Here is a 65,017-nt window from a genome sequence, read left to right as displayed (position 1 = left end):
AAGACTCTTCGTTGGAAAAGACAGCCTCTTCTCAACGTCAGTCTTGGTAAGTATCTTTGAGAATATAATTGCCATATATATTGATTTTCTTGAGCTTGATTTGCCTCTTAATTTAAGCTGACCAACACTTGCGCTCATAGTGTATATATATATACATACGATCTTATATGCCCTCGTTGTCAACAAATTAAGAAAAGTGGTGGTGGTGTTGATCCTTTCTTTTTGACAAACACAAGTGGTGGCGTTGATCTTGGCCGTTTGTTGGGGCTCTAATGTTTGATGGGGCGAAAGTGGTGGTTTTGATCTTGGCCGTTTATTGGCGCTCTCATGTTTGATGGGGCGAAAGTGGTGGTTTTGATCTTGGCCGTTTATTGGGGCTCTGATGTTGATGGGGCGAAAGTGGTGGTTTTGATCTTGGCCGTTTATTGGGGCTCTGATGTTGATGGGGCGAAAGTGGTAGTGTTGATCTTGGCTGTTTATTGAGGCTGTAATGTTGATGGGGCGAAAGTGGTAGTGTTGATTTTGGCTGTTTATTGGGGCTGTGATGTTGATGGGGCGGGGGCGGGGGGTTTTAATTGTTGAGGGTGTTGATGTTGATGTTGATGTTGGGTGTTGTAAATTTATTTAGATGGAAACTTGGAATCACCAGCTCAATTAAAAAACTTGGGCGTTTATTTTGGACTTTAGTGGTTTTTTCGAGGCAGCTTCTTTATCTTTCGTTCACCATATCCTATCAATCAATCTCTACATAGTTTGAATTATGAGAAGATACATTAGTTATTGTTAGAAAGTTGATGCATCCTCTCTTGTTCGTCTATGGCGTCACACCTCTGGTTCTAATGTTGCTTAGTCTGATTCGTGATTGACCTAGCTCTTTCTGCTCTACTTCTTGAAGACTGGCAGGCTTGGGCTTTAATCAGAATTGGACTTCTCATCAAAACTTTTTGGGAAAAATGTGGGCCGGTACACTAGATTGTATTTATTTGTAAAAAGATGCAACCACTAAAACATCCTTTTAAAAAAGTCCAATAAGGACCTATTTTTACCAAAATAACCTCATATTTCATTTTCTCTCCCACAAAACCTTCCTCCTCACACCATGATTTTCTCTCTCCACGAGCTGTAAAAAACTACCGATTTTCGGACCTTAAAACCTTCATTTTCTGAGATTTCACATCCATAATGATGCTTCTTTCTAAATCTCGAGTGATACTATACTGATTTTCTGGAAAATGGTTAGCATATCACATACTCAAAGCTTTTTTCAATTAATGGATACTTTGGTGATATTATCTAAAATTTGTGAACCGAAAACCTTTGTTCGTTTTCAAATCATGTTTATATGTCTTGATTTTTGGAAATTTTGGTCAATTTCTAGTACATTTGCTAGTTAGGGTTAGTTGGAATCTGTAAGGGCTTTTGATACAATACAGATACTTTTATGCATTTGAGGCTTTCATGTGGTTAATTTTCATCTATTTTCCTTCAATATTTTCGAATTTTGGTTTGAATAATATTGTTTTTGGTGCAGAAACTACTTTTTTTTTTTGAAATTTTGGTAAATTGATACTATAGTGAAACTTTTGTAATTGCAACAAATGATTGATATTATAGTGATACTAAATGTGTATTTCATTAAATTGATATCAACAATCAATTTGTAGGAATGTAAGTGGTTGAGGGATTTTTGACTTGCTTACTAGTGAATTTTAGTGCAGATATGACATTTTTCTTTGGTATTTTGTTGAACTGATACAATAGTGATACTTTTAAACAAAAGATCCAATTTAGTGTTCAATTTATATATTTTCCTTATAAAATGATGATACAAATGTTGGAATGTAAATTCGATTGCATTACATATCTTTATGGTTCAATGGTATTATTTTAGTAGATGTTTTTGTGTTGGTGATAATATAGTGATACTATAGTGATACATCTCTACACCTATAAATGTTTTTCCAAAACGAGCAAGAGAGGTAACCAAGAAAAGAAAATCTAGAAAGGAAAAGTAATTAAGAAGAAAAAGTATGCATATTGGTTCAATTGTATCATTATAGTGGATTTTTGGTATTGGTGATACTATAGTGATACATCTCTGCAACTGTAAATGTTTTTCCATAACGAAGGTACAAACCAGATAGAGCAAGGAAGGAGAAAAGAGAGAACGAAGCACAGCCCAGATTGAGCAACGAAGCATAGTCCAGATATGCCAAAAACGGAGACAAGAGCAACTCGATGCAATCCAGATCTAGCAACGAAGAAGAACGCGATGAAGAGAGGAGAAGCTCGGCCAAAAACGGAGAAAAAGGCAACGAAGAACAATTCAGATTGAGAACCAAAAGAAGGAGGAGGAGGAGGAGGAGAGAAAGAAGGATATAGCTTTTAGTAGAGAAAAAGGAGAGAAAGAGGGGACACACTGAAGTTGGATAGTTGGAGGGAGGAGAAAAAGAAGAATGGTATTATAGGTATAAACCAAAAAATATTTTAAGTTAGATGACCAAATTACCCTTTAATTGCACTTTTTTACAATTTTAAAAAGACCCATGACCTTTTTACAATTAAATTGTCCGAAGTGCTCTTAATACCAATTGTCTGAAACTTTTTATTTATCAAGACTTTGGGGTTATTTTGTTTAGTATTTCGTATTGGGCTCTTATTGTTTTCAAGCCCGCCCAAGGCTTTCTTATCTCATATTCAAATACTTGTTTTATCATTTATTTGTACTGTCTTATCACAAGAGACAACAACTCTTTCTTGTACATGATATATTGGCAGATTGTCTATTTTGAATCTAACGAACATATTTGAGTTCTCTCTCTTATGTTTGCCTCTTCTCTCTCCTCCATCTACTTCTTCTTCTTCTCCTCATCTTCATCTCTTATCTTGAATATTCTACAAGACAAATTGCAGATTCATTAGCATTCATGGTATCAGAGCTTGAACACATTACTGGTGTTGATACACCACCATCCACTTTGGTTTCCGTTGCGATCTTAATTAGAGGCTACAAATTTCATGAGGGGTCATTCTACATTACTTCCATTAATGGCTAACCTTCCTGCTGGAAGTTTGCCACACAATGGGGATATTCATGCATATTTTTTAGTATCACAAAACAATGCTTTCTCTCAACCTATCTTACCCACTCCTTCTATATACACTACTTTTCCCACCATCCCAACCCATTCTGCATCTACTATGATGCATGGTTCTCTGAATATCTCCACACAAAACCCTTTCTCTAATCCATACAACTTTTTGCCCAATGATTTTGCTATTAGCAAGTTATTTTCTTTGGAGTTGATTGGGTCTAACTATCATGTATGAAGTTCCAATTTTATGAATGCATTGCAGTCAAGAAACAAACAAGGGTTTGTAGATGGGACTATACCTGTCACAGATTCTCAAGATCCATCCTATCAACTTTGGATTCAAGCAAACAGCTTGATCAAGACATGGGTTACCAACTATGTCTCACCTCAAATTCTAAGGGGTATTGCTTCTTGGAAAACTACAAAAGAGGTATGGTTGGGTCTCAAGGATATATATTCAGTGGGAAATGATACAAGAATCTTTGAAATTTATAAGAAATTTGCAAATATCAAGCAAGAGAATATGATAGTTACAGAGTACTACACCAAAATCAAGATGTTGTGGGAAAAGTTACAAGATTATGAAGAGATCCCAACCTGCTGTTCCTGCAACAGTCATAAACTTATGTTGGTCAAGAGAACCAAGGAAAGTCTTATGTAGTTTTTGATGGGCTTGTCAGATGCCTATAGCCACATAAGCAGCCAAATTTTAATGATGAATCCAATGTCAGATGCAAACAAAGCCTACAATATAGTGCATTAGAAAGAAAGAAAATAAAAGGTCACCAGTACCGAGAAATCTCTTTCTGAAGAAGCCATAGCTATGGCCGTCAAGAAATTTGTCAACACTATTGCAAATTAGAATCCCAGACTTAACTTCAAAAACAATCAATCAAGGAATTCATACAACAAACGGAAGGACTCTGAAAAATCTTCCAAGTCCTTTTCAAACAACAAGGAATCTCTTTTTTACAACTATTGCAAGAAGGAGAATCATACTATTGACAAGTGCTTCAAATTGAATGGTTTTGCTCCAAATTCATCAAAGAGGTTTAAGCCAAATCAATCAAACAACAAGAATCACTCAGTCAATCAAGTCAATTCAAATGGAAGTGATAAACCAATTGGCATGGAGCTTACCAGTGATCAATATCAACAAATTATGGAATTTCTCTAAACAAAGTCCAATCAAGGAGATGGCTTAGCTGATTATCAAAACAATGTGGCTACTGTGGCAGCAGTAGTAGGAAAAGATTCTTCTAATTTTAAGAAGCATACAACTAAATGGATCATAGATAGTGCTGCATCTAGTCATATTACTAAAAGGTTTTTTATTTTATTTTTATACACTTGATAATTGTGACTTTGCGAGTCCAAAATAATTAAAAAGTTAACTATTAACTTATTATCTTAGTTGTCTTCTAATTAAAGAAATCTCCTGCACTCTTAATCTCCTTCACAACAAGTTGTACAAAATTAATTGCGGTCAACTATGTCAAAAGAAAGGGTAAATGGATTGGATTTGTTATCGATTGAAAGAGAAATGTTAAAAAATCTTGAATATATACTTTAATTAGTGATTTTGTATCTCAAAAAAGTAAGAAAAATAAATTTCAAATAAAAAATTAAAAATTATATTAAGTTTAAAGGGGTATCAGTTATAATATTTGCCTAAGGCATCTAATTATGTTGAGTCGCCCCTGTGGATGTTGAAGGAGTTTGTGGGAGCTAGGTGGAGAAGACTTTGATGATAAAATCCATATTTCTTGTTGTTTTTTATGGATATTTGGACGGATTGTAAGGTGGCTTTGTTTGGTAAATAATGAGAAGTTGAAGTTGTGATTTCTTAACCCAAAAAAAATATATATATAGCTATGGCTGATATATTGTTTCGTGCAAACAAGAAATTAGTGAAGCACAATTTATCTTCGAGTATTTAAAGACACTGCTTTTCGAGATGGATCGAATTACCAATTGCTTTAATAGAGTATATGATATAGGAGATGAACTGATGAAGTCATATTTTTTAGTTTTTTTTTGGGTTGCCAATCACATTCTGCTAGAGATTTTGAGGGTTTTTCCGGAAATTACGTTTACTTAGTTGAAGAATATTAAAGCTATGATAATGCACGTATCTCTATACAAGTAACACTTTGTTCGCTTTGGGTCAATTCATTATGTTCCGCACGACTTTGTCTTCTTAGGGTTAGCACCAACATGTACTAGTTTCAACCCAAGAAAAACGTTTGTTACTAGTTAGGAAGTTGGACTTATTATATAATGTATTTCACATATTCCAATGTGGGACAAGAGACTTAAGTCTTCCGCCATTCGGTAGCTCGCCGAGCATCACCAAGTTTACACTACGGAGACTTGTGGCCCAGCCCACTCAGGTCGGGTTCCAAGCATTGACAATAAGATTGACCTGAAGCTACACCAACATGATAATTAGCTGCTATACAAAACTTCACACCTGCGATCTACATAAATCGCGGGTATAGGTAAGACAAATACCTGCGGTTTCGAAAACCGTAGGTGTAACCTATTTATAGCTGCGGCCAATTAAAAGCGTAGATATAGTTTCGCAGATAAAAGTCAATTTTCTTGTAGTGCTAGGTTCAAACCGAACTTATAGTTTGGATAATATAGGTACTTTTCCATGATAAATTCCGCCAGAGAAGTTCATGAATCATGAGCTTAATTAGCTAGCAGGACTTTTGCTGCCCATTTCCCCATGGCCTTTGCCTCACTCCTCTATATTTTATAAATCATAGTTTCCTGGTGTAATTAATAACACAATCAAGGCATAGAGCACTCAAACATAATAATAATTCACTTAATTATATTGCTTGAAGTCATGAATCCCCCACACACGTACAATAGTAGAGATAGATATATAAACATGCACATAGGGAGCAACTATGTCACTCCTCGATGTAGAAGACAAGAAGTTAGATGAATTTGTAAAAGTTGGGAGCTCCCTTGAGGCCACTTAGCTTACTTTGGGAGTTGGGACCATAGCCGACGACAACACCAAAAAGCTTCACTGCTTTCTTCACTTCAATTTTGTATTTTGATACTCCTGCAGGGTTTGTGATCTGTTGATAAAACTTGAGTTTGTCACCAATTTGAAGTTTATTGTGTGCAACAAAGGCCATCCAACCCTTGGAAAGAACCGGTTTCGGGTGCCCTTTCTTGCGAATGGAGCAACCAAACCGCCATAGACGGCCATTTCCATCCATGGCTTGGAACTCCACACAGTGTCGACCTACTTCAAAAGATGGCAAAGATTTAATACTCTTGGTTGGAAAGCACAGCCTCTCGTCAACGTCAGTCTTGGTAAGTATCTTTGAGAATAATATGATGGCCATATATATTGGTTTTCTTGAGCTTGATTTGCCTCTTAGTTTTAGCTAACCAACACTTGCTTATAGTGTATACTATATATGCATTGCATACTATCTTATATGCCCTCCCCTTGTCGACAAAGAAGAGTGGTGGTGGTGGCCTTGAAAACACCAGCTGAATTAGAACAAAGCCAATTGGTATTTTTGGACTATAGTGGTCTTGTCGAGGCAGCTTGTTTGGCATTGTTCAGGATACAAACAGTTCACAGTTCCTGTAACGGTGAACTAGAGCCAAATTAAAACCGTTGGATGTTGTATGTATGTGTGTGGCAGCATGTTCAAAACCGTTGGATACTTGGATTCATGAGAGACTTCAAGTTTTCTCTTTTTGGATTTTGCTTTCCGTCACGTTTCTTGGATTTCGGATAAATCCAGGTCTTCCAATTTTTTCAAATGTCGTTTCCTTTTTGGCCTTTTTGTGATACAATTGTTGGATAATCCGACATATATTTTTTTTCTTCTTAAAATGATATTACAATTGTGAAACAATCAATAAAACCTTAAAATAAAGTAAAATACAAAACAAATAGTCATACAATGTCAATAACATCAAATAATCCAAATTTCCAAGCGAGCTTTGCCCTCTACGATCACCATATCCTATCAATCAATCTCTATATGGTTTGAATCATGAGAAGATACATCAGTCATATGTCTGAAATTTAGGTTAGGGTTAAAGTTCTTCGTCACTCGGTAGCTCATTGAGCACCACCATACTTGTACTGTACAGGCTTGTGGCCTGGCCCACTTGAGCTAGGTGTTACAAGAATGTTTTTTCCAAGTATCGACATTAAGAATATGTTGGGATTGAGTGATTTGGGAGGAAGGGAAAGGCAAGGGAAGGGAAGAGAATGGAAGGGATAATATATTTCTCTCTCTCATGTTTGGATAGATAAAAAAAGAAATTAATGAAAAATTGTTTAATTTATTAATTTATTATTACTTTTCATGTTTAAATATTATAAAAAAAGGGTAAAATAGGTTTTTCACTTATAAACAACTTAATTAGTTAACACTTCCCTCCAAATGACTCTATTTTGAGGAGGAAAAATTTTGATAAAAATTTAATGAAATCTTCTTTCTAAATCCCCTCAAATCTCTTCCCTTAATTTTTAATAAACTATCCAAACAATGGAATGAGAAGTAAACTTTATTTTCCTTCTCTTCCCTTCCTTCCAAATCCCTTAATCCGAACACATTCTAAGATTCACCCTAAGCTACACCGGCATTATAATATAGCTTGCTAGGTTCAAGCCAAATTTATAATAATGATAATATATGTACTTTTCCATGATAAATTCTGATAGAGAAGTTCATGAATCATAAGCTTAATTTTGTTTTTGGTAAGTAGTTATTCTATCGTTCAAGGGCAGGGCGAAAACGGAACTGCATCCCTACTCACCTGCTGCCCGTTTGGCAGGGCGGCTCCGCCATTCCAAACGGGCGAAAAGCGCCAGCGGATCCGCTGGCGCAAAAGAAGCTCCCACTTAATTGTACAAATGGGAGCTTCTTTTGCACAGCCGCCCACGCCAAAAAGCTGCAGCCTTTTTTTAAAAAATTTTTAATGTGTGGGTCCCACACTTTTTAGATAAAAGTATTACTATTTTATTAATGGGACCCACTTAATTGTGTTTAAAGGTTTAAATATAACTATTTTTAATAAATTAATTATATCTATGCATTTATAATTATTATAACAATAAATTTAATATTAAAATAGAATTAATTTAATTTAAAAAATACAAATAAAATATTTATATTTAAGACTTTTAATTTTATAGGTGTTTAATTTTAATACATAATGATAAATTAAAAAATACAATAAATGTAAGAAAATTAATTGATTACTTAAACATAAATTAAAAAATACAATAAATGTAAGAAAATTAAGTTGATTAATTAAAAATTACTTCAAATTAATTTTGAATATAAATTATATTTGATTAATTAAATTAATACTTAAAATTAATTTTAATAAGAATTATATTTATTAGATTACTTTTAATATAAATATAAAAAACTAATATTATAATACTTTATTTCAACAGTTTTTCCGCTAGCGTCAGTTTTTATTTCACCAAACACCTCACAGCATATTTCACAGCTTTAAGTTCAACATATTTTTCACTGCATTTCCGCTAGCATTGAAAATCAATTTTTCCGCTGTGCCAAACAGAGCCCTGGTCCATGCACATTGAGCTTTTTTGATTGCTTTTCCGTGATAAGGGGAAGGGGGAGTGGTGTGGCGGGCCCCTTACACCAGACTACTTTAACTATATATAAGTCGACATCCCCTATTTTGTGACCCCCTAAAGATCCCCAATTATCTCATGTCAAAAAATTATGTTAGATATTAAGCGGGCTGTAGATATATATTTATAATCAACATTTATCTCATATGTCACATAGAAAACAAAAAATAAAAAATAATTTTAGGTACTACAAACCAAGCATGTTTTCTATTTCGTAGAAAATAGAAAATGAAAAACATAAAATGAAAATAAAAAATAGAAAACAAACAAACCAAACCAACTCTAAGATTCACCCTAAGCTACACCAACATGATAATATAGCTAGCTAGATTCAAGCCAAACTTATAGTTTTGATAATATATGTACTTTTCCATGATAAATTCTGGCAGAGAAGTTCATGAATCAGGAGCTTAATTAGCTTGCAGCACTTGTGCGCTGCCCACTTTCCCCATGGCCTTTGCCTCACTCCTCTATGTTTTATAAATCATAGTTTCTTGGTGTAGTTGATAACAAAATCAAGCCATAAAGCACTCAAACTTAATTACATATGTACAAAACAGCAAAGACGCACAAACCTTAATAATAATTCACTTAATTGCTTGAAGTCATCATGAACCCCCCACACACGACACACGTACAGTAGTAGAAACAGAAATATAAACATGCACAAAAAGGAGCAACTACGAGTCTATGTCCCTCCTCTATGTAGAAAACAGAACAAGTTACATGAATTTGTAAAACTTGGGGAATCCCTTGAGGCCACTTACATTGGGACCATAGCAGACGACAACACCAAAAAGCTTCACTGCTTTCTTCACTTCAACTTTGTATTGTGATGCTCCAGGGTTTGCTATTTCCTGATAAAACTTGACTTGGTCACCAATTTGAAGCTTATTGTGTGCAACAAAGGCAATCCAACCCTTCGAAAGAACCGGTTTCGGGTGCCCTTTTTTGCGAATGATGCAACCAAACCTCCATAGACGACCATTTCCATCCATTGCTTGGAACTCCACATTGCAACGTCGACCTACTTCAAAAGATGGCAAAGATTTAAGACTCTTCGTCGGAAGAGACAGCCTTTTCTCAACGTCAGTCTTGGTAAGTATCTTTGAGAATATAATTGCCATATATATTGATTTTCTTGGGTTTAATTAGCCTTTGCGTTTTAGCTAAGTGAGCAACACTTGCTCATAGCATATACTATATATACATACTATCTTATACACCCCGGTCAACAACACAATAGTGGTGGTGGTGTTGATTTTTTTTTTCTTTCTTTGACAAACAATAGTGGTGATGTTTATGTTTGGAATTTATTTGGTTGGAAACTTGGAATCACCAGCTGAATTAAAAAACTTGGGCGTTTATTTTGGACTAAAGTGGTTCTTTCGCGGCAGCCTCTTTGGCTTCATCATATCCTATCAATCAATCTCTATATGGTTTGAATCATGAGAAGATATATTAGTTATGCGTATAAAATTTGGGTCCGGGTTTAAATTGAATAAGATTTTTATATTTGAACCCGAATTTCAAATACATAATTGATGTCTAAACTTAATTTAATCAGAGTCGAATAAATTTAGTTTTATCCAAACCAGACATAATTTTGCCAACCCCGGGAGAGAGGGAGGCTTTGCATTGCCTTATAACGAAGTTAGAGAAGGTTCGTTCCTTAACGGTGCGTTTTCAATTGTGTTTTTGTCTCTTTCAGCAAGTGATGCGTTTGACAACTTCACGGGACATGCCTGTCTTGTTTATGGGCCTTCTATAATACAGCGCAAATTGATAATTCATACGTGGGCTCGGCCGGAGTCAATGCATCGACGCTGTCAACAAAAATATAAGACCCAATCTTCGCTATTTAGGGTTTCCATTGCTCAGGGCCGCTGCAGCCTCACCTCCTCGGAGCCTCAAACAGCGAAAATGGTGAACTTCCACTTCTTCGCTCTCTCATCTCTCATACTTTCCGTGTGTGCAGGTTTGTTTTTCTTGGATGTGTGTTGTACAGTTCTGACAATGATTTACTTGATTTGTAGCCGTACGTCGCACAAGACCTTCAGGATCAAGAAGAAGCTCGCGAAGAAGATGAGGCAGAACAGGCCCATCCCTCACTGGATCCGTATGAGAACTGACAACACCATCAGGTACTTCAATCGCGTAACGTTTAAGTTTCTGTTCAGTGAATGATAGTTAGTGACTCCTATGCTGATACTGGAATTTTTTTGTATTATATATGCAGGTACAATGCCAAGCGCAGGCACTGGCGCAGCACCAAGCTAGGGTTCTGAGGTGGAGATGAGCCAATTTTGAATTCCAATTAGCTTGTTATGCAAGGATTTCGTTTGAACAAGAATGAGAAGACTTTTGATGATGAAATCCATATTTCTTGTTATTTTGACGGATTGTAAGGTGACATTGATTCAGTGAGACCTAGCTTAAACTATGCCAGACAAGTTCATGAATCATGAGCTTAGCGTTTTGCTTGCTTCCAAAGCGTGGAGCTGCGCAAGAGCTGCGGATTGATAATTGATAACAAAATCAAGCCATAAAAACACTCAAGCTTAATTACATATGTACAAAACAGCAAAAATGCACAAACCTTGCTAATAATTTTCTTTCCCTTACATGCAATTGCATGAAGTCAAGAACCCCCACACGTACATAGTAGAAATAGAAATATATATATATATATAAACATGCACAAAAGGAGCAACTATATATGTCACTCCTCTATGTTGAAAAAAGTACAAGTTAGATGATGGCGGTTAAATACACCGTTATTTTTTGTTAAATACAACACCATGTGTTAAATACACCACTTCATCAATTTAAAATGCATGTGTTTTTAAAAATACACTCCTCAAATTTATTATCATACCCTTAATGTATTTTGATTAAAACACACATACATCATTTTTGTTAAATACAACTACACCACCAAAATAAGCCATGCATGAATTTTCCTGATCAATCTTTCAGATGACATTGATATTTGCTTTTCTGGTCTTAGTACTAAATCATTAAAGTGGACAGAAGATGCATTATTAAGCATCGTAAAATATTTTTGCACCTTACATGTCTCTGTTACTCTGTATCAGCAGGTCTTTGCAACTACTGGAGATAAAAGCCAGGGTGGAACTCATATATTTTGGACTAAAGTGGTTCTTTCGCGGCAGCTTCTTTGGCTTCATCCCGATTTTTGTTGTATTCGAACTAGATCTATTCATACTCACCACGGGGATTGTAAATCTTGTTGTTTTCCTTCTATCTGTCATCACATCATTATTTTCGACAATTTTTGTGGTGATTTACGTGATTTTTTTGGTTATGATCTGGTATTTGTAAACTGCAGGTGATTTGTTATCTGTTTCGATTAGTTTGATATCTGTCATAATGTTATCTATCTTACTAAATATTATATGTCTTGTTAAAATGTTATTCGTCTTTAATCAAATGTTATATGTTTGAAGTTTTGAAATAGATAACATTTCATAATAGATCCGAAACAGATATAATATCTACAGATTCATATATGATTTCAGAAGAAAAAAAAAGGAGTTTGAAAAAGCAATAAAACCTCAAAAGTTATGCGCCTTGGTCCGTAGAGTTGATTGGGGGTGTTGATGGTTGTCGGTGTTGGCCGGACCTAACTCTTTTTCAAACGGTGGCCATGATTTCACTAAACTTTCTGACGACAAAAGTGATAATCGATGGTTGGTGATGATTAGGTTTTGATCGAGCTGACCTAGAGCTTCATTTTAATAGTTTGTTCATCGAAAATGATGGTCGGACGGTCAACTTCCTGTGGTCGGCGTGAAGGAAGAAGAAGAGAGAAGAGAGAGAAATATGAGGAAGAAGTAGAAAGAAGAAGACATTAACACGTGTTATTTTATAATACAATGGTATTTTTGTAAATTTATAACATTTGTCCTTATTTCTAAACTTCTTTTTGACTTGTCCTTATTGGAATACAACTTACACATTTTGTCCTTATGTATAACAAAAATGTTAGGGATCCAAGTAAAAAACATCTTAGTCATCCCAATAGTGGATCTTGTCTCTTGATTGATGTAAGTGTAGGGGCTCTCAAAACCTGGTGACTGAACCAGAGAATGACACATCCACTATTGAGATGACTGTGATGCTTTTTACTGGAATCCCTATCACTTCTATATGTATAAAAAGCCATTATTTCAAAATATTTAAGTTTACTAATTTATCCTTATGTGAAATTATCTGAAAACATGTTTACTCTTTGCACCCATAATTTTTTTTCTCAATACAATTACATTAAATTGAACTTTGTAACCCTAATATAATCATTATCTACTCGATGTGCCCCATCTGCTTAGTCCCCCATCTTCTTAGTCTCCCAACTTCAATATCATGGATGACAAGAGTAAGATTAAGACACGGAGATGAATGATTTCATCGAGTTCTATTGAAGAAGGAGGAAAACATGGAGAACATTCTGGAAAAAAAAACTACAAAAAATCGTATAGAAAATATTGAAGAGACGGGATTTGAAAAGCCAAATTAGCATTTAAAGCAACAAATGGAGACGACTGTTGCGAATTGTGCGGTAACCATTATGCAAATCTGCACATATGGCTGACTATGATTTCACATTTTCCTTTCTTTTGTTCCTTTCGGTTTCCAAGCAATCAAGCGTCTTTTGGTGTTTTGTTTTGTATTTGGAGTTCAAGAGATGCGACACAAATTTAAGGAGTTTGTGGGAGGTAGGTGGAGACGACTTGGCTGATAAAATCCATACTTCTTGATGTTTTTGATGGATATTTGGACGGATTGTTTCGTGCTTACAAGAAATTATTGAAGCAAAATTTATCTGTTAGGAACCTCATATTGAAAAAATGTGAAAGTTACATTCAACGTATAAGTGATGTCTAACCCTCAAACACTTAAGGGCCCTTTTAGGACAAAACCCACATGAGCCTTTGGTCCAATGTGAAACAATATCTCAAGTGTTGATTGGGTCAAACATTTCTCTTCTACTCATTCTTCAAATTATAACATTGGGCTAGTTTGGTAGAGCATTTATAAAGTAGCAGATATGCCAGCAGAAATGGTGGTAGCAGAAATACTGGACAATTTTAGTAGCAGATATGCTGTTTGAATGCTGGTTAGGTGTTTGGTTGAATTTTTACTGTTAACGTTTGTACTGTGTAGCATATTGGATAAATTACATGCAGGGGTAGCATACATTTTAGTTGTATACCCTGTATCCAAACATACAAATTAATTCATAAAATTAATATAATGAATCTATATTAATTAAAGATAATAATAAATTATAAATTAATTAATTAGTTAAAGTTTTAATAACAGTTAATTTATTTATCAATTTATTTAATAACAATTAATTAATTTATTAATTGATTTTTCAGTGACATAACAGTGTAGAGTAATGAGGTATAATCCGAATAAAGTAAAGGCAAGGGGACAATATCAACTTTTTGTTGGACCAAGACTTAGTGTCTAGTCAACATTGTGTTTTTGATGATTGTGTATGATTGTATACTAAAATGTGTGTGAGCATGTTTGACTTGAACATATCCTAAAATGCTAGAAAACATGCTTAAATGGTTATTTGGTTAATTGTTTAATATCTTAATTGTGCATATACACTTAAATGAAGGCTTATGCATATCTCTATGTGAATTTGATATCTATATATTTTTGAGATAGTGCTGGAAATTCAGTTTTGAAAACAAACATACATGGACTAAGTTAGGGCATTAATCTTCTAATAATCATAATTTATCTTAACCAACTTAGGTCCAAATGACTTGAAACTTGAACCACATGCACATAAAGGTCTAATATATGTTCTAGGACTATAATCATGATAAATTAAGTGCATCACATATATATTTGGTCATATGCTTAAATTCCGCCAAAACTAGGTTTTACCTAATTTTGTGCATATGTGTTCTTTGTGAACGTGGTGAACCAAATGAACTCCGATTTAAATGAAATTTCGTGTGCATCTTAGTTTCATCACTATGAACATATTTGACTTAGTAAAGTTCAAGAGAAAAGGTCATTTACACTGAGTTTGCAAAATAACATTGAATTTACACTTAGAATTTATCGGTTTCACTATTAGTGACTTATTTGCTTGGTTGAGTGACCAAACGATTTCCGATTGTTATGAAATTTTATATGGACATTCTAATATATATAAAATGATTTATCATGCAGTAATATGAATTTTCTGGGTTGTTTTTCTAATGTAATTAACCTATGCGCTCTATATGAAGCTCTTTGAGCTTACATGCAATTGGGGAGTTCTACCTCCTATTTCTTTGTAGGTTAATCATCATGAGGATGTTATATCACTCAGAATTCAGTTTGCTCAAGTGAATTGAAGTCCAGTTTTCAAGTATGAGCTTGGATCTCTAGAAAACCAAGAAAAACCTATGTTCATCAACCTTCCACTAAGGCATTTTGATTGATGTTTGGAATTAGCCTTGGAGCTGTATAATATAGATATATTGGTGCTGTCAAATTCAGAGTTTGAAGTCAAGATTCAGACATGGACATTAAATGTTACACAAGGTGTCCGATTTAAGCAATATATGCCATATGAAGACATTGTGCATGAAGGCTATACGGACCAAGTATATGAAGTCTAGAGCAGTTGAAATTAATTGATTTAATGTTCTAGAAGATGTCTCAAGCTTTGGAAAATGTCTCTACACATTTGAAATCAAGAGACCAAGCTTGCTTAAAGATTGCAGGAAATGTTAAAGAGCTCATTTGAATTCAAGAGAGATACATGTTTAAATTTGCTTGGCTATGAAGTTGCCAACAAAGACTTTTCAAGAATGTTATTGCAAGCACGTGTGAAGGGTCAGCCTTGCTATTGGGACATGTTTGGTCACGTGAAGGATCTCTTATCTTCATCAAACAAGATCTTGCACATGCTTCCTTTATTGAGGTCAATGATCAGATTTTTGTGAGAAGAAAATTGATGAAGCTAAAGGACAAATGCAATGGTTGAAATTTGTAAGAGATGAGAAAGTATATTTTGCAAGTAGACAAGACTTAGATTATGAAGATATTCTTGAAGACTACAAGCTCCAACGGTACACTAATCTATGGCCGAGATTGAATTATTTTGAATTATGAATGGATCAGATTACAACAAGACTTGAAGGGTTAAGATGACCATTTAAAAGGTGAATCCAATGGTTGTGCATAAGACCATATTCTTGAAACCCTTGGTTGTAAAGTTTGAAGATTGTCTTGAAATCTTCAGTTTTAAGGGTGACCTAAAAACCCTTGTGAGTTTTGTGGAGCTCTTGAGAAAACCACATCCTTAGTGGAGGTTGGAAAATCCTAGGTTGGTGAACCTAGGTAGTAGATGTAGGAGAAGAGTCTCCGAACTACTATAAATTGCTGTGTGGACTTTCTTGATTGCATTGCTTGCTTGTTGATTGATTAAGTGTTTTGATTGCAGAATTTTCTGAACCACTAGTCTGTCCATGCACTGTTCACATAGCTAAACTTTGAATTTTAATCTGAAGTTTTGATATAGTATTCATTAGGGTGTTGTGATACTACATACCAAATTTCATTGAATTCTGACTTGATTTGCGAGATGAAATTTGAGTTGTAAAATCTGTGCGCAGTGTGTTGTTTGAAAAAATCTGTTTTTGCAATTCCTTGATTATTTGATAATTGATCATTCATCATATTGTATCACATCTTGCATTGAAATGAATATTGATTAGGATAATCATTAGAGTTCAAATTTGTGTGCTAATTGTTAATTGACATTGATTTCCTTTTAAATTATAAAAAGAGATTCCTATCGGAATTTGGGGACACAATTCACCCCCCTCTTGTGTTAAGTTCGATCCATCACTTTTGTTACTGAAATGCTAGTGAAATTGTTCCAAAAAGTAGCATGTCAAAACTAGTAAAAAATGTTGCATAAAATGGTCTCGGATTATGTGCCGAGAAAAGCTTGTTTGGTTGGAAGTAGCATTTATGCTACAAAGTAATATAAATGCTACTAAAAAACCTCTACCAAACGGATTATCTTCGAGTATTTAAAGGCACTCCTTTTCAAGATAGACCAAATTATCAAATGCTTTAGGAGAGTATATGATATAGGAGATGAACTGATGAAGTCATATTTTTTAGTTTTTTTTTGGTTGGCAATCGCATTTTGCTAGAGATTTTGAGGGTTTTCCCGGAAATTGCGTTTATTTAGTTGAAGAATATTGAAGCTCTGATAATGTTCACCTCTCCGTACTAGTAGCACTTTGTTCGCTTTGGGCCAATTCATTATGTTTCACACGACTTTGTCTTCTTAGGGTCAGCACCATCCTGTACTAGTTTCAGCACAGGAAAAACGTTTGTTACTAATTAGGAAGTTTGACTTATTATATAATGTATTTCACATCTTTGTGGGACAAGAGACTTAAGTCCTTTGTCACTCGGTAGCTCGCCGAGCACCACTAAATTTGCACTACAGAGACTTGTGACCCAGCCCATTCGAGTCGGGTTCTAATCATCGAAAATAAGATTCACCCTAAGCTACACCAACATGATAATATAGCTAGCTAGGTTAAAGTCAACAGTATGTGGTACTCATTTATTATTACTGGGATCTTTTTATTTTTTCATTTGAGAGCGTACGGTCATCTAACTATCCTTCCGTTTTTTTCCCATAAACGAAAGGTTCTATCATAGTCGAAGTTCAAAAGTTTGTCCTCTCTCTCCTCTAGCATATTAACATGCATGGTACGCTGGAAATCTCTCAAAGCTTGTGGCGGTGGTGGTCGTTGTCAGGGGCGGACCCTTGAATTTTGAAAATATATTTATCTAATAAAAGGTATGTTGGTTTGATGGTAAGTTGCTTTCGAGTCTATTTCACCATCTCAAGTTCGTCTCTAACCAGCTACGTTTATATCATTTTTATGTTCTTTTTAGTTCTACTTCTATCATTTTTTTGTTCTTTTTTATCTGTCTTTTTTTCTCGTTTATATCATTTTTATGTTCTTTTTAGTTCTACTTCTATCATTTTTATGTTCTTTTTTATTTTTCTCTTTTTCTTTATCATTTTTATGTTCTTTCTAGTTCAACTTTATCATTTTTTTTTGTCTTTCTTTTAGTTTTAAGGGTGAAAAAATAATTAATAAAATAAGTTTATTCATAAGAAGCATTAAACATTAATCACTAAAATTAATAATGATTTTATTTGTTATATGTCATTTCTTAATAATATAAACTAATATAATAATTCAATTAAAATGACTATAGCTTTATACATCAAGTTATATTTAATGTACTAAATTTTAACAAATGACAATAAATAGCCTAAAATCCTAGCTCTGCCCCTACTCGTTGTTGTTGAGTTGGTCCGGATGGATAAAGGTGGAGAAGACTTTGATGATAAAATCAATATTTCATTTCTTGTTATTTTTTTATGGATATTTGGACGGATTGTAAGGTGACTTTGCTTGGTAAATAACGCGAAGCTGAAGTTGTGATTTCTTAAGGCAAAAAAAATAGGTATGGCTGATACAAATTTTGTTTCGTGGTTATAAGAAATTATTGAAGCACAATTTATCTTCGAGTATTTAAAGCCAGTGCTTCTCAAGATGGATCCAATTACCAATTATGCTTTTATGAGAGTATATGATATGGGAGATGAAATCATATTTTCTTGTTTTTATGGTTGCCAATGACGTTCTGCTAGAGATTGTGTGGGTTTTCCAGAAAATTGCGTTTACTTAGTTGAAGAATATTGAAGCTATTGGTCTTGAAGAATGCATTCTAATAATGCAGTCTCGTGAATATGAGGTTTATTATCTAGGTGATGACAAGATAGAACTGTAACAACTTGGCCCTTTGCACTGGGTATACGGCTTTGTCTTCCCAGGCCCAACGCCAACTCATATTAGTTTTGGCCTAGGAAAAACGTTTTTTATTGGTTAAGAAGTTTGACCTGTTATACATTGTACTTCACATCTTTCCCTGAACAATGTGATATATTATCTACTTCATGTACATCCTATCTTTTCATGGGTAATGTGGGATAAGAGACTTAACTCTTTCGACACTCGACAGCTCGCCAAGCACCATTAAACTTGCAATAGTGTAGAGGCTTGTAGCCCCGTCCACTCGAGTTGGGTGTTAAAAGAACGTTCTTTGCCAAGTGTCGACATTAAGATTTGCCCTAAGCTACACCGACATGATAATATAGGTAGGCTAAAGCCAAATTTATAGTTTTGATAATATAGATACTTTTCCATGATAAACTCCGCCAGAGAAGTTCATGAATCATGATTCATGAGCTGAGCTAGGCTTGCAGCGCTTGCGCTGCCCGGCCATTTCCCCCATGGCCTTTTACCTCACTCCGTATTTTACAAATCATAGTTTCTTGGTATAATTGATAACACAAATACACAATCAAGGCATAGAACACTCAAACTTAATAATAATTCACTTAATTATATTGCTTGAAGTCATGAACCCCCCATACACGTACAGTAGTAGAAATAGATATATAAAAATGCACAAAGGGAGCAACTATATATGTCACTCCTCGATGTAGAAGACAAGAAGTCAGATGAATTTGTAAAAGTTGGGGAATCCCTTGAGGCCACTTAGCTTACATTGGGACCATAGCCGACGACAACACCAAAAAGCTTCATTGCTTTCTTCACTTCAATTTTGTATTGTGATACTCCTGCAGGGTTTGAGATTTCCTGATAAAACTTGAGTTTGTCACCAATTTGAAGTTTATTGTGTGCAACAAAGGACATCCAACCCTTTGAAAGAACCGGTTTTGGGTGCCCTTTCTCGCGAATGGAGCAACCAAACCTCCATAGACGGCCATTTCCATCCATGGCTTGGAACTCCACACAGCGTCGACCTACTTCAAAAGATGGCAAAGATTTAAGACTCTTGGTAGGAAAACACAGCCTCTCCTCAACGTCCGTCTTGGTAAGTATCTTTGAGAGTAATATGATTGCCATTGGTTTTCTGGAGCTTGATTTGTCTCTTCGTTTTAGCTAAGCGTATATATACATACTATCTTATATGCCCTTCTCAACAAAGAAAGGTTGTTTGTAGGTCAGTAGGTGGCTTATTGTCGGGCGATTCTTTGGACTATAGTGGTCTTTTTGAGGCAGCTTCTTTGGCATCGTTCAGGTCCTTCAGGATAATCGAGCCATGTTGGATGGAAGTCTGATTAATTCAAACAATCCGTAGAACCTAAAATAAAGTGGAATACAAAGCAAATGGTCATATAATTCCAAACAGAGAACATATTAATAAAGACACAACATTCATGTTGAGAAGAAAATAAAAAATGAAAATAAGTCAGTAACATCAAATAATCCCAAGTTCCATGCGAGTTTGTCCTGTATAATCACAATATCCTATCAATCAATCTTTATATGATTTGAATAATGAGCAGATACATTAGTTATATATCTGAAATAGGGTTTGGGTTTAAATTGAAGAAGATTTTGTATTTGAACTCGAATTCGAACATATAATTGATGTACAAACTTGATTGAATCCAAGTTAAATAAATTCGATCATCAAACCAGATAGAGTTTTACCACCCAAGAGAGAGGGAGGCTTTCAGGCTTTGCAATGCCTTATAACGGAGTTGGAGAATTCGTTCCTTGTGCGTTTTCGGTTGTGTTTTGTCTCTTTCAGCAAATGCGCGCGCTTGACAACTTCAAGGGAGTGACGGGCAGGCCTTTCTTCTTGTATACTAGAAGATCGGATTTAATCAAATTAAAAATTCGAAATATTGGGTCCTGGCCCAAACTAGCTTGTCTTGTTCTATGGGCCCCCTATAATGAAGCCCAAAATGATAATTCAAACTTGGGCTGGGCCGGAGTCGATGCATTGACGCTGTCAACAAAAATATAAGACCCAATCCTCGCTATTTAGGGTTGCCATTGTTCGGGTCTCACGTCGGCAGCTGCAGTCTCGCCTCCTCGGAGCCTCAAACAGCGAAAATGGTGAACTTCCACTTCTCCGCTCTCATCTCTCTTACTCTGTGTGTTTGCGCGTTTGTTTTTTGATTGTGTGTTTGCACGGTTCTGATTGCGATTTACTTGATCTATAGCCGTCGCACAAGACCTTCAGGATCAAGAAGAAGCTCGCGAAGAAGATGAGGCAGAACAGGCCCATCCCTCACTGGATCCGAATGAGGACTGACAACACCATCAGGTACGTCAATCGCGTAACGTTTAAGTTTCTGTTCAGTATATGATAGTTTAGTGACTCTTATGCTGATATTGTTTTTTTTTTTTTTTTTTTGTATTATATATGCAGGTACAATGCCAAGCGCAGGCACTGGCGCCGCACCAAGCTAGGGTTCTGAGGTGGAGATGAGCCCATTTGAATTCTAATTTTAGTTTGTTATGCAAGAATTGAGATGTTCATTTGAATTTTTGGGAGCTCCAGAGGAATTTATTTGGAAGGGCATCTTTTTGTTCAACAAATGGCTTCGACTTGTCTTAGCTTAATTTGATTTTACTTTCATGTTAAAGTATTTTATGCTTTATTTATGTTTCGTGTTGTTTTTTCGCTGGTTGCTGTTTGATTTCTTCATGTTAACAATCTCTACTGTTACGGGTTAGACCGACTTGCTGGCTGATTTCATTCGCTCCCGCTTCCCCCATTCTGTGTATCCAACCGGCCCTAGTGAACTTAGATGATGCATCCTAGCTTTTCAGTTGCATGTTTCTTTCTGATTTTGATATGGGCATCCTATGGATGATTTAGAAGTTATTTTTGAGCTCTGAAAAACACTCGAATCAGTTTTGTTGCTAGAAACGTGCAATAGGTGGAACTTATCACATCTGGAAATGTGATTGTTGTATGTTTGTTTAGACACTGGGACAAGTCTTTGGTGCCAAGGAGATGAATGCCTGATTAGGTGTTGGGAACAAAATATTTGTTGGACATACTTTAAAGGTAGAGAGCACAGCAGATAATACTAGGTATCTCTCTGCTCAGGTGGCAGTTGGCTTGTAGAGGGTAGGCTGATATTCTGACTATTTTTGGTTATGAGAGTAGTAGTTAATATATGTTATACTTGCTACGGTGCTAATATATGTACATAGAGGGATGGGGTGATGTGATCAAAATAAGTAAGTATTAAGTTTAAAGGAAGCTGTATTGTTAGTGGCCAAGCTCATTGGAGTAATGTCGAGCCAGGTTATAAATTTATATTTAGAAAGGGGTGCACTGCAAGAATCAGTTTCATCTCTTGCTAGTTGCTACTGATGAGCAAAATTTCCAATATTGACTGTTGCAGTAGTTGTTCTACAGAACTTGAGCAGAGTTATCTTTGAATTTGGCAGTGTTGTGGTAGGGGACTGTAGGAGTGTAGTTGGTTATCCGTACTTGTAGAGTAAATGTGAGAAGCCGAGAATGGAAGTTACAGGGATTCTTGATATGTATGTTCACAGGTTGATGGTCTGGCTAATGTGTTGCTTATTTCCCAGTCACAATGCATGCTCATATTTCGTGATAATAGTCATTTGAGTGATTTTCAACCAGTTCGGGTAGCACCTCGAGCTAGTTGGTGTTCACTTGCTGATTGACTTTTGTAGTTGAGAATTGAATCCAACAATGTTGCATAGGGGATTATGCTAAACGTGATCTTGGCCTTGAACTTGCTTCCGACGTTGGTATTTGTCACTAAAGATTTTGATGACGAGCAGATACATTTATCAAGTTTGCATTGGTGATTAGGTTTTTATACTTGCAGATGTTTATTTCCATTTTGTTTGAGTTTTGCTTGCCAATTAGCCCTTCGAGTCCGCATTGATTAGTTCCTTTGATGTAGTTTCTTTATCCTATACTTTTAGGTCTTTCTAAACAAACCTCATTATTATTAAATTTGTGAATATACTCTAATTTTATCTGGATATATGCGAATGACCAGGATCAATTTATATTTCAACTATGAGACAAAAACTCGAACATTGTAAATGTTTATCAAGTAGAATTTGATTTCCAATTTATATATTTCTCCCTTGTTTTAATGTAGTTTCTGTGCCATTCAATTTGAACGTAAGATCTTCGTAAACTTGAAAAGGTGGATGAATTTTCTCTAACGAGAGGTGGTTTGGTTGATAATTGATTGGGTTAGACATATGTGTGTCCAATGTTTGATGTTAAATGCAAGCATATTACATTCTATAAAGTTCTTCAATGCAACACTTTTTTATATATATAGAAAATAGAATATTAATATATTACATTCTGTATTTATAAGAGGCCAAGAAATTGCGACGATACTCTGTCAATTTTAACAAGACAGTGAAGAATGAAACATTGCAACAAAACAGAAACCACTTGTAAACCGGGGAGGGTGGGAAGCCGCAAAGCTTCAACAAACCAACCCGAATTGCTCGACCCACCCTTCACTCTTTCCCCCCTCTCCGTTTTTTTGTTATCAAACTTACAATCTTTTCCATATACAGTTGCTGTCTTCATAAAGGAACAACAAATCTCATTCTACCTCTCCTCCTCGTTGGGTTGTCCTATGGACGAACAGGAAGCCTGAAGGAATAGGCTTCCTAGTTGCTAACGAAGAAGAAGAAGGGAGATAGAGCTATTTTTCTTTCTTTCTTCTTTGGGGTGATTTTTGCCTTTTGTTTTATTCTCAGCCATGGCTGAAATCTTGGAGCAGATAAAAAATGAGACTGTTGATCTTGTAAGCTTACCAAATACCCAAATGCCTAAATTGACTGAAACGGTGAATTTTGTTGTTTAATTGTTGTAAGACTGACATTTTTTTCATATTGGGGGGCTTTTGTTTGCAGGAGAAAATCCCTGTTGGGGAGGTCTTTGAGCAGTTGAAATGTACAAGGGAGGGATTGACAGAAGATGAAGGTAGCAAGAGGCTTCAAATCTTTGGACCCAACAAGCTTGAAGAGAAGAAGGAGAGTAAATTTCTCAAGTTTTTGGGTTTTATGTGGAATCCTCTGTCATGGGTCATGGAGTGTGCTGCTATCATGGCCATTGTTTTGGCCAATGGAGGAGGGAAGCCCCCCGACTGGCAGGACTTTGTTGGTATTGTCACATTGCTCGTCATTAACTCCACCATCAGCTTCATTGAAGAAAACAATGCAGGAAATGCTGCGGCTGCTTTGATGGCTGGTCTTGCCCCCAAAACCAAGGTGATAATTTGGTCCCATATCTGTATTCGTTATCCTTTACTTCCACTCAAACCACAATGTGTCTCATTTTGTTTGTGAATGGTGAATGGTGCTTCAGGTGCTGAGGGATGGAAAATGGAGCGAGCAAGAAGCAGCAATTTTGGTCCCAGGAGATGTGATAAGCATCAAGTTGGGAGATATCGTCCCTGCTGATGCTCGTTTATTGGAAGGAGATCCTCTCAAGATTGATCAATCTGCGCTGACTGGTGAGTCCCTCCCCGTCACAAAGAACCCAGGAGACGAGATTTTCTCTGGCTCCACCTGCAAGCAAGGTGAGATTGAGGCTGTTGTTATTGCTACTGGTGTTCACACCTTCTTCGGCAAGGCAGCTCACCTTGTTGACAGCACTAACAATGTTGGCCACTTCCAAAAGGTATTACATGACCTTTTGTTTGGCACAATATTTTAAATTAATGAACAAATGAACATGCTCACCTGGAGCTGTTTACCTTGTTTTATATTTGAAATTAGTGAATGTTTTATTATTAATAACTCATGGCTTTATGCCTTATATTTTGGTCAGGTGTTGACAGCCATTGGAAACTTCTGCATTTGCTCGATTGGGGTGGGAATGCTTATCGAGATTATTGTTATGTACCCAATTCAGCACAGGAGATACAGAGATGGCATTGACAACCTTTTGGTGCTTCTCATTGGTGGTATTCCAATTGCCATGCCCACAGTTTTGTCTGTGACAATGGCTATTGGGTCTCACCGCCTGTCAGAACAAGGTGCGATCACCAAGAGGATGACAGCCATTGAAGAAATGGCAGGTATGGATGTCCTCTGCAGTGACAAGACCGGAACTCTCACCCTCAACAAGCTCACTGTCGACAAGACCCTCATTGAGGTTGGAGACTTGAGTGATAATACTTGCACCCAAAAAAAAAACAAAAGAAACAACAAAGACAGGGATAGGCTATGTGATATGACTTAATATCCTTTAATACCTGCAGGTTTTCCCCAAGGACATGGACAAGGATACTGTTCTATTGCTTGCAGCTAGGGCATCCAGGGTTGAAAACCAAGATGCCATTGATGCTTCAATTGTCGGGATGTTGGGAGACCCCAAGGAGGTATGCATTTGAATAGCCTCTTTCAAATGAGACGAATCAAGTAGTCCTCTCTGATTCTAAATATCAGGTATTGATATATGTCGGTGTTTAAACTTCGCTTTATTTTGAGTGTTGTAGGCCAGAGCAGGAATCACAGAGGTTCATTTCTTTCCCTTCAACCCTGTTGACAAGCGCACTGCAATCACTTATTATGACAGCAATGGAAACTGGCACAGAGTCAGCAAGGGTGCTCCTGAGCAGGTAATGCTTTCCCCTATTAATACCGGTGTGTGGTTTCTTTGATTTATATATTAAAGCCGGACAATCTCGTCATTCTATATCAAAACCAAAGAGGTGTCATACTCTCCTCAATCCCTCACATTGTAATATATAGTATGGATGTAATATTGGATACTGACTACGTCAATCATATGCTAGATTATTGATCTTTGTGACCTCAAGGGAGAGGCAAAGAAGGAGGCTCATGAAATCATTGATAACTTTGCCAACCGTGGCCTTCGATCTTTGGGAGTTTCTCGGCAGGTAAGTACTCGTTGATTCTGCTTTCAGTGTATTTATCAGTTATGGTTAATGTCCTACCGAATAGATTTGGACATATCTTCTCTCTTCATTTACAGACAATCCCTGATAAAAACAAGGACAGTGCTGGAGGACCATGGGAGTTTGTGGGTCTCTTGCCTCTCTTTGACCCTCCAAGGCATGACAGTGCAGAAACTATCCGCCGAGCCCTTGGCCTAGGGGTCAATGTTAAGATGATCACTGGGGATCAGCTCGCCATTGGTAAAGAGACTGGTCGTAGGCTTGGCATGGGCACAAACATGTATCCATCTTCTTCACTTCTCGGTCAGAGCAAGGATGAGTCTGTTGCCTCCATCCCAATTGATGAGCTCATTGAGAAGGCTGATGGATTTGCCGGAGTCTTCCCAGGTAATTGGTTATCAACTTTATTATTGCATTGGAATTGCATTTGTGAGAATTTTTCATAGTATGCTAACTCAAATTTGGCATTATGTAGAGCACAAATATGAGATCGTTAAGAGGCTCCAAGAGAGGAAGCACATTTGTGGTATGACAGGAGATGGTGTGAATGATGCACCAGCACTGAAGAAGGCAGACATCGGTATTGCAGTGGCAGATGCGACTGATGCAGCTAGGGGTGCTTCAGACATTGTCTTGACAGAGCCAGGATTGAGTGTGATTGTGAGTGCTGTTTTGACAAGCAGAGCCATCTTCCAGAGGATGAAGAACTACACAATCTATGCTGTTTCCATCACAATCCGTATTGTGTTGGGATTCATGCTCGTTGCTCTTCTCTGGAAGTTTGATTTCTCACCATTCATGGTCCTCATCATTGCCATCCTCAATGATGGTACCATCATGACCATCTCAAAGGACAGAGTGAAGCCTTCTCCAATTCCTGATTCATGGAAGCTCAAGGAAATCTTTGCCACTGGCATTGTCCTTGGAACCTACATGGCTCTCATCACCGTGCTTTTCTTCTATCTTGTTCATGACACTGACTTCTTCACTGTAAGCATTTCGTTCTAAATGCCCATAAAATTGAAGATCTCAAACTACGGACATGCTAAAGGCTATATTTACAGGATAAATTCGGTGTCAGACCAATCAAGGATAACACAGATGAGCTTACAGCTGCTCTCTATCTTCAAGTGAGCATCATCAGTCAAGCACTCATCTTTGTTACCAGGTCAAGGAGCTGGTCTTTTGTCGAACGCCCAGGTCTCTTGCTCCTCGGTGCCTTCATTGCAGCTCAATTGGTTAGTTCTGCTTTCTTTTATAAAAAATGCTCGATTACTGGTCTCATTTTCTTCCCTTTTAGTTGACATTCTAACTTAAGAGTACTTGTCAAACAAAAAAAGGTGGCTACTGTTATTGCTGTGTATGCAAGCTGGGGATTCGCTAGGATCCAAGGCATCGGCTGGGGATGGGCAGCAATCATCTGGGTTTTCAGCATCATCACATACGTGCCCCTTGATGTTCTCAAGTTCATCATTCGCTACGCATTGACTGGCAAGGCATGGGATAACCTGCTCGAGAGCAAGGTCTCTAAACAAATTAATTTTTTTTAGCTTTCTTTGCTCAGCATAGCATCTGCTCACTGCAATTGACTTTCTGCTCTTGTCGATCCGAATGTATAGACTGCCTTCACTACCAAGAAAGACTACGGAAAGGGAGAAAGGGAGGCTCAATGGGCCTTGGTTCAGCGCACAATTCATGGCCTCCACCCACCAGAAACCTTGTTTAACGACAAAACCAGCCATAGTGAGTTGTCTGAGCTTGCTGACCAGGCCAAAAGACGCGCCGAAGTAGCCAGGTAGAATACTACAACTAATCCTTGAGCAAGCCAGAACTTCAATATTGCTATTCAGTATCAATGAAACTGAAAGCAACTAATGCTTGAGTTTTTGTAGGCTAAGGGAGCTTCACACATTGAAGGGTCATGTTGAGTCAGTGGTGAAGCTAAAGGGATTGGACATTGACACCATACAACAACATTACACAGTCTAAACTCTAAAGACATTCCAAGCGATGAGACAAAGAGTTGATGAAGCAAAAATCACCATAGGCAGCCAAGATGGAGATGGAGTTTACAAAATATATACAAAAGTAGAAAAAATAGAAAAAGAACAAAAGATGGATGGTTTAATTTATTACAGTTCAGGGATTCTTTTGTTCTTTTAACAAATTTTCACTTTTGCATATATCTATACTAGTTGAGGAATAATCAAATGGATGAGATTTGTTGTTCATTTTGAGATTCAAAGAACAATCATTGGATTTGAATGAATGACAGAAGAAGATAAATATGTATATCATGTTAATTTTGAAGTATCTTTTTTGAATCAACAGTGTCCATTCCAAACTATAATTATCAAAATCTATACACTTGCTTGATTACTGTACAAAAAATTTAGGTGATTATGTGACAGTCTCTATAGCACAAATAACAAGTTTTTAAAGATTTGTGAATTTAAGTATCCATAAAGACAGACAGGCTTTAAATCCTGTTCCAACCCCAAAAACCCTAAATTTGGATGACTAAATTGAACATATCATCAAATTTCAAAGACGACAACTGCCTTCTGTTCTGTTTTTTCAGAAAAACGTAACAGAGCCCATGCAAAAACATAAGAAAATATCAAAAACTATTACAGCATTCATTTTTGTCAAGCAAACAATTTATCAACCATTTGTTACAGATTGATTGATCCAAAATATTCAGTAGACAAAGTTTCATACAGATTGATTGATCCAAAATCAGAGTTGGAACACCAAAAGGCTAATAGGGAGGCTTGACCACCACCATCAACAGGAAAAAGCTACACACTCCAGAAATTGTCCTCCATGAAATAATAGCAAGCGGTGATGCACTCTTCAATTCGATAAAACCATGCTCGTCGCCAATACGGATTTATGTATAGAACTGCCGCTATTCCCAATAGTACCATAATATAAGACACCACAAAACTCACATAGAAAACATTGTTATCCATGAAACCATCATCTACATCCTCTCCAAGAAAGGCATTTGGAGATGGTAATGCAGAAACAATCTCTTTGCAACTTTTAGTCAATGGAAGTCCACAGAGAAAAGGGTTTCCCTCATAACAACTTTCGTCAAAGGTTATAAACTGGCCTTTCCTGTCTGGAAGTGGACCTGACAAGTTGTTGTGTGCCACGCTGAAAACTTCTATAGAGTTCAACTCTGTAAGCTGAGGAGGGACTAGACCAATCAAGTAGTTGTATGAAAGATCCAAACTCTCAATCTGCTTCAAGTTTGCGAATGTTATGGGGATTTGACCCGTCAGATTGTTGTGTGATAGATTCAGAGATTTGATATTGCTTAAGTTTCCAAACTCAAGTGGGATTTCACCGGAGAAATTGTTGCAAGATAGATCAATTCCGAACATGTAATTGAGGATCATTCCCGAGTAATTAAGCGAGCTACTCTTTACCATAAACTCCACAACTTCGTCCCACTGGGATGGAAAATGATGTACCAAGGTGTTGTTTTCTCTAGCTTCAAAATTCAAATGACTCAAACAGGGAGGTAGATGACCTGATAAATTATTCGAGGAAAGATCCAAGAAGCTTAATTGGGTTAGATTGCATAAGGTAATTGGAATCTCACCATGGAACTCGTTCGCTCGCAAAAGAAGAACACCCAAACTTGAGAGATTGCCGATCCAACTTGGAATGATGCCGCTGAAGCTGTTATCTCTAAGGTCTACCACCACAATAGAGGAGTTGATAAGAAAATTGTGTGCTAATCGACCTCGCAATCTGTTATTATTTAAATAGACATAACTGAGATGTTGTAACTGGCTGAAGGAAGTTGGTATAGAGCCAGACAGATGATTGTTTGATAAGTCCAAATATGTTAATGACTCCATCTCACCCAAGCTAGCAGGGATCTCTCCGTGGAAAAAATTTCCAGACATATCTAAGTACCCCACATTTGGAAAAATTAAACCTACATTTGTAGGAATTTGACCTTGTACCTGGTTGTCAGATATATCTATCCAAGAGAGATTTAGATTGGAATGTGATGGCAATAACAATGGGCCCGTAAAGTAGTTACCACTCAAATAAATTCCTTCTAATAATGTGTTATTCTCAAGCAATCAATTTGGGAACACACCTCCAAACTCACAACCGGATAGATAAATCCCCTCCAAATCATTTTGATAATAGAGGAAATTGGGAAGATGTGGTTTTGATTTATTGAATAGAGAGCTACCAAAGATCAATGTCTTTAGTTGAAATCTTGGAGTCCAGAATTGGCTATCAAGATCTAGAACAATGTTATCAGCAGAGAAATCCGTAAGATTTGAGAGATTTGCCAATGGCTTTAATGACATCGGGACTTCAATGTGATTACGTCTAAGATTGAGGAATTCAAGAGAAATGAGATTGGGTATGGGAGTGGAGGCAAGATTTCCATTGAATTGATTGGAAGAGATATCCATATATCGAAGAGATGACAAGTTTCCTAAACATGGTGGGAGTGTCCCTTCAAGTTCATTTGAATAGAGATCAAGGCCTTGCAAGTTCTTCAATTCGCACCAGCCTGCAGATTAAAGAATTCATTCGCTTCTTATATTAAAAATTTGAACATTGTAAATGTTACTTGTGGGAGAAGAAATAAGATGAATTAATTGAGGGAGAAAAATGTGAAATTGATATATAAAAGAAACAAACCTTCATTCGGCAGGATTCCCTTGAGTCCACAACTTTCCAAACTTAAAACGTTGAGAGAAGTCAATGATCCAATGCTTTGGAGAAAGTCTGTGCGTAGAGTAGAACCATCCAGCCACAATTCTTCCAGCGCGCTCAAATTGCCCAACTCTATGCATACACATGTAGGTAGAGCACCAATTTATTAAACATATCAATCTTTAATTAATTACAGAATATATAGGTAACCAAAGATTTGCTTACATACCTTGAGTAGTTGTTGTTCCATTGAAGTAGTTATATGAAAGATCTAGTGTCCTGAGGTTTGGGATTGACCCTAATGATTGCATCTGAATGCTTGTATTGATCTGTTGGCTTCCTAGATCCAGAACTTTTAACTTGTTCAAAGTTGGTTTGCCCGCATAGAAAGAGAAAATTTAAAACTATCAAATTAACATTTAACATATTAATTAGAATGTTAGGTAATTTATTAACATATTAATTAGAGATTGACTCAAATTAGGATGTCCAGATTATTCAGCACCCACGCATGGAAAGTATATACAGAAATTCATAGATGAAGAAATCATGCGTCTGATTGGCTTTCTTTAGGAAAAGTGCAATATTCAGTCACCATTTTCAATTTATACCTTGAAGAGATCTAAAGCCTTCAATCTTATTCCCGCTCATATATAACTCCTCCAAGTTGTTCAAACCGTCGAATTCTGTCAAGAAAGTGAATCACTTTTCAATCTAGAAATGGTTAAACCAAAACCAGAAGCCTCCAGAGTCTTATGCTTTTTGATTAATATTGAATACCGACCAAGGCTATCAATTGTTCCCTTCAATTCATTGTAACTCAGATCAAGAACTTTCAACTTGTTCAAACTTCTTTTGCCTGCAAAGAAAGAGAAAATGTAAAACTATCAAATTAACCTTTAGTAACATTAATTAGAATGTTAGGCAATTTATTTACATATTAATTAGGATGCGCATATTATTCTGTAAGACTGCTTCTCCAGCACCCATGGATGGAAGGTATATTTCAAAAAAATCATAGACGAAGAAATCATTTGACTAATTCGTTTTCTCAACGAAAAGCATAATGTATATTCAGTAGCCGTTCTCAATTTATACCTTGAAGAGATCTAAAGCCTTCAATCTTATTCCCCCACATATGTAACTCCTCCAAGTTGTTCAGACCGTCGAATTCTGTCAAGAAAGTGAAGCATTTTGCAATCTAGAAATAGTTAAACCAAAACCAGAAGCCTCCACAATTGTATGCCTTTCGATTAATGGAAACCTATTGAATACGGACCATGGCTATGAATTGTTCCCTTCAATTGATTGTAATCCAGATTAAGAACTTTCAACTTGTCCAAAATTGGTTTGCCTGCAAAGAAAGAGAAAATGTAAAACTATCAAATTAACCCTTTAACATTAATTAGAACGTTAGGCAGTTAATTTACATATTAATAAGGATGCGCAGATTATTCAGCAAAACTGCTTCTCCAGCACCCATGGATGGAAAGTAAATTACAAAAAAATCATAGACGAAGAAATCATTTGACTAATTCGTTTTCCAACGAAAAGCATAATATATATTCAGTAGTCGTTCTCAATTTATACCTTGAAGAGATCTAAAGCCTTCAATCTTATTCCCGCTCATATCTAACTCCTCCAAGTTGTTCAGACCGTCCAATTCTGTCAAGAAAGTGAAGCACTTTTCAATCTAGAAATTGTTAAACCAAAACCAGAAGCCTCCACAATTGTATGCTTTTCGATTAATGGAAACCTATTGAATACGGACCATGGCTATGAATTGTTCCCTTCAATTGATTGTTTTCCAGATATAAAAATCTTAAGGAAGAAAGACCATGAAGAGATGATAGTATGCTATTATTGAACTCGTTATTGCTCAAGCCAAGCAACTCCAGATTTCTCAACCTTGATGACAATATTTGAAATCCTGCAAGCAAGTAGTTAGCCACAAAAGTGCTTTTAAAAGACAAAAACTGCATAGCCAATTCCAAAATAATTAAAACAAATAATAGATTAAAATTAAATCAAATTAATTTCAAAAAATACGCATTTCAGGACCTTCATTCTCAATGCAACCAACTATGTTATTGGACCATAAGTATAGTTTTTCCAATTCTTCAAACGGGAGAAACAGAGAGGCATTGATATACAACACCGGTAAGTCCAATCCTAATCCTCTACCTCCATAAAGGGAGAGTGTAATCACTCGCCCTGTGGCAGGACTACACTCAACCCTTTCCCACTTACAACAGTCTGAAGTCTCCTCACCCTCCAACCAGTTTAGTTGATTGAATATAGGTTTGAGTTGTAAGAGCGCAAGCCTCTCCTGCTCCCAACACCCATGGCACCACCCATCATCTATTGATACCCACATGATTACCATAATACATATCCACTTTGGTCCCATTTCTTTGTGTGTTGATCAACTACACAAGCTGATCCATTCATTTATACTGATAAAATGTGCTGCATTCTAATTATTATTCATTATTTTAATTTAAGAAGACCATGACTTTGACTTGTGTCCAAAAAAAAATTAATTGCTTTTAAAATTTATTTTATTTTATTTTGGCTGATTTTTAATTTTTCTTAATATTTTAGTTAGAATTACTATTATCCGTCTTTATGATTAAACTTTTTATTTAATAAATAATTATTGCAATAATCAATGTTATTATTCATTTAGGGGTTCTTATTTTGGTTGATTTTTGTATTAAAGTTTTGTCGTAGGATAAATGTTGAAATTAGTAAAACTTTTCATCTAATAAACCCTATTTTTTGGAATTTAACCAAATTAAGTAAAAAATAATTTAGATATTTTATACTTAAAATAAAGAAGTTAAGAAGGAACTGAATAGAAAAATAGAAAAGTAAGGGATTTAATTGATTAAAATTAAATTAAAAATTTTAATTTGATCTAATTATCATTTTCAAATATATTTAACCCAAATTTCTTGAACACATATGTAGTTCTTGACTTATAAGGTCATGAACATGCTAGATTTTGACTGTTTCCATCACAATATAATGGAACTTAATTGCTCCATCAATTATGTGGGTAAATATAGATGCGGAAAGGCTCATGTATCTTCTTACAAGCCATCCATTTTCTTATTGGTCTTCATTTGTTTAGCAGCTAATGACTTCGTTTTGCACACCATAGACTTTGTCAATGTGCCGTGTTGGTTACAATGACTTGATTGCAATAAATAAGAATACACATTAGTTGGTCTAGTCTGGATATGGGAGTGAGACTCTCCTTTGTGTTCAAAGTCCCCGTCTTTTTCCAATCTTTGTCAATGTGTCATGCTGTGGTGCTCCGTTTTGTCATATTATTTGTTGGACATTCTAATGACCATGAATCATATTTGCATGATCCATATTTGATGTATGTATTCCATATATAAATTTAAGTTGGTCACAATTATTATTGGTATAAATAATTGTGGGGAATGTAAATATATGTGGCATGTGAAATTGTCATTGATTACAAACAAACATGTAGGGCTCACTTAACATCTACCACGTAATTGGGGGTCAAATGGGGGTTACATATTCAAATTTATATTAATCAACATATTTGGTATCCAAAGCAAAATATCTTAAATTGTGACTCTTTTAAAATTAATCTGCGACACTGGGTTACAAAATTTTAATAAATACATGTCCCCTCTCATATGACTTTACTCAATTTTCCACACTAGGTTTGAGTGTGACACTTCATATTCATAACGACCTTAAAATTCTCAAACGTACAGTTTGGGATTTGCAAATATTTTCTCTTTATTTATTTTAATTTGAAGTTATTATTCTTCGAAAATATTTTTCTTTTGTTTCTTGGTTTTTATATATACGTTTCTTTGAAAATTACATACATATAATAGATGTCAATATGCAAGTCGACTTGTGTGGAATGAGAATGTTGCTAAGATGCATTTACATACCAAATTAAGCTTACAATTAAAGTGATTATTGGTCAGTTTTTAGAGTTTTGATTTATGACAAAAATTTCTTGACCTTACAAATGTATTTCTTGACTTACAAAGTCATAAATGAAAGAGATAGGTATTGAAAATTAATTGCCCAAAGAAGAAGCCATGCATTTTTTTTCTTGGTCTCCCTTTATTTAGCATCTAATGGCTTTTTACAAAGTCATTAATGAAAGAGATAGGTATTGAAAATTAATTGCTCAAAGAAGAAGCCATGCATTTGTTTCTTGGTCTCCCTTTGTTTAGCATCTAATGGCTTACAATTAAAGTGATTATTGGCAGTTTTTAGAGTTTTGATTTATGACAAAAATTTCTTCACCTCACAAATGCATTTCTTGACTTACAAAGTCATGAATCAAAGAGATAGATATTGAAAATTAATTGCTCCATCAATGCTATGGATAAATATAGATGATGAAAGGCGCAAATGTCTTATTTGCAAGCCATGCATTTTCGTCTTGGTATTCCTTTGTTTAGCATCTAATGGCTTTGTCAACATGCCGTATCGATTAAAATGACTTTTCTTTGGATTCAAAGTACTAATCTTTTCTCAATCTTTGTCAATGTGTCGTGTTATTTGGTTTGTCATATTATTTATTGGACATTCTAATGGTTGTCACTCATATTTGTATTCTCTAGATTTGTTGTAAGTATTCCACAAATTTGACTTAGTCACAATTGTTGATACAAATAATTGCGGAGAATGTAATTATGAAGAAAAAAAATCATTGGCTACAAAATAATCATCATGGCAAAATAAACTTCCATCACTTAATATGTATTTAGTTTAAAATTGGGTTGAGTTATAATTTAACATATACAATGTTCATAGCAAAATATCTTTTAGTGTCAACGGTGCGTTAAAGCATAAGTAGCTCCTAGTTGCTTTCACACTTATAGCAATTTGTCCATTTTTTATTTGATGCGGACGTATGATTTTATGTTAACGTGAACAAAGGCAAGTAGGGGTCTCGTATTTTTTTTAGTTATTTATTAATTATACCTTTGAAAGTACGAAAAAATGACAATAAAAATCAAAAGTTTAAAAATTAGTGAGTAATAATTGAAATTTTGTTACAAACGTTCCAAAAGCTCTATAAAAATAACTCATATACAGGTTATCAATGTCTGGATAACGTGGTTGATAACACAACTGAGTCTTATAAAAACTGGGCCCCATATAAAAGAAAACCAATTATCACGGTAGAAGAAAATTTGGAGTGCCTTCTTAGAAACGTAACACCAACTTCTGCTTCATCCAAATCATTCATGGAAAATTACAGTTCTTGACTTATGAAGTCATATAAGAAATAGTCTCAGATATTAATGTTGTGAATTAATATAGATGTTGAAAAATTACAAGCCAAGCATTTTTTTCTTGGTCTTCTTTTGATTGCAGTAAATAAGACTACACGTCAACTGGTCTTTTACCTACCTTTGTCAATGTGTCGTGTTACTTCGTTTTATCATATTTGTTAGTACATTCTAATGGCTATCAATTGTCAATCATATTTGTATTTAGAGGTGTCAAAGGCGTCAGAGGCCTATTAGCCCAGAATAGCCCAGCCTAGTATTCCATCACGGGTTGGGTTGGGATTTTCGGCTCAAATGTCTTCTTTGCAAGTCATGCATTTTTGTCTTGGTCTTCCTGCTTTTAGCATCTAATGGCTTTGTCAACATGCCGTATCAATTAAAATGACTTTTCTTTGGGTTCAAAGTGCTAGTCTTTTCTCAATCTTTATCTAGTTGCTTTCACACTTATCGTAGTTTGCCCATTTCTTATTTGGTGCAGACGTATGATTTTATGTTAAGGTGGGCAAAGGCAAGTAGGGGTCTCGTATTTTTTTAGTTATTTATTAATTATAACTTTGAAAGTACGAAAAAATGACACTAAAAATCAAAAGTTTAAAAATTAGTGAGTAATAATTGAAATTTTGTTACAAACGTTCCAAAGCTCTATAAAAATAACTCATATAGGTTGTCAATGTCTAGATAACGTAGTTGATAACACATCTGGGTCTTATAAAAACTGGGTCCAATATAAAAGAAAACCAATTATCACGGTAGAAAAAAAATTGGAGTGCCTTCTTAGAAACGTAACACCAACTTTTGCTTCAGCCAAATCATTCATGGAAAATTGCAGTTATTGACTTATGAAGTCATGTAAGAAATAGTCTCAGATATTAATATTGTGGATTAATATAGATGTTGAAAAATGACAAGCCAAGCATTTTTTTTCTTGGTCTTCTTCTGTTTAGCAGCTAATGGATTGCTTGTTCACACTATTGACTTTGTCAACCTACCATGTTGGTTAAATGACTTAATTACAGTAAATAAGACTGCACGTCAACTGGCCTTTTACCTATCTTTGTCAATGTGTCTTGTTACTTCGTTTTATCATATTTGTTAGTATATTCTAATGGCTATCAAGTGTCGATCATATTTGCATTTAGAGATGTCAAAAGCGTCAGAGGCCTTTTAGCCCAGAACGGCCAATCTAGTATTCCGTCACGGGTTGGGTTGGGATTTTAGGCTTATTAGGCCTGACTTGTCAGACAGTCCCAATACGGGCCAGCCTGGCTCGCTCGGCAGAATAATGCTACTTGCTTTTTTGTTTTGAAATGTCCATAATATTCCCAGCAATTATATAATCTTGGAGAATTTTGTCAACTCATCTATATAATATTAAAATATCAAAATTTTCCATTTCTATTTGAATTACATTAGCCATGTAATATTTTATTCCATTGCAAATGAAATTAATTTTGCGATGAAAATTTATTTTCGTCATTAATGTAGCGACGGAAATCAACTTCCGTCACTAGATTTGCTGGCAGAATTTTTAATTCCATCCCTAATTTATTGACGAAAACAAATTATGTCGTTAAACCATCGCTAATTCTGGTTGGAATTCAAGCTACAATCTGTGACTGAAATTTTTTATGAGAAAAACAAATGTTTTGTGTTGTTTGGGATCTCTTCCCTCTTTGGATTTCCTATCAAATAGTGGCGAAGCTTGCAACTACCTAATAATTTCCTGTTGGAATATAACATGCAATAAACCAATTAATATTTATATTGCATGAACAGTGAACAAGCTACAGAAATAAAACAGTAACATTAATCAGAAACAGTAACATCAGCATATATGAACTCAATAATTGATGCTTAAATTAAAATACCAAAAATCGTAAACAGTTGATAGGAATAGTGAGAGCGAGGTACGCCTTTCGCGAATCTCCTTAAAGAGAAATGTCCAGCCACTGGTGCCAAGCTCTCCGGACAGACTCTTCCCAAGATACAACGCTCCGCAAACCACTAGTAAGCAGCACTTCAATACTAATGGACTTAGACGAACCAATTTAGAATTGCACTCTCAAACAGATTGAAGACAAGGAAAACGAGACTGAAGAGCAGCAGAATGACAGAAGAAGAAGACGAAGATTTTCTCTTTTTTGAAGCTGCTGCCAAGGCTCTCCTTATATAGGAGGCTTAGCAACAACAACCCAGAAAAATCAGTGAGAAATCACTGATTTTCGGGTTGGCAATTTGACCAAGCAAGGTTGCAACCACCAGCCCATATCTTGGGCTGTTGCAACTGCTCTGGTTGACCAGGTAAGATGCCAGTCTTGGGCTGTTGCAACTGCTCTGGTTGACTAGGTAAGATGCCAGTCATGGGCTGGGCTTGAACAGTCCATATTCAATGCATTTGGGCCTCTCTTATGGGCTTATAACAAAGTGCAAAAATGTAAGAAATTATTGGGCTAAGTCTGCGAAGGGCTTGGCCCACACGCTCGTCTCGTCTCGTCTCGTCACGCCCGACCGACCGGGCTAAGTCTGCGAAGGGCTCAGCTCGGCGGGCGCGTGTTTTAGTCCAAGTTCATAATGTGGAGCCTCTCTTATGGGCTTATAACAAAGTGCAAAAATGTAAGAAATTATTGGGCTAAGTCTGCGAAGGGCTTGGCCCACACGCTCGTCTCGTCTCGTCTCGTCACGCCCGACCGACCGGGCTAAGTCTGCGAAGGGCTCGGCTCGGCGGGCGCGTGTTTTAGTCCAAGTTCATAATGTGGAGCCTCTCACTCCTACAAAAGCTTGGGTGCCCTTGGGCCCAAAGTTTTACTACAACACTTGGACTTATAAACAACACATCCACATGGTATTTTTCCAATGTGGGATTCCCATACACACACTTATTGCACTATGTCCATCATGCTCATCATGGTCACTTTGGAGTCTTTTTACATTCAACCAATAAATGATTTGGTCACACTAATTACTCCAGTTTATTGTCCTTATAACAAGGATCAATTGCCCATAAATTTCATTCAATAATTATTATTGAGCTTTCATTTAATAATGGTCAAAATATAGTTGACCATCATTTTCCAACATTTCCTACTGGTGTCTTGTAGCTGCCCAAAGCCTTTTGTCTTAAATAATTAGAAACAAGGCTTCTAGAGGCTAAGAACTATGTTGTTGACTAATCGGATCATCACTGTGTTTGGTGGGGCGGCTCCGCTTCTTGTAGCTTGGTGGAGCGGTTCCAGAAAACCCCAAAGGTACTACAGCAAAACTCAGATAACATTTATTGAGGTCTCCCTATGGTTTAATATTCTTTGATTCCTTTCATTCTATTATTCCTTTCATTAATCACTCCTTAATTTTTGAAGTAGATTCTGGGGAATATGTTTGAGATAGCAGGAGATGATGTTTGTTTATAGAGAATGAGGAGAGCCGTTAATTTCCTGATTTTTTTGTAAAAACTTAAAAATCATGGTTGAAAATCTGTTTGTTGGGTATTATTTATGTGTTTAAATTACATGCATTTACCAAAATCCCCATGCCCAAAAGTCTATTTATAATTTGTATTTGTTTGTTATCTATTAATACCATCTGACGATTTGAATTTAACAATTTGATATTCTGTGTTTTGCGAATGTTTATAATCAGAAGGTTTAATTCATTTACATTATAATGATATCTCAGTTACTTTTGAAGGTTTTTCATTATATTATTTGGACTTGTGTGTAATATCTCATAGAAGTTTTGAGTTCCGGTATCTCCATCCCCTTCCCATGTGCTTAAAAAAAATGCTAAAAGAAAGAACCCATATTTTCTTTTACTTTTGATCAATTCATTACATATTGGAAAAGGGTTTCTCTAGCCATCAAAGATCCAACATTGCCATTTGCCACTCAATTTTAAAAGTGAGCAAAGAACACAACATTACTCAACATTTCCAAGAAGTTGCACAATTCTTGGTTCTCAACATCGGGCTCTACATATATTAATCAAAAACAGATTATGATCCCAACAGAGGATCCAGCAGGAATCACCTTCAACACATTGAATCTAACTGTCTTCGATAATGGCCTATCAATTGTGTTTCAAAAGAACAAGAGGAAATTACAGAGTTATGAACAGCCAGCGCCAAAACTAGAAATGATGAAATTACGTACATTTAAGCAGAAAAGAGAATACAAATTCTTACCTGCACTGGCCAATGATAACATGATCACCTTCCTTCACACGGAAGCATGGCGGTATTCTTTGAACTGCATCAATGTTTCCAATAAACAAGGTAAACACGGAGCAACGAATCAAAACGCGGTAGGAACTAAATAATTGTACAGTAGAACAATTCAATTTTCGTTCTTCGATTACCTCAAGGAAACTTTAGGCTGCTTCAGAAATGCCTTCTCCGTCTACAGCAAAGAAAACAGAACACTTCAGTTGCTTTTTTTCCATAAAATAAAAGCATCGAAGAAGAAGAAGAGAATAGCCATGATTGAGACCTGTCAGTGCAGTAGCGAGTGTTCGCTGGTTAATGGAGGCGAAGTTTGATAAGAGCTACGCTCACTGCCTCTCTGGGAGAAACTCTAACCATAATTTTCGGGAGATGAAGCGATGCAAGAGGGCCTTTTTCAATTTTCATAGCATGTGCCAGACTGCCAGCGCGGGAGTACGACATTTTGGGCTGGATCAGTCTTGGGCCCTCTAGTCCGATATAGTAAACTTTTCTGGATCCATTTCTTTCTTTGCGGCCCATTTGTGTTTTTGCTTTGGCCTTTATCATACAAAGTACAATAACCACGATGCAGGTTCTTTAGAGTATCCAGAGTGGTAACAATGTAATCCAGCACTCCAAAATCATTTTCTCTCTTCTCCTTTCTCCTATGTCGCACAATTTAATTGGGTGAGTGGGTCTCATAATAAATATTATTCATCAACAATTCATACATTCCAACACTTTATGCTCATTTTCTCTATTTTCTCTCTCATTCTTTTCATCATCTCACTCTTCTTTTCCATCTTCTCTATCTTTCTTTCCATCACCTCTCTCTTCCTTTTCATCATCTCTCTCTTTCTTTCTTTTTTTTATCTCTCTTTTCACTATTCATCAACTATATTTTTACTCCAACTCGCAAGTATCATTTTTCCACAACTAACATTTCAAGTATTTGATATGCACTCTATTATACCCATTGTGATGATATAGCACTATACTTATCCAAAAAGTGTTATTAACAATGTTATATATAGCACCAATGTGGATGCTCTTATTTCAGGGAACATGTATGTGATTTGATGCTGACCTCATTTTTTACCTCTATTTGTTCTCTAAAATAGGGAATGAACTTTACACATGCACTTGAAATATTCATTTTGGGCTTGGCCCAAAAATTTGGCTAGTCATCGTCACTAAATTTCCTCATGAATTCCTCGAATTTAAGGCCCATGGGTCAATGGTAACTCCGTCCGACACCCGGTTCCTTAATTGGGCATACATACAAAATTATCCAAAAACTAGATTTCTCTTAACAATGACCCATTTCACGTAAGTTTGTAATGGAGATTTGTTTTCCAATTCCTACAATTAGGCAATCATGAGATTTTCTTCATATAATTGTATCTAACAACAATTTTCAAAAGAAAAATTAGCTGGTGGACCACTTGAATGGACTTGACAATTTGGTTTTTCAGCATCAATCATCATAATAGTTACACATATTTCTGAATGAGCCGAAGAGACCATTTCTCCTAACCCTAACACCAAAACTTTCCAATCTCCATGGTCCTGCACAATCCTGGCTTATTGGGCCACACCAGTCTTTTGAGTTTTGACCATTCAGAGAACATGGGAGCCCACATGTAAGGAGTGACTAGTCATTACTCATGCTTTGCATTCCATTAGCGAAACATGGTGGGCCAGGCCCAAATTCCTTGGTGGGAGACTGCTTTGGTAAGGAAAGGCATAAATCCAACTACCAACTTCACTCAACACAGATCTAGAGATAGCTAGGTACTACCCATGTTGTCCCTAATTTAAGGTCCCAAATTGAACTTGTTTTAGGGTTTTTTTTATTTTTTCCAATCACATGTTGGAAATTTTCAATTAACTTGTTATGCTTTCATTATTGGTCTTTATTTGTCACATTTTATGGTTCCTTCTCCCATGATTTGTGGGATAAATTAAACCGTTTAATTAGTGTCCACGGTGATATTTTAACGTGTGGGAAGGTTCAAATCTTAACCCGAGATCTGTTGGAAACCCTAACTCGTGATTAGTAATTAAAATACAAGGTAGTATAAATTATTATATCATTTTTAAGCATGTCCTCATGTAAGATAAGCATACATACCAGAAAAACATAAAAGTATTACAAAAAGGCCCTAAAGTGCTCATCATGATTCAATCATCAAAGAAAAATGTTAGTGTAATCAGACTAGTAACTTTATAAGATATATAATATAATAATTAACGTATATGTACAAATTAAATCATCTCTCTAAACCCTAATTAAAAAACTGCAGCATTTCGGTAATGCTGTCGAATTAGTTTTTTACTAATGTTTCTTTCTTTATTATATATATATAAATAATATCCTACTAATACTCTTGTTTTCTTCTACTTTTGTTGTCATCTAATTCTAGCCACCACTGCATTTTTTAGTTGTGTATCGGAGGTTTTCTTCTAGCAGGAGAGTAATCCATTTCATTAATGTCTGTAACGTCCACATAGTACTGTTGTTGTTGATGATCAGGAGAATTATTAGCCTTCACATTCTCATCAACTTCTTCATGATTTGCAGATTTTCCCTTCAATGTGGGTTTGAGAGAATTAGCTTCATTTCCTCCATCTTTGGAGTGGGTGTTAGTAGTGACAGTAGTAGTACTAAGTTTCCTATTCTTTCCTGCAATCATACAAGATATGAAAAACCCAATTCAGATATCTTAAACTAACAATGTTTGGCTATGAAATTCATGGGTAATCTCGTACAAAAAATCGATTAAGGACATTTATATATTGATTTGTCTAAGACAAAGAAAGAAATCTAAGCAAGCTAGTGGTGCCTGGGTTTGTGAATTCTAGGTCCATAGTAATCTTCATGAATACTTGGTAATGATGAGTGGTGTGATTTATTGGAAACTCTTTTGGTCTTGGTACCTGTACACTCTCCTCCTTTGCACAGAACAGCACCATCATAAAGAGTACTTGTTTTGATTGAAGTTGTCTTCTTTTCCTCCTGCACATAATGTTATAATACATATATAGTCAGCAAAATATTTCAAGCATTTGAAGAAACTGTGTTGGAATCAATTTGGTAATATGTACGTTTGGCAAAAATTAAAGAAGGATATCCACCTGGATTAGTTTATTCCTGATTGGAAGAAATCCTTTGTCCAATCGAATTCCTGATAAAAAAAAGGAGAAGAAAGCAATCAATTTAAGGCCACTCAAGGAGTATTGAAGATAAGTACTATATATATACATATTTATATATACACACACACACAGAGAAAGAAAGCAAGCAGATTGGAAGTTAACTGTCATACCTTGAGCCCCATGAAGGATATGAGACCAAAGAAGAAGAAAGAATACTAATGAAGTCCTCATTTTGATGAAGAAAAACTTGGAGTATTAGTTAGTGTTGGGAGGAGAGTGTGAAAGTGGGTTTTTCTCTATTGGCTCTGGCTTCTTATCTTCTCTTCTCTTCAAGAGAAAACTTGGAATAATAAAGCTTTGGCAATGGTTTGGTATGTATGAAACTTTGATGATGGCATAAGAAATGCCTGCTTAAATACACAAAATGGAGTTGGGACCCACTAAAACAAAACTCTTAAATGTGATCTTTAGGAACAAGGATATTTCTTCCCACTTCCTATTTTTTTCCAACACTTTGTATCCCCTTTTTGCTTTTTGTCCTCCACTTGTAACTTATTTGTCCCAAAATATTGGGTTAAGAGTTAATAGAAACCATCAACATTCTTATGAATCTCAATATTTTTTGTCTCAAGAATCCGAATGCTGAGATGGACGCACGATTTTCATATAGATCATGTAGGCGCGCGTGAGACTCACGATTACACATGAATCATGTACGTCCATCTCACATTTGAGATAGTTGAGACAAAAAACAATTGGATCCTTAGCATTTTCATTGAGACAATAACTTGAAATTTGGTGAGTTTGTAACCCTAATTAAAAAAGGATCAAATGATAATTTTTCAAACCGGGTGGGCGCCTGCCTCATTCTTGGGAGGGTCCAAATTCAAAAAACAACCAAACAGGGAAAACAAATTTTGTGGCTATTTGAAGAAGAAGAAAGGAAAGCAATAGCTTTTGTATATTTCCGGAACTACCCCCACCTTTCTTGGGGACATGAAGGAGGATTTTCCGGACCTTTCAACTAAGATTGTTTGCTTCATCGGCCATACATACATTGATACATACATACATAGCCTTGATACTCTCAAATCCATGTTTTCTCACCTGCCCTAACTGGGGCTTTTGGTCTATGTTGTTTCTAATACTTCATTTCATGATTCGACACTTGATTTGCCAAGTATCAACCTTTGATTGGTTTGCTTATCTTGTCTGGATTTATTATTTTGGGTGTCAAGTACTTTTTAACATTTACATGATTAATCATATCATATGCGTATGATTGTAGGGCATTCCTTTCTGGGTGATTAATCAGATCAGATATAGCTGTCTTTTTGACAATATATGTGGCTTCAAGGTCTCTGTGTATAGCAGTTTGGTGAAAATGTTGGACATTTCTGATAAGTCTCACTATTTTATCGTCAATATCTTGCAAAAAAAAAATGGAATTGAAAATTTGACAATACCCATTTCAAATATGACAAATTTAAAATTAAGTAGTATGATAAATTTATGAATAAACTCTTAGGATAACAGTTAATAAGAGTATATATGTTAAGAATCTCACATCGGTTGGAAGAACTACTCGATTGTGGTTTAATTTACAAAGTGAAGTCCAGCCCTTAACAAACAACAAATCCTTTTTCCTAAGCGTACGTGAGTTTAGGTTTCGGCTCGTAGTAGCCAAGCTTGCTCAGTGAGTTGGGCTTCGGCCTGTTGTAGCTGGGCTCAGGAGAAATGAAGTCATACGGGCACAATGTATCCATGAGAACCAGATAACTCAAAGCGTATAATATTATTGGTGTTGAGTGGGATGGACCCAATCTCCAACAAGACACTTTTCTTGGGCCTAAGTACCATTAAGTGAGACGGTTCAATGAAAAATAAAGTTGTGGAGGCCCAATGTATCCACGGGAACCGATAAATCCAAAACAAACAATATTTTTGGTGTGAGTGGGATGAAATTTATGATATGCTATTGAAACAATTCGGTTTAGTTGGACATAACATCTATTCCACTTGTTAGGTATGACATAACCTAACCCATAAGTGTGAAAAAGTGTTAAGAATCTAACATTGGTTGGAAGACCCAACCGAGTGTGTGATTTATAAAGTAAAACCCCACCCCTTAACAAATAACAAGGCATTTTCCTAAGCCTAGTGGGTTTGAGTTTCGGCCCGTAGTATCTGGGCTTACTCAGTGAATTAGACTTTGGCTTGTAGTAGCTAGGTTTAGGAAAAATAAAATCGTGTGGGTATTATAAATCCTCGAAAATTGCATATATGACTTGGCAAGCAATTTGGCCACGTGTGCACTGGAGTTCCACACATTCATGTGAGTAATACAGACAGCAGCAAAACATGTAGTGTAAGATCGTGTCGGAAATGGCATGCCCGAAGGGCTTGCATTTATTATCCTCAGTCGCCGTGAAGGAGACATATCTCCTAAATTAATGTTTTTTTTAAAAATATCGTTAAAAAATATGTTTTTTTTCATTAGAATCGAATATTGAGTACATATATGTCTAATCCAGTTTATTATCAATCGACTCATCTCTCGTTGGTCTAAATTAAGATTACTATTGAATTATATGCTATTAATGTTTCATATATGTAAAACGATTAGTTTTTAAGACTAGTCTTGTGATATTATATATGAAGTTAATGTTGAAAGTGAATTGAGCGTTTGACATCACAAGACAAAGTGGGAGACAAATCCCAAGTTATAGACAACCGACCATAAGAAAATACATGTCTTTTAGGAATCATTGAAAAACTTGAAACCTAAAAAGCTTCATTTTTGGTTACGTATTTTGTGGTTACAATGTCTGGTTACAAGCCTAACAGTCACTTTGCATACATGTACACAATTAGTTTATTTGAGTTGAGAAGACAAAGACAGATGTTTATAACCTCAAGAAAAGCTAATCACCCCAAACTAATGACATACACAGTAACATTGTTTGTATATGTGGATGGGAGCCACGTTTTATGGCTTGAGATGTCAGATTTTCCAGTTGCAAAACAACCTCAGTTCATGCCGCAATTGCGTAATACTTAATTTTTATAGTATGATATTAGAAACCCAATCAAAGTAAGAAATAAAAAATAAATAAAACATGGACCAAAATTTTAACAAGTGAGAGAGCATGAAGTTTCAGTAGTTATCAAATCATATCCTTGGATTTGGTTCTGTTTCTTTTGGAGTTGCATTGGATTTTCAACAAGCTAATGAAAAGAGTCGATGTTGTTTGAAATTTTAGAGAATAGGAATGATCATATAAAATAGAGAAAAGAGAATATGAGTGATAATAAAGGATAGAGAAAATAAGATATGGATTGAATGTTTGGGGTCAATCATCAATCAAAGAAAAATTAGAGATCAGTCTCTCAATTAAATTTTTTTGTTCTAACAGTCAAATCAGTTTTGTTCCAATAAAGACATAACGTTTAAAATATTATTCCATAAAAGACAAAATATTAAAAATAACTTGTTTTATTATCTAAAATATAATCATCTTCCTCAAAGGAATTGTAAATCTAAACTTTCATAAAGAGAGATGGCGAGAGAATGAGATCTAATTGACAACGAGATAGATCAAAGCTCCACCTGCGCGATCCAACCGGTAGCGAGCAACATTTTCTTCTATATTTCTTTCCATTTTTGTTTCCACATGCCTATTCGATTTCATTGAATCTGGGCTCATCTTCACCACGGGGCTTGTAGATTTTGTTATTATCCTTCAATTATCATCACATAAGTGTTTTCGACATGTTCTGTGGTGAATTTTGTGGATTTTTCCTATTTGTTTATGATATATTCGAATCTAGGATCTATTGATATGTCATATGTATTTATAATATATTCGAATACGAGAATTTCAACAGATATTGGTCCATTTGGTAGACAATTTCGATAATAGCATATATTGTGATAGTATAAATACTGATAAAAAATGGTAGCATATATGGTTCCTAAAGTGTTTGGTTGTACTTTTTCAAGTAGCATATGTGTTGTTAAAATTGTTGTGCAAGTATTATGCATTTAAGTTGTGACAGATTTAAATAAATAGTAAAAATAAATTGGAAATAATTTATAATATTAATAAACATATTTTAATGAGAGATGGTTTGGTTGGCAATCGACTAGGTAGGTAAAATTCTAACTGCAAACATATTTCTCTGCAGTATTTCAAAAAAAAGATAAAAATTACAGTTATATATTTTTTAATGCTTAACATATTATACAACTAAATTCTTACATATTTTGCTTAAACAATAAATTGTTTATATGGTCATTTGATTGAGCTGTGCAATATATGGTTCAAGAACAATAAATTGTTGTATGATATTGTCAACCAAACGGAAGTATAATATCAATAGATTCAAAACCAGAATCAATTTCACATATGTTACCAGATCAAGTTCCAAAGGTGATGCATCTTGGTCCGAGAAGTTGATTGGTAGTATTATTTATCGCCGGTGTTGGTCGGATCGAACTATTTTCCAAATGGTGATCGGTGATTTCACCAATTTTTTTCGGCTACTCAAGTGATTACCGATCGTCGATGATGATAGGGCTTTAGTCAGACTGTCATAAAGCTCCAAATCAAACATTCCAAATCAGTCACCCTAAAAATTTTTTTGCTACACTTTGATCAATCGGACAAATAATGAGGGTTTTGGACCGTCAAACCTGCTGAGGTGTTACATTGACCATTAAATTCAACTTTTTTTGCTTAGGTGTCACATTGCAGTTAATGCGAAATAGGGATTTTAGTTTTGCAACTTTCTTGTTGGGAGCATGTAACGGCAGAGCTAGGAGTGATAAGAGGGAATGTTCATCTTTGAAGAGCAAGATTCCTGAAGATTATGTGCCACCATCGGTGATCTCTCGTAGCAACCTTGATAGGTTCCTCGAATCCACCACTGTCCGTTGATACTAGTATGGTTTATTTTTGTTCGTTTGTTGTTGTTGGGTCTTGTCTTAATGTGTTTCGTTTACTCATTGGGTGGAGACCATTACCACATGGGGTACTCGTATTGGAAGATAATAATCTCTTTGGAGGTGCTTTTCAGGAGGTGTTCTACTGTAAATGCTAATCCTCATTGTAATTTGTATTGGCCTTTATTAATGGAGGTTTCAGGGTGTTGAAGCCAAAAAAAAATAAATTGGTGATTTACCGTTTAATGTATTGTATAATATATGTAGCTTTATTAATTGAACAAAACACCAAATTTGTAGGTATTTTTTAATATAATAGGAAGATTCTTTTTATAGTTATTTATTAAATTTATTATATACTTATTGTCTTTTGTCAAGTGCAACCAATTTACTGTAGGAATCGGTCTTATGTAATAGTATGATTTAAACAACAACAGATTTCATATTATTTTTGTTATAATAATTTATAACTACTATCATCGAAGGCCCAGTACCTAATTATTTGTCTAATATGCAAAAAATTCAAAACTAGGAGAGTGTTCTTCCAGCAAAAAAAAAGTCACAGGTGATGCAAACAAGAAGAGTAACCTTCCTCCCATGTATGCCAGCAAGGGATGCCCAACATTAATGTGGGTTAGCACCAACACCAAATGGCAGAGGAGGCAATCAATATACTCTGAACATTCATAGATTCGATTCTACTTGATAGCATAGAGCGTACTTGCACATTGCAATCATGGAAGAAAAAAAGAAAAAGAAAGATTTCCAACACACGTCTTCATCTTCATCTGACACCAGACATAAAGCTTAACTTGCCAACAAAAAGAGGAGGCAATGTTGGAGCCTGAAATTTTTTGAATCCAGAAATAAAAACATGGTTATGTTAGAAACACAAATAAGATGCGTTGATCAACTGATGATGCATTTTGCAGAGATCTCTTATATATGTGACGTGTTCGGTACTCTTGTGATCGTCAATTCAAAACAATCTCTCCTTTTAAGCTTTCGAAAATTTTACGTCCAATATTTCCTGCAAATTTGCAAAAGGCGCATGTTATATTACTGAAATAAATATATAAATTATATATATAATTGAGTGAAGAGCGAGCTAGTACTCTTTCTTAACTCATCAGATAATTGAAGCCAAGGGGACAAAGCAGTTGCTAAGATTAACACTTCACGTATTGAAATTGCTATTCAGCTTCTTACATATTTTGATGCCTTACCTCTCACTGCAGACTGTATTACTATGGAAGCCATCCGCAATGCAATAAAATCCCTACGAGCAACGTGCCTCCGAAATTTGCATTGTATTCTGATGGTCATCTGAAAATGGAGCCATATTTAGAATCACTATATTGCGTCTCCATTAATTTCTTCGCATGGAGAAATTCATACTCATTGGATTGAGAACATCTAAAGGCAGAAAAAGTATTCAAACTCATAGTCTACACCAATCAATGCATACATTAATTAAAACTAGAATGCATTATGCAGCAAAGGATACAATTGAGAAGCTAAAGAGAAGTGCATCGAGTTTTGTAATACTAGGAAAGGAATTGTCAAATGACTCATGTTACATATAAAATGCATATGAGTGCAACTTGATTGGAAAGTAGGAGCGAAAAGAAGATGCGTACCATTTCTTTATACAAGGTCTGTATGGTAGTATTGAGGTTGCCATTCCAGCGCTTTTCAATACCCCGTGCTGATGCACATACACGGAGACTCCGGAGCTTAAAAGAGGAAAGTTGTCCCCTGCAAAAATATTTTAGATTGGGGCAACTTCCGACATATACACTTTCCAATGATGGTAATTTGAATGCATGTTTGGCGGAGCCGCAGAAGCTTGAAAGGTTTGGAATAGAAGTAATATGTAGTAGTTTCAGTTGGGGGAAAATAATATCATCCTCTGCCTCACATTCCCCTACACATTCTACAATGGAAGTCATCATTGCACATTCATATACCCACAATTCCTTGAGCTGCATCATGCTTTCAGCTGTCGAGCAAGACATTAAGTAAGTCAATTTGTCACATCTGTTCACTTTCAGTGTAATCAAGTTGCAGAATGACAGCAGTGAGGATGGAAACAGAATTTTCAATCTGTCACATTTGTCTACAGTCAGACTTTTGAGACAGCAAAATGTCGAGAGCTCTCCAGCCTCACCAATGACTCCTCCATTTGGGAATATCTCATTGAAAGCACTACGCCTTACAACAAGTTCTTCCAAATTTGACAGTTTCTTAAAGAAACCTTGTGGAAAAGAAGTGATGATTTCATCATGGAAATCAATAATCGTAAGGGATTTTAATCTGCAAAACATTTCAAATTGAAATTCTCCATGCCACATTTGCCTCATAATGTAATTCCAACTCAATGACAATTCTTCCAGGTTGGGGAATATCTCCTGTCAAAATAATAAGGTAAATGTAAAAAAAAGCGGTGCAGTAATTATTCACGCAACATGCAATGCAATGAAATATGCACTTACATGTACATAAATTTGATATGTGGCTTCACATAATTTAAACATGCAGCTCTTACTAAATTGTTGTATCATTCATGAGTGGTTATCTATACATACGTGATACATCTAAGCTACACTTTAACTGTTGCTTGAGTTTCTCAATGACGTTTATATATTCTAAGCAGAGAGTTTTAAGTCCATACCTGTTCATGCAAAAAAAGGGGTTGCTCAACTGAGGTCTGCAAAATATACTCATCATCCGAATATTCAGAAGCAAATATATTCAGTTTGTCACATTCAATAACTGCCAATTTCTTCAGCAGTGGCCATTCTGATGTATGAATTCCAGGGAAGAAACTTCTTAGTTCTGGCAAGTGTTCAAATGTCAGGGAAGTAAGTTTCGGGAACTCGAACCTGACATCCGCATCTACCCCTTGCATAGCAACAATTTTCTCAACTGCCGTACAGTTTCCAATATATAACTCCTCAAGTTCCTGAAGACCACTGCCTATAGAGAGTGGAAAAATACATCTCAGACTTGGACAATGCTTGATTCTTATGGACTTTAGTTTTCTAAATAAGGGGGCCTTTGTAATATGCATCTCCAAACCATTTGGCCCTTCCAAATCAAATATCACATCCATTGACTCGCAATCTTCTATCCGCAATTCTTGTAGGTTCTGAAGTCTAGTCAACATATTATATGGAAAAATGTTCAATAGATTTTCACAACCATACAGCGAAAGATCGTCTAGTTTGCAAAAGGATTCTGGGGCAAGTTCATTGTGCCATATTCTTTTCAGGTTAACGAACGAGAAGAGTAATGTTTCAATGGTAGGGAGTTTCACCTATAAAAATGATTCAGATTGCATCAACTAATTAATCCAAAAGAACGCAACACAATATGAACATATTTAAGAATATTACTCATATAATCACCATCAAAGCAATGAAACAAAACTAACCTTTTCATCAAAGAAAGGAGGTGGGAAGTCATTATTGCTGACTTCCTTTTCATCAATAATGAACGACTTCAATTCGGGGCATTCAGTAATACATATATCGGACAAGGATGGAAATTGAATAGAATTTCCTGCGCAGAATCTTTTCAGTTTAGGAAGATCTTCGAGTGCCAGGTCATGTAATTTGGGGAAGATCATTTGACCTGACACTCCTTCTATTATCCTTTCCATTAATTCACAGTCTTCTACACGAAGTTGTTTGAGTTGAGTGAGACTTCTGACCACACCAACAGGGAATAAGAACTTTACTTTATTACAGCCCTGCACTTCCATCTCTCTCAAATTCTGAAAACAATGTGGCATTGCTCGAAGACTGTTGTCCCATATTTTTTCAGCACCAATATCATGCAGGACTAACTTCTCCAAATTGGGAAACACCATCTGCATATACACAAGAGATAAAGAGAATGTTACATTCCTAAAAATAGTTTCAAAAATAGAGTAATTCATTGGTAAAGTTGTTGGAACTATTTTCGTATAATTTGGTTTTAAACATGATATACATGTACAACACATAATGTCAAAACACATAGAAACGGACGCAGTTAAATAATAGGAAAATGTACCTTCCCATTAAGAAGTGGGATGGGCTCATCCTTCATCATAAGTTGCAAATTTTGAGATGACCCTGATGAGTCCGTGGTCTGCAGCTTCTGTTTTACAATCTTCACCTCAGAGCAGATGCTAGTGATCTTCGGTAAATGCCATAGTTCTAGGGAGTGTACTTGCTTTAGCTCAATCACATTGCACTTGCCATCCTTTTCACTTTCACAGGAAAAAATCTCTTCCATGTTTTTACAGTTTTCTACGTTGATTTCCTGCAGTTGCAAAAGGGATTTGGCAATAGATAATGAGAAAAGGTTCTTCAACATGTCACAACTTTCCACTCTGAGAATTCTCAATTTACTAAACGACTTTACTCCAAGTTGGCCGTGGCATATCATCTGAAGGTTAATCAATTCTGTAAGAGACAATACCTCCAACCCTGGAAAAATGTGACAAGGAACCCTTGTGTTTGAGTTTACAATGTATCGGAAGTTGCGACCCTTTTGGACATGTAAACATCTCAGTCCTGGAAAACATTCCCTATCTAACTCACAAACACTGTTAACACCACCCAATTCATCGAGACATAGATAATTAGTTTTCTTCAGCAATTCCTTAACACCTGGCTTCAAATGAATGCTTGTGGAGAGTTTCAATTTTAACCTTTGTGAGATTTCATACCTGCTAGGCCCATACCAGTCCCAGCCATCTCCTATTAATATTTTAAATCTTTCTAACTTGACTGAGAACAAGTCATTTGGCATAATATGGGAATTTGGAATGTGAATGTCTAAGCTAGTCAGCTTAGACAATTTGTTCAATTCAGCTAGGCAAGCATTTTGACGATTAACTCCTTCAGCCTCCCAGTTTACAAAGCTTTTTTCCATAGACAATTCTTCTAATCGAGTCAACGATGAAATCACATTTGGTGCAATCACTTCAAGATTTGAACATCCGCTGACACTGAACAACTTCAGACGAGTCAATTGTCTTATTTCTTCAGGCAAATGGTAGATGTTTGTATTCACTATCCGAAGAACTTCTAGTCCAACTAGATTTCCTATTATGCCTATATCATCCAACTCACACTCCTCAAGAGACAGAGTGCACAGGTTGTTTAGATAATAAAGGGATGAAGGCAAAGATGGAATAATTATATTCTTAATATCTAAGACTACAATTCCTCTCACCCCTTGGAAAAATGAACTAGGAATCTCCAAATCACGATTTTTTGAATGCAGAATAAATAACTTCAGCTCTTCACATTCCAACCCTTCTAGTAGTCTGTGAATATAATTGTGAGGAAAACATATGGAAGAAAACTTTGCAACCGTATTCTTTTTGGGCCATTCTTCCAATTCACCATCATATTCTCCAAGGAACATATTATGATTTTGGCGTGCAAATGACACAGCAAACTTGCGAACCACATCATGCATTTTGATGTAACCATATTTTTCACCATCTAATAACAAACATGCAGATTTGAGGTCTATAACCAATTTATGCAACCTGTTTCTCCTATCTTCCAACTGATCAATATCTTCAAAAGAATAAAGGCTCATGCAGTAGTTCACCAAATTCTCAGTGGCATAATCAGTATTTACAAGTAGACCACAAAGCAAGAACAACTGTTTCATCACATCACTTCTCAAGTAATTGTAACTCAACTCAAGAGATGAATACACTCGTTCATCAAATTCAGCATTTTCAAACCTTTCTAATTGTCGTAAGGCTTCTTTCCAAGTATGTGAATCATTTCTATTTCTTAGAGCCCTTGCAACTGTGATAATCAAAATTGGCAAACCTGCACATCTTTTAGCTATTTCAATGGCGATAGGAAGCAAATTGGGAACTTTAACGACATCCCCTGCCATTTTCTCAAATAAATTCCAAGCCTCTCCATCATTCAATGTATCGACCTTGATGTTCAAACTATCAATACCAATCACAGTTAATACATTCTCATCTCTAGATGTCATCAATATTTTGCATCCTTTGTGGTTATTCCCAAAAGGTATTCCTAATTCTCCCAGATCAAGACTTGCCCAAATATTATCATGAATCACTAGAATTTTTGTTTCTTTCAGCAAACGTTCACGTAACTGGTTGGATCTCCCAGAAATCGTCTCTGCCTCGAATTTGAAGCCTAATGCTTCTGCAATTTCTCCTTGAATCCTTCTCAAGTCTTGATTTAAAGATACCTCCGAAAAAATCTCCACGTCAAAAATCCTATCTACATGGGCTTGTTCAGCAGCTTTCTTCACAAGAGTGGTTTTGCCCACACCACCCATTCCCCAAACGCCAATCATGTTGACATTAGGATCTTTTAAGGCCTTCATAATTTTTTCCAAATGGCATGCTCTTGATTCGAAGGTCTCATATTCCAAACTCCAATCATTTGCAAAACGTATCCCTTGTGGAGCAGGACGATATGAAACACTAGGAAACTGCCCTTGCGACAGATGTTTGGCGGCGTTATTCCATTTCTCCTCGGCTTTTTTACTAAGCTGATACCTTGCCTTTACATTAGGACATAACCCAAAGAAGCACCCCTTCCTTGCCCTCTCTATTTCCTCTAAAAAAACTTGTGCATCCTCATTAAATCTAGTCACCCCTTGTAGCCAAACTTCAACGTCTTTTTCAATCACCTGCTCGGTTCTCCTACTTGCTTCATCAACATCATGCTCGATTCTCTCTCTCTTAAGGTTCAGACTATGGAGTTGATCATTAAAATTATCAATATTTCTTTTGAAGTTGAACACATAACTAATTTGACGTTTAATCGAACTAGTAGCGGAAGCAACCACCTGCTCTGCAACAATTGGAATAACAATCTCGGCCATTTCCCAAAAGTTTCCTTCAGAGTTAAACACGGAGAAACAATGTTACTATTATAACAAGACATGGGAGCAAATGAGAAATACTAATAAAGAACTCTATTCTTTTTTTAGGTTTAAGAATTGATACACAGAACGACGAGATTATAAAGATAAAACACATAAAAAAAAAAATTGGGCATACCTTTGGCAAATATCAAATATTAATGATGCGAAGCTTTGTTTGTTTCACTCTTTGGTTATCAAAGACTGGAAAATTGGATCGGAGATAAAGAGTAGTAAGTTGAGAATAAAGTATGAAGGTAGATCTGCAGAGCGGAACCACAATGGAGAGAAATGTGAAGACGGGGGGGTAGAGGATGAAAAGAAAGGTAGTTAGAGTAGAAAAGTCATTGCCAAGATGAAAAAGCATCCAAGTCAAGATTAAAATGTACAGTGAGTTGCATTATTGTGCATAGGCAATTACTTAAAGAAAACCCCTTTTTTTCCCCTCTTCTACACTGTTTGGTGAGAAATCACTGTCTCTTCTTACACAAATCACTGGTGTTGATCATGCTTAGGATGGAATTTTGACATGATAGCATGTAAGGAGAGTGTCTTCCATACAATTCCCTCTTTAGAGGCACAACATATGAGCTCCCGTCTCGGTGTGGCTTTACTAGAATTTTCCCCATCCTTTGCTTTAATGGTGTCCCATCACTTTTACTTTTTTGAAGCTTTATTTCAAAGGGAATGTGATGCGAAACCACCACCTTTGCTTTAGTAAAGACAACCACTTTACTTTTGAAACTTGTGTCATTTCCACTTTCCTTGCAATACCGGCCTTTTATGAAACCGCTAAACAGCCAAAAAATTGTTTTTAATACGTTTTATATAGTTTTAGTTTACAATATTTTATATTAATATAAACCAAAATATCCTATACAACACTCATTTACTTTATGACCTTTACTGATTACTCTCTCTGCATCTCTCTAATTTCTCCACTCTCTGTCTCTCCACTCCCTATCTTTAATCTCTCAGGACCGGCCCCAAGGGGAGGTCAAACAAGTAGTTGCCTAAGACCTCTTATGAGAGATACCTCATTTTGTATTAAGTTATATAGTTTTATAAGAAAAAAAATCTTAAACTTTAGCGAATTAAGAAAACAAGCTCATTAGTCCAAACACAAAATTACAAGTGAGGGTCATAATTGTAAAATAAGAATTAAAGAATTGAAAGAACACTAGTAAATACCAAAGACTAAGAGAACTTGTTCTGCACTTCTATTGTTTGTCATCTACGGTCTACTTGTCTTATTAAAAAAGGATTTGAGAGAGAATCAGAGATTGAAAGAGAAGGGAAACCACCAGTAAACTATCTATCATATATTTCTATTGCTTTGACCTTTTTTGGCATAAGATAGATTGAATGGTTTGACCATATTGTCTATCGAGAAAAAAAAAAGACAGTTAAACTTGATCATAACGATTTAATTGACAATTTTGCACATCAAAAGGTTAAAAGAGTATCAATCATTTCTTCTTAGATTTAGTTTAACGTTATTTAGTTTCATTTGATGTAATAAATTTATAAGTTTGAGTTGCTTAATTTATTGGATATTGGTGATAATTTATGTGTATTCAAGAATTAATTATATTGTATTTTGGATTTATTAGATATGATGGATTTCAGATTTATAAAAAAAAAATTATTTTGACGGATGAGAGTCTCATTTTCTTAATTTGTATAGAGTCTTCAAAATGCTAGAGACGGCCCTATCTCCACTCCATCATTTTCCTATGTCTGCCTCTTTTCTTCAGATCGGAATTGAGAGCATGTCCTCCGAGGGTTAACACCCCATAGATCAGATCGTGAACCCTTTCATGGCCCGACGTACACCTCCACATTAGGAGGTGGCTGTGGCTGGTTCACTGACTGCAGCAGAGTAGATCTACACTAAAGACAAGCAGAGGAGTAAAGCACAAATTAAGAAGAGAAAGTGGAGTGATTGGTTTTGGTGTTCGCCAGTGCTACTCGCTTCAAAGACTAAAGTGAGATTTTTGAGAGAGAATCTGGAGAGAGATAGTGAATGGGAGAGGGAGACAAGTGCATACAATTCTTGGATTAAATTCTAGATTGAAATTTTTTTAGAGGAGAGCCCCTAATCCAATCTTGAATTGGGGCATCTTTCGAGATGTGTGAAATACAAAGCCCAGTACTGTAACACAACTTTATAGTCACTCTTCTTTGTCGGCATTCAAATCTAGTCAAACAAACTTAATTAAAAAGGAAATTTGGTTTAAGACTTTGATTAATAATTAGTAGGATTTAAATTGTGAGAGACCAATTAATTTAAATAATGAATGGTCCAGATGTAATTTCATAGAACTTGAGGACATAATAGTCTTTGCAATGGTCAAAAGAAAATGACATGAAATCAATGAAAAACGTAATTAAAACGAAATGAAACTAAATTAAGTACAACAAAAAAAAAAAATGGTAAAATCATGGTCCAATTTGAGATTACCCTCGGGAGAGGAGAGGAAGAGATTTTGATACTCTCGAGAGTGAGAGAAGAGTTGGATTTGATTAGATGGGCATTTTTGGAAATACAATCGTTTAATTGTGTTTTTTTTTTTTCTTGTATTTTTTTAAATTTTTTAGAAACCATTTTCTATTCATTTCATGTGATTTTCTATTTTCAATATAAAAAAAACTTGAGAATTGAGATGATCCACATTTTCCCTTCAATGTATTATAATACCAAAGAAAATATGAAATGAAAATGGAAAATGTTAAACATCCATAGAAATGTGGATCATCCGATTAAACAACGGTAGAAGAAGAAACAACGGTAGCCATGATATCTTTCTCTGCCGCAGAGATACCTAGAACCCCCCTACGGTGCTCTCTGCTACCGCACTTGCAGTGGCGACGAGTCGGTTGTTTCAACGCCAAATGGTTCTCCCCTATCATTGACTCTCACCTTCCCCGCCAGCACACGACGGGGATTGCGATTTCAAATTTGAAAAGGATAAGTCTTTGACTGCCACAACCACCGGTAGCGCTGATCTAGGGTTTGCGGAGAACACTATGGAGGGCTCCGTATTAGAGGAATCATTGTTTACTTTAGATGAAAATTGAGAAGTCATGAGGAAGAGAAGAGAAGAGGTGCCGGTTGTGAAAAGGACGGATGCCACCGACGATGGTGAAATCAAAGAGTTTGCGATCTGGTTTGGCTTCAGTGATTGAAGATGACGAGCTATAGAAATTTTGCTCCATTTCCCTGTGTTTCTGATTGGGGTATATGGTTAACTAGAATTGATAAAATTTTGGAAAATCCGATGCACGATTTTATTAAATATTTTATTGAAAGTTAAAAAAAATAAATTGTAAAATAAATAGAGAAAATGATTATTATTGTGAATTAACGAATAAAACTCGAATATAGAAAATATACGAAAACAAAAGAGAAAAATAAAATACAAAATTTAATGAGATTTAACACAATTTTTCTACATTCTCGGACGAATATTAACAAAAAATTCCATTAAAATGAAAAAGATTACAAAAGAGATGAATTCTTGAACTAAGAACTAATAGAAATCACTCTCTCGAATTCTCACTCTCAAACCTCTATTTAGGACTCGTTGGACATGTCCAGGACTTCCTAAGAAATTTTTTAGATTGTTAATATAGGACCAGATTTTAGTAGTTTTCTTTATTAATTAGGAGAGAGTTTAATATGGTAGTTAGTCTAGATGTCTCTGCTTGGGCTAAGTAGCCAAGTGTAGCTTCGTATATTGCTACCACATAACCAATGCCCCAATATTCAAATTCGATTCATGCCCTTACTGATATAATTCAAGGCCCAGTCCATTCTAGGCATAAATTGAACTCTTTTATAGCTATAGGCAGTTTTACCAATAAAAAAAAAACAAAAACTGTCCTTTCCAAGAAAGTGTAAGTTACAAATGCAAAGACAATTCAGACCTTCGAATTTTATTTCAACAAGAATAGAACCTAATAGTGGGAAGGGCAAAATGGTAATGTAACATATTTGTATTTCCTGTTATAGGTCATCTTAGATCACACAGTAGAAACTCTAAATTTACAGTAAATGTACACTTTTTACAGATTTATAGTTTCTTTAACCAATACCACCATGCAGTCGGTACTCTAAACTTTATTCTAAATCATTTAAATATTTATCTATACAATAATTTTTTTTATTAATTTTACAACTATCATGACATAAAATCATACCATATTTAAATATTAAATCATTTAGTATTGATATTTGACTAAATATATCATATAACTCTTTTTTTTGAGAAGGAAAATTTCATTAAGAAGATAATAACTACACAGCTTGTTGTCGGTCCCTTAGAACAAGGGCCTGAACTTGCAGTGGGCATTCAGCTCTCCAAATCAACCTCCCATTTACGTTCTTTGCCATGTGATCGATACTTTTTATTGCAAGGAATACTTGCAACTCAATACCGGCGGGTTTATCCCACTCGCAAATGTACGTGCCGTCTGACAGTAAAATAATGAATGGGATCGAATCCACGAGGACTGTATTACTTACCAACTATAACTACTAACAATAGTGTAGAATAAATCTCAAATAATTCAGATCTCAACTAACAATTAAATTGAACTAAATATCAATGGATAAAAGCTAGTTTGGGTTTGGCTTGCCAACTACCTCCACCTATACACACAAATTAATACGCAATCACACAATTTAAAAGTTTAACAATGTCAATTGAAAGGCCTTGGTCCAGCTGCAGTCAATTAGATTTCCCTAAACAACGATCCTGACTTTGGTCCAGTTGCAAGATCTTTTCTTATCAAAGGAGTCTTGGTTGGTCTATCCTAAGAGTTTCCTAAGACAAGCATAAGCACTAGGAAATCGACAGCTGCACAATCTAGGATAATGGTCTATTACCCAATCAATTATGTCCTATGTTCCCAAAACTTGGATCTTACGCAAGTTCTTATTACTTCGTCAAACACCGGGTCATGGTTAGCCAAATATGTTTAACTAACAATTCCTAAAATTATGATGTTGATCAGGCATGCATAACAATAGGAAGTAAACAATTAATCCAGAGAACAAAGAATTAAACTTAGTATGATTGTCAATCAAATCTGTGCACAAGGTTTATGGTAGAAGAATTACCAAACCCTAGTAGAAAAGAGTTTAGCTACACATACTCATAATAAAAACCATAAAGATACTCATTAACAATGTTCGAATCAATGGGAGAATTGAGATTTGTCGAAGCTTGATGTGCCTCCTCTCCTTCTTCTTGCCGTCACTCTTTGTCCAAATTAGGTTTCTGTTTTCACCCATTGCAGCGTGTATTCTCCCCAGCACATGAGCCCCTTTATATAGCTTTAAAACCCTAAGTTGGCCCAGCTGTATTTGCCACATAAGCAACTTAAACGTGCAAACTAATTCCTGCGTTCTGCGGCCGCAATAGGTTGCAAAACAGGTTACAAATTCTGTCCAATGCCAACTTTACCTTCCAGTAGTACCTGTTCATAAAAATACCAATATGGACAATATTTTGCACTAAACAACATAGAAAAATAATAACTTTAAGCCTAGAAAAATAGGTGTATTTTACACCTAACACCATACAGGCAAGACAATGAGCTATAGCATTACTATCACAAATTACATGTTTACAAAGCACAATACCAAGTTTGGACATTAGCAATTTAGCTTCCTTAACAAAATGTCCCATCGTGGATTCAAGGAAGTCGTCCGAAGCCAAAGCATGAACAACATTGGTTGCATCGATCTCAAGGATGAATTCCAGAAAACCTTAAGCTAATATACCTTATAACGAACAAACCATCGCTAAAAGCTCGACATACATGAGATCCACATCACCAGATATCCTCTCAGACAAGCAAAACATTGGAATCTCATCATGGTTTCTCAAAATTGCACCCGCACTCACTCGAGATGGGAGGGGCTCCATTTCTCCCCCAAAAATCATGTTAAATCATGATTTTTGTTTTTGAAAATGACATATTAGAGTTTAGGAGTTAGAAATTAGGGTTTAGAGTTTAGAACTTAATTTTTAGTATTTGAGGTTTAGAGAGTAAGATTTAAGGTTTAGGGTTTAGAATTTCGTATTTAGAATTTTTTTTTTTCTCAAAATCAACTATATTCTAACATTATGAACACAAAAATATTTAATCACATATTTTAATTCATGATTTAACATGGTTTTGGGGGAGAATTGGAGCCGCCTATCCCCACCGACTGAGTCCAGCTCAACAACTACCGCACCATCATATAACTAATTTATTATGATATTACTTTCAATTTAAATAATTAGAAATAAAATTATTTCATATCATTATTAATAAATGTAAAAAATAAAAAATTTAATTGATTTGCCTGTTTGGTATAGTGGATCTCCTGCACCAAACGATGCAGTGGATCCGCCTCAAAAAATAAGCTCCCGTTGGGAGCTTTTTTTATAAAATGACGTGGGTCCTAGTTTATTAATACTTAACATTTTTATTAATTTTTTAAACAAAGCAAACATGGCCCGACTTTATATTTAATAAAAATGATTATTTTAGGTAACATCACATTCTTTCTTTTTTTCCCTTTATGAACTCTAGAGGTCCTTTTTCTAATAACAACATTAATTCAAAGTCCCAAACACACGCCAGGATATGCTTGTGTTCATCCTCAAAACACCCAGGCTCGTTCAGGTGCAGCATCCACAAGAACTCTAATCGGACCCGGGCTCCTGCATCACCAAATCAATGGGAAATAGGCATGATCAGGAAGGTTTTGCTTCAAATTATCAAACCACCAAATCATGATCGTCAGAGGAGGAGGAGGAAGAATTTCCAGCCCCAGCCGAGCAGGTTTTATCAAACATTACATATTTTGCAGTGACATGTATATATACATCTACACATATAGAGAGAGAAAATGAAAGAAAGAGATAAGAAATTAGTGTTATGTTTCATTGTGTACCTTTTTTTTTTATTGTTTTTTTGCCTTGTATGGGTGGTTTGGGTACCTTTGATACTTTTTGTTGAATTGAATGTTCAATTTCTCTCATGATTTTGGATTTATCCATTAATAAAATTGGTTCTTCATCAGGGAACTGGTGAATTTTTAGTAATTTTTTTCTATTATTAGCATATTTGTGAAACTAATTTTCTTATCCATGAAGAACAAAGTAGAAGAAACTGTTTTACTAGAATTTTTTTTTTAAAAAAATGGTCAATTTGACTGATCTCATCCTAATTTGATGGAGATAAAGATGATCAAGGAGTCCAACTTTGCATGAAAACAGTAATTATCTTATCTAAACAGATAAAGTTCAAGTTTCAGTCTTGATTAGTGATCATGAGAGATTAGTGAAGATAATAGGTTATGTTATTTATTATATTGCTGCAAACGCCCAAAGCATCTCAGCAGCATATGATGCTCAATAATTGGGTGTAATGACTCTTGTTATGATGTCACCACACTCAATGAATGAGTGTGTGTCACACACTATTGGCTGGTTGTTTTTTGAGATGATATCTTTTAGGATATTTATCATTTTTATTATAATTTATACATGTAAATTTAGGTTAAGAATGGGAGGGATGTTTAAAATGGTTGGGGCTCCTAATGCATATTAAATTAAGTTTAGACATAAGTTATATGTTCGAAATTCGGGTGCAAACTCAAAATTTCTATCCAGTTTAAAACTGGGTCCGGATCCAAATATATAAATCTTGTCCGGACCCTAACTTGAATTAAGTTATTGACATGTTGACTTGTTCAAGTTTAAACAAATCTAGTTTAGAATCCGAACATGTAAATATTTCGTAAAGTCATGATGCTGTCCAATCCAGAACCAATGTTTTTACCAACCCTAGTTAAGAGCAGGAGCTTCGGGAAAGTTCGAATAATAATTTTTATATACTTTTACTCTTAAAACCCTCTGGAATGGATCGTTCCCCAACCAGGAATATTATCGCCGTAAATGAATATTATCTTACGGCGACAATTGTTGGACTTATTATAGTAATATTCAAACAATTTACGATGACAACTGTTGCCGTAACTTACCTATATATTACGGCGACACATTTTTCTCGTCATAATTTTTTTTTGGGCTAAATCATTGTTTATGTCTTCATGTTTCTCAAGTTTATCGATTCTGTCCTCCAAGTATAAAATTTATTGATTATATCATTGATGTTTCAAAAATGTTCTAATTCTGTCCCGATTTTGAATTGTTCGGTCGTTTTTCAACGGAAATTGCTGATGTGGAGCCGGAGATACAATATACAATTTACATGTCATTCTTTTTAAAAAAAAAAGCCAAATCATTATTTTGAAAACCCATTCACACCTTAAAAATAATAGCAACATCGTCATATTAGGGCAACGATTGAGTTCCTCCCTCTTCTGTGCAACGCGATTGACGGCGATTACGGCTCTTCTCCAGACGGCGATACATGAACCAGGTTTGATTTTATGGGTATCAATCTTTCCATATCAATTCCTTTGATTTTCTGGTATCAATCTTTGTAGGATATCTTTCTACTTCAGTTCCTTTGATTTTTTGGGTATCAATCTGCGAACCAGGTTGTAAAGAATTGGGACTGTCACTGGAGATGTTGCCATGGTGGGTGCAGGACCAGGTGAAGCCGCCTGGATAGGCAGGGGAGGATGATACCATTCCCCCATAAATCGATGTCTTGTTGACGAAGACGGAGCAGAGGCTGGAGATGGTAAAGGGGAGACCTTTACAACAAGTTTTTGTGAGTCTTGGCATGTTTTAAGAGACACCCATTGTTGAATGTGAAGTAGAAGAAACCAGTGCGGGATGGGTGCCACTATGAAGAACAAGACATTAATCCAAAATCATTGAGCACTCTGTTTATGAAGAAATAAACAATGTGGAATTTAGACATGCCGTGTAGGAGGTGATGTTGGGTCTTGTGAGGAGTGTGGATTGAGTGAAATTGCAGAGATTGAATGCATTCTGGTTCTTCAAAATGTAGAGATTGTAGTGATATTTGTATTCAAAAACTGACAAAATTTTCTTCGACGAAATGGGTTTCGACAAAAATGGTTTACAATGGTAAAATTTTATTGTTTTTCAGAATAAAAGGGAATGGGTTTTTAAAATAATGATGTGGCTTTTCTTAAAAAAATGACATGTAAATTGTATATTGTATCTCCGACTCCAAGTCAGCAATCTCAGTTGAGAAACGGCTGGACAATTCAAAATTTGGACAGAATTGGAATATTTTTGAAACATCAATGACATAATCAACAAATTTTATACTTAGAGGACATAATCGATAAATTTGGGAAACATCAAGGACATAAACAATGATTTAGCCTTTTTTTTTGTGACGCAACTAATTGCGGTGACCATCGGAGACAATTTTATGTCGTCGTAAAAAGTCTTTAGCGGGGATAAAATTTGTCCCCGTAAAATACTTAACTTGTTGTAGTGTTCTTAAAATTTGAAATTCTAATCTTTATATTTAAGTTGATCTGTATTCTATTCTCTATTTCAACTTCAATTATTTAAGTTGATCATAACCGGAAGCACTAAGCTCTAAGCAATTTTAGAAGCTCTGTTTACCAAAATTATTAAATTGAACTCTGATAATAACTGAATCAACTATACCAATTGTTTGTAAAACCCTATATTCAAGAGATTCGTAGAAACACATAGAAGAGAAATTGAGAGTAGACAGAGACGATTTTCTAGGACTTTTTTAGGATACCAGTTGAAGAATTACTGGGATAACACTTCAGCTTCTCTACCATGACTCCAACTCTACCTCTCTAGTGTAACACCGAAGATACCATAAAGATTTCATCTTCTTTCTTTATTTATCCTTTTTTATTTTGGTTCTTGATATAAACAAAAAGGAGAGGCAATTAGGTGGTTCATGCCCTACTTTATCCTTTACATTTTTCATGTTTTTTAAAAAGAAACTCTCATATTAGTTCAATTACGAAGTTGCCATCAATAGAATAGTTATGCCTGATAAACCCTTTCCTTTGTTTGCTTTCGTTAATCCATACTTATATGTTAATTAAACAAATTTAAAGACTGGGATGTTACATTTGTCGTGACCGATATCACGATGCGAAGACGCACCCGGGAGAGTCATCACAATTCACCCTGTACATTTTGAAGTCGCCATCAATTGAAGTTTATAGACGTAATTAGTTGTCATTG

At 35.6% G+C, this 65,017-nt stretch overlaps 7 protein-coding genes across 8 annotated transcripts; 3 read left to right on the top strand and 4 right to left on the bottom strand.

Annotated features, from left to right (window-relative positions):
* Positions 1-10,677: 10,677 nt before the first annotated feature.
* On the top strand, positions 10,678-11,042 carry LOC119992691 (60S ribosomal protein L39-like). The gene is made up of 2 exons (XM_038839484.1): positions 10,678-10,898; positions 10,994-11,042. Exons 1-2 carry the CDS (start codon positions 10,678-10,680, stop codon positions 11,040-11,042), a joined length of 270 nt encoding a protein of 89 aa, XP_038695412.1.
* Positions 11,043-20,665: 9,623 nt separating this feature from the next.
* Positions 20,666-21,342, top strand: LOC119992444 (60S ribosomal protein L39). Its single transcript, XM_038839127.1, has 3 exons — positions 20,666-20,771; positions 20,879-20,982; positions 21,088-21,342. The coding sequence occupies exons 1-3, from the start codon at positions 20,769-20,771 to the stop codon at positions 21,134-21,136; spliced, it is 156 nt and encodes a 51-aa protein (XP_038695055.1). The 5' UTR covers positions 20,666-20,768; the 3' UTR covers positions 21,137-21,342.
* A 2,095-nt stretch (positions 21,343-23,437) lies between these two features.
* LOC119992443 (ATPase 8, plasma membrane-type) lies at positions 23,438-27,879 on the top strand. Its single transcript, XM_038839126.1, has 13 exons — positions 23,438-23,482; positions 23,592-23,948; positions 24,046-24,360; positions 24,511-24,837; positions 24,944-25,063; positions 25,181-25,303; positions 25,481-25,585; positions 25,681-25,990; positions 26,079-26,593; positions 26,668-26,841; positions 26,944-27,126; positions 27,223-27,398; positions 27,496-27,879. Exons 1-13 carry the CDS (start codon positions 23,438-23,440, stop codon positions 27,590-27,592), a joined length of 2,847 nt encoding a protein of 948 aa, XP_038695054.1. The 3' UTR covers positions 27,593-27,879.
* Positions 27,880-28,159: 280 nt separating this feature from the next.
* On the bottom strand, positions 28,160-30,892 carry LOC119993580 (receptor-like protein 13). Its single transcript, XM_038840766.1, has 3 exons — positions 30,531-30,892; positions 30,287-30,433; positions 28,160-30,155 (listed from the first exon to the last, which is right to left on the bottom strand). The coding sequence occupies exon 3, from the start codon at positions 29,524-29,526 to the stop codon at positions 28,405-28,407; it is 1,122 nt and encodes a 373-aa protein (XP_038696694.1). The 5' UTR covers positions 29,527-30,155; positions 30,287-30,433; positions 30,531-30,892; the 3' UTR covers positions 28,160-28,404.
* LOC119992689 (receptor-like protein 15) lies at positions 29,710-32,678 on the bottom strand. Its single transcript, XM_038839483.1, has 10 exons — positions 32,351-32,678; positions 32,073-32,231; positions 31,892-31,966; positions 31,581-31,655; positions 31,400-31,474; positions 31,086-31,160; positions 30,913-30,987; positions 30,531-30,641; positions 30,287-30,433; positions 29,710-30,155 (listed from the first exon to the last, which is right to left on the bottom strand). Exons 1-10 carry the CDS (start codon positions 32,676-32,678, stop codon positions 29,710-29,712), a joined length of 1,566 nt encoding a protein of 521 aa, XP_038695411.1.
* A 9,488-nt stretch (positions 32,679-42,166) lies between these two features.
* LOC119992396 lies at positions 42,167-43,327 on the bottom strand. The gene is made up of 4 exons (XM_038839059.1): positions 43,132-43,327; positions 42,941-42,990; positions 42,743-42,821; positions 42,167-42,488 (listed from the first exon to the last, which is right to left on the bottom strand). Exons 1-4 carry the CDS (start codon positions 43,190-43,192, stop codon positions 42,244-42,246), a joined length of 435 nt encoding a protein of 144 aa, XP_038694987.1. The 5' UTR covers positions 43,193-43,327; the 3' UTR covers positions 42,167-42,243.
* Positions 43,328-48,568: 5,241 nt separating this feature from the next.
* On the bottom strand, positions 48,569-55,142 carry LOC119993359 (probable disease resistance protein At4g27220). Of its 2 annotated transcripts, XM_038840473.1 has the most exons (8): positions 54,970-55,142; positions 51,966-54,805; positions 51,543-51,780; positions 51,343-51,470; positions 50,581-51,225; positions 49,547-50,317; positions 49,133-49,232; positions 48,569-48,936 (listed from the first exon to the last, which is right to left on the bottom strand). In XM_038840473.1, the coding sequence occupies exons 2-8, from the start codon at positions 54,789-54,791 to the stop codon at positions 48,881-48,883; spliced, it is 4,764 nt and encodes a 1,587-aa protein (XP_038696401.1). In that variant the 5' UTR covers positions 54,792-54,805; positions 54,970-55,142; the 3' UTR covers positions 48,569-48,880. The 2 variants fall into 2 exon arrangements, with proteins under 2 accessions (XP_038696401.1, XP_038696400.1); XM_038840472.1 differs by having other exon boundaries at positions 51,343-51,780.
* Positions 55,143-65,017: the final 9,875 nt, after the last annotated feature.

This window comes from Tripterygium wilfordii, chromosome 23 (genome assembly GCF_013401445.1).
Source record: "Tripterygium wilfordii isolate XIE 37 chromosome 23, ASM1340144v1, whole genome shotgun sequence".
Classification (NCBI taxonomy): Eukaryota; Viridiplantae; Streptophyta; class Magnoliopsida; order Celastrales; family Celastraceae; genus Tripterygium; species Tripterygium wilfordii.
The sequence above is the reverse complement of the archived record's forward strand: the minus strand, read 5'-3'. Positions and strand labels throughout refer to the sequence as shown.

Bases quoted from the DNA above. Each gene is read 5' to 3' on its own strand.
- LOC119992691 (XM_038839484.1), top strand. From the start codon at position 10,678: ATGGTGAACTTCCACTTCTTCGCTCTCTCATCTCTCATACTTTCCGTG. The intron at 10,899-10,993 runs GTACTTCAATCG...TTATATATGCAG, and splicing joins AGAACTGACAACACCATCAG to GTACAATGCCAAGCGCAGGC.
- LOC119992444 (XM_038839127.1), top strand. The intron at 20,983-21,087 runs GTACGTCAATCG...TTATATATGCAG, and splicing joins AGGACTGACAACACCATCAG to GTACAATGCCAAGCGCAGGC.
- LOC119992443 (XM_038839126.1), top strand. From the start codon at position 23,438: ATGGCTGAAATCTTGGAGCAGATAAAAAATGAGACTGTTGATCTT. The intron at 24,838-24,943 runs GTTGGAGACTTG...TAATACCTGCAG, and splicing joins TCGACAAGACCCTCATTGAG to GTTTTCCCCAAGGACATGGA. The intron at 26,842-26,943 runs GTTAGTTCTGCT...AAACAAAAAAAG, and splicing joins CCTTCATTGCAGCTCAATTG to GTGGCTACTGTTATTGCTGT.
- LOC119993580 (XM_038840766.1), bottom strand. From the start codon at position 29,526: ATGTCTGGAAATTTTTTCCACGGAGAGATCCCTGCTAGCTTGGGTGAG.
- LOC119992689 (XM_038839483.1), bottom strand. From the start codon at position 32,678: ATGTGGGTATCAATAGATGATGGGTGGTGCCATGGGTGTTGGGAGCAG. The intron at 31,475-31,580 runs GTCCGTATTCAA...CTTTCTTGACAG, and splicing joins GGGAACAATTCATAGCCATG to AATTCGACGGTCTGAACAAC. The intron at 30,988-31,085 runs GTCGGTATTCAA...CTTTCTTGACAG, and splicing joins GGGAACAATTGATAGCCTTG to AATTCGACGGTTTGAACAAC.
- LOC119992396 (XM_038839059.1), bottom strand. From the start codon at position 43,192: ATGAGGACTTCATTAGTATTCTTTCTTCTTCTTTGGTCTCATATCCTT. The intron at 42,991-43,131 runs GTATGACAGTTA...TTTTTTTATCAG, and splicing joins TATCCTTCATGGGGCTCAAG to GAATTCGATTGGACAAAGGA. The intron at 42,822-42,940 runs GTGGATATCCTT...CATTATGTGCAG, and splicing joins TCAGGAATAAACTAATCCAG to GAGGAAAAGAAGACAACTTC.
- LOC119993359 (XM_038840472.1), bottom strand. From the start codon at position 54,791: ATGGCCGAGATTGTTATTCCAATTGTTGCAGAGCAGGTGGTTGCTTCC. The intron at 51,226-51,342 runs GTTAGTTTTGTT...TCATTTTTATAG, and splicing joins CTCCTTTCTTTGATGAAAAG to GTGAAACTCCCTACCATTGA. The intron at 49,233-49,546 runs GTACGCATCTTC...CTCCATTTTCAG, and splicing joins AGACCTTGTATAAAGAAATG to ATGACCATCAGAATACAATG.